This window comes from Equus caballus, chromosome 3 (assembly GCF_041296265.1).
Source record: "Equus caballus isolate H_3958 breed thoroughbred chromosome 3, TB-T2T, whole genome shotgun sequence".
NCBI classification, from domain to species: domain Eukaryota; kingdom Metazoa; phylum Chordata; class Mammalia; order Perissodactyla; family Equidae; genus Equus; species Equus caballus.
Window position 1 is genome coordinate 45,361,070 of NC_091686.1, and position 58,063 is coordinate 45,419,132.

The 58,063-nt window shown below is 43.8% G+C and overlaps 1 protein-coding gene and 1 long non-coding RNA gene across 12 annotated transcripts; one reads left to right on the forward strand and one right to left on the reverse strand.

Moving 5' to 3' along the window:
• Positions 1–4,346: 4,346 nt before the first annotated feature.
• Positions 4,347–32,742, reverse strand: LOC102148114 (uncharacterized). Of its 9 annotated transcripts, none has more exons than XR_011437032.1 (7): positions 32,621–32,742; positions 32,357–32,423; positions 22,470–22,516; positions 9,904–10,128; positions 8,675–8,999; positions 6,601–6,879; positions 4,347–5,824 (listed from the first exon to the last, which is right to left on the reverse strand). It is a non-coding gene; the product is annotated as an uncharacterized lncRNA (long non-coding RNA). The 9 variants fall into 9 exon arrangements; XR_011437034.1 differs by having other exon boundaries at positions 8,675–9,181; XR_002806931.2 differs by lacking the exon at positions 6,601–6,879.
• On the forward strand, positions 22,781–43,026 carry C3H4orf54 (chromosome 3 C4orf54 homolog). Of its 3 annotated transcripts, none has more exons than XM_023637661.2 (3): positions 22,781–22,919; positions 25,416–30,864; positions 38,302–43,026. In XM_023637661.2, the coding sequence occupies exon 2, from the start codon at positions 25,447–25,449 to the stop codon at positions 30,820–30,822; it is 5,376 nt and encodes a 1,791-aa protein (XP_023493429.1). In that variant the 5' UTR covers positions 22,781–22,919; positions 25,416–25,446; the 3' UTR covers positions 30,823–30,864; positions 38,302–43,026. The 3 variants fall into 3 exon arrangements, with proteins under 3 accessions (XP_023493429.1, XP_005609021.1, XP_070118312.1); XM_005608964.4 differs by lacking the exon at positions 22,781–22,919 and adding an exon at positions 24,404–24,590; XM_070262211.1 differs by lacking the exon at positions 22,781–22,919 and having other exon boundaries at positions 24,691–30,531; positions 30,640–30,864.
• Positions 43,027–58,063: the final 15,037 nt, after the last annotated feature.

Here is a 58,063-nt window from a genome sequence, read left to right on the forward strand (position 1 = left end):
ATGTCATAACTGCTCATATTAACCTCCCATGTGATTTAGATCTGTATTTTGTACAGTGAAAAACTCTGGTTTATGTAGCTGTATAATTGCAGCATTTTTCTAACACTCCATTTTGTAGTTTCAGCATATTTTCCAATTAAGCTGATCCAGATGTTTAAAGGTGAAAAATAAGAAATTTGCACTGTAAAGTTGAATAACTAATAATATCTAATGGATTCACATTTCTTTCCGTTAATGTACATTAGGAACAATTTACAGTAAACAAAAAACAGTTCATATTTTTACTGAACCTTTCTTGTGTTACCAGGCCCCGCACTGCACATCTGAACGTGCAGTTTCACAGTTAATTACCTTGATGGGAAGCGTCACCAGGTCACATGTTTTCCACACTGATGATGGCACCATGGTGACAGCTCGCACAGAGCACTTGTGTCCAAGTGTTTACCTGGCATGGTAGCACGCAGGACTCACTTGTCTTGTGGAAGTTGACCCTCTGAAGAGAGAGGGTCATCTGCGGCAGAAGGAATGGCAGGGCAAAGCTCCACGGCAACAGGCACACTGTGTGCTGGAAGGTCATGATATCGAACCTGAAGTGAGTTCGCTCACCCGTTGTGCAGCAAGACAATCTCTGACGTCAGGGGATAGTGGAAGAAAGTAGGAATTTTATTTTTGCACGGTGCTGAGCAAGGAGAGAAGGCAGCTAACGCTGAAATCCCAAACTCCCTGGAGAGATAAAAGGAAGGGTTTTTATTTGGGGTTTTAGGTAGGGGAGGGGGAGCAAATGGTGTTGCTGGTCAGAGCTTTCCCACCAGCCTGTCTTTGGCCTTGAGACACTTGCAGAGAGGAGGGAACCCATGACCTTCCTGGTCAGCAGCTTTCCCACCAGCCCATCTCTCTTTGTGCGGAGGAGATAATCCAGGTGCTTGTCCTTGGCGGTGTCTGTCTCCATGGAAGATAGTGGATTCTGGAGCCAGGAAGCCAGAGAGTAAGCAGGGAAAGAGTGTTTTGGTCTTACCCCCATATATGCTGGGTTTAATGTGGGGAAACTGATATCAGGGTCAGTGTCAGTTGGAGGAAGCCCCGGGGCTCTGAGTGAACACGTGGTGGGACGACATGCGCAAGTCTGTGGTGGCAGCATACCAAGCACTTCTTTTTAAAATGTAGGTTTCATTATTTTTCAGGTATGGAGGGGCCAAGAGGTGAGGAGACAATTGCCATTGAAAAGATCATTTGTTATACTCGCAGATTCCAAGAGGAAAGGGCACATGGGGAAGCACCAGTGTAGTCAGGAGGCAGAGGCAGTAAGGGAGAAATGTGGGCAGGAGTCTTTGCTGTGGTTTCTGTGGGAAGGAATGGGCAGGCTGGAGGCGCAGCTTAGGATTGGATAGCTTCAGTGGGCTCTAGGGCATAGGGCTCTCTCCAGTGTCTGGTACCTGTCCTGGGGTGATAAGGCAGGGATAAGTGGCCCTGAGTATGAGAGCCCATGGAGGAGTGGCTGGTGGTGTGGGCTCTGGACTGGTTGCTTTGCACAGGAAAGGCGCACTCACAGGCAGGTTGTTTGCTGTCTCCAGAACTGGTAGTCCTGGGATGGGAGTCCCTCCAGGGTCAGTGAACCCCAAGATGTCAAAGTATCAAAGCACAGAATAAGAAGACATGATTAATACAGCATGTTTGAGGAACATCAAGGGGGCCAGGGTGGCTACAGTGGAGTTGGCAAGGAGGAGAGAAGATGAGGCAGGATACTTCTCAACGTCTCTGAGAGACTGCAGTGAAAGCAGATCTTTCCAGTTTTTGTAGTTCTGTCCCCTTTGGGCACGAACATGCTGCTGGACTGAGGTCCATTCGGGGTGGCAGAAACATCTGCACTCAGAGGTGTTCCAGTAACTGAGGTGCAGAGACTGGGCTAAGCCTGTGTGCTGAGTCTCTTCCTTGGGGATATATTTTTTCTTTAATTCTTTGGTCAAATATGCTCCAGAGCAGCGCTTGTCAGCTGGAGCAATCTTGTCCCCATGGGACATTTGGCAGCGTCTGGAGACATTTTTGGTTGTTACAACTTGGTGCATCTAAGTGGGCAGAAACCAGGGATTCTGCTAAACACATTAAAATGCATAGGACAATTCCCCATGACAAAACATTATCTAACCCCAAATGTCAATAGTGTCAAGGTTGAGAAATGCGGCCCTGGAATGTCTGTATCCTGGAAGTAAATGGGTCCAGGATTCAAGCTGTGACACTTTACAACAGAATTTTTCATTAATAACCATGCTGCAGTGGACATATTGTATACATTATTTTTATGAATATATTTTAGTCTCAAAAAATATCTTATTTTTCTTCTCCCTGCTTCTTCTCTCTAGTTCTATTTCTGGGGAAGGAGAGCTAGGGAGCTTATGTGGAAAGAGTTACTTAATCTATCTCATAGCACAGTTCCAAAAAGCTTTCAGCTAGTCTTTTATTTGTTTATTTCTGAGTCTCCTTATTACTTACTGTATGAGATCAAGTCAACTCAACAAATCTTTAATGACTGCCTACCATGTGCTTAGCATGTGTCTAGTCTCTGGAAACCAGCACAGTGTCTGACACAGGGCACATAAGGACCCGGTCCATGAGTAAGTGCATTATCTTATTTACTCCTCCCAATAAGCCCTATAATGAAGGGATTAATATACCTCATCTTATACATGAATAATAGAAGCTTGAAGGGTTGAGTCATGCCTAGGTCACACGGCTAGTCTGTAAAATTAGACCCTGGATTTGAATCCAAGCATCTGGTCTGACCCAAAGCTAATGCCCTTCTCATGAAGCTCCATGACTCTCTCTCTGTTGATGGAAGCTGGGGATCATGACTCTTTATCCCATTAAGAACTGTGCTCCAGTTGTCTCTTTTAATCTGGGGGGCTTGATTAAGCTCATGCAGCTTCCCCTCAAAGAAGTAAGGACAGTCCTGAATGCAAGGAAAAATATTGACCAAGGGAATAAAGAGGTCTCATAATAACTTGACTCCCACTCCACCAGAAAGGCAGCTTTGAAATATCTGGCTCCTACTTAATTAGCGCCTTAGTTGAGGTGCTCTAAATTGGCTGAGATCAGTTAGGGGCAATGACCATGTGGGGGGACATTTCCTGATATTACTCAGGTTCTGTTCTACAGACTGCTCTCTGGGAAATTCAACAGATTCTCACCGAGCCTGTGCTTAGCCCTGAATTTCACAGAAGATGGAAAGGCTCGTCACCCACGGGCCCGTTCCTACTCAAAAGGAATTGCTAATCCTCAGATGCCAGCCCTTCTCCCCGCCTCAGAGTATCTCTTATATCTCCCAGATTGTCAGCAGTTTTTAAAAAATGTTGTATCCTTCTGTATTATTTTAATGTTTTTTTCTATTACGCCCATACTCCCTCTATAAGTAAGACATGTGCTAGCTAGCTAAACATCTTTAGTAATGGCCTAGAGTTGTACAGGTGACAAGACGCCATTTAGGAGGCTCATGCCTTATTTATATTTTAAGGCACTAAGCTCTTTGTTTGCTAAAGCTTGTACTTTAATCACAGTCATAGAAACTCCTTTAAAATAAATTATTAGTCTTTCACAAAACTGCTTTACACACCAGGGATCCACACTCAGATTTCAGAATGGCTATACCTTCCACCAAAGAATGTAGTGCATCTTCCGTGCATGAATGTAGTTTACTTTTTAGGTCAATGCCTACCTAGTGGGCACATTTCTATTGACTCCTGGCAATGCTGACTTTTGCTGTAAACAGTTAGAACTATCACTGGGTGGAGGTGGCTTTGTGTGGTTGGTGTCCTGTCACTGTCCAACAAGAAAGAGACAAATCCTTCAGTGACTGATCTCAGTTGAAAGCAGAATCAGTAATCTGCGAAGCGTTGGGCTCGCCAAGCAGAGCTCTCTGGCAAGACACCGTACTGACCAGTTAGAGAGAATGCCTTCCAGGTCACACCATTCACTCTGCACCCCCGACTATCTTTCTTCTTCTCGTCCAACTTCTTTTTCCATGATCATCCTGCAGTCTCTGCTGAAATTTAAGAAAGACTGAAAATCAAGGACACCTGTTGTAGTTGGAAACGACTGTGTTGTCTGTGTTATAGTGGCCATTGGGCCTGACAGCTGCACAAATGTAAGGCCAGTCAGGGTCCACTTCAATAGAAGTCTCTTCTCTCTTTGGAAGAAAAATGCCAATATAACCTCAGATCTTGGGCTGTTGCTATGGGTTTGTTTGTTTGAGTTTGCAGAATGTTTTCTGGTCTGGTTCTTTAGATACACACACACACACACACACACACACACACACAGATGGTTGGACTAGCAGTTAATTGAAAAAGCCGAAGTGGGGAATCATAAAAATGATATGTATATGTATTTAAATACTTTGTTTTATCTTAAAACATAGATTTCTGTTTATTTTCCAAAGTCTCATGTAGGGTCAAGGCTTGATCTGAGTGTGCACATACTGTTTAGAGTTGCATTCTTGCTTCTTTTGGGTGAACCCCACTTTCTGATGCACCACATACAATTTCCAGGCTGGGTTTCTGTAAAGTGGAATGAGAACTCCAAGAATCTTGTGGAAGATCTGAGAATAGATTCCATGCAGATTTTTATAATCTTTCCCCAAAGAGTTAACTTGCCCATACATAATTCCACTGCAATATCTTTAGTGACTTGTTTTTACTAAGTCTTTCCAAGCATTCTCCTTATTATTCACAGAAAAAACGGCTCTCATGTCACTGGCCTATATAATACGTAATAAAAAGGATATAATAAAAAACAACTAGTACAACTGGCATTGACTGGTTTGGGGACAAAGTCCAGCTGAACCTTGCACAGTGAGCATCCCCGCCAGAGGGAGCAGCAGGAGATGTGACTGGCAAAGAGCATAGCAGGGTCCAGTTTGCCACTGGGTGGGTTAGTCAACAGGTCCTTACTGAACTCCAGAGACAGTGAAGCGTAGGTCAGTTCGGGGAATGTCTGTTGTTTATTAGTCTCTTTTAGGGTTTTTCAATGCATTTTAAGCAGCATAACCCTTTCTTCAGATGAAATCCTACACAGAAAAACAGAATATCCAACAAGAGTGGAGGCGTTCTTGGGGAGTTGCCTTCACCCCTCTGTGTCCATTCTATTCCCCTGAGGTGACCCCTGAAAACCATCCAGAACACCCAGGGCTGTGTGAAGCGCGACATAAAAACCCCTGACAGAGTCCAATTCTTTCACAGTAAAACGAGAAACTCAGATCTAAAGACGTGACCAGAACTCAGTTTTTCTGGTTCCTGAGCTTAAACTTTTTCTGCTACATTTTCTGACTTTTATTTCCCGTGCAACTTGAGGCTGCCGCTCATGGGGCGTTTCTGCCATCTGATTCTCTCTGTGCGGCAGCTGGAGGCAGGAAGGAATGTAGTGGGACAGGCTCAGCACATCCCTTACTCTCTGTAGAGCTCTCCGAACGTCTTGCAGCTGGCATCTAACTCTGTGAATCAGTGTGTGGTGGTCCACGCATGACTTTCTTTCTGACCTTACTTCAAGACTGTTATTTTTCAATTCTTTGTGGGCTGAAGAGATATTTTCATTGCTAAATGCATGGTCCCATGCTTTTTAGCATGTGTTCAAATTGCTCCCAGGGGAGGTAACATCTGAGCTGGGCTTGGTCAGGAGAAGGGACAGGGGAGTGGAAGGGCATCCTAGGTACAGCGAGTATCAAATCCAAAGGCGTTGACCTGACTTGGGCCAGTGAGTGTTCCAAAAGCAGAAGGTGAGAGCAGGGGCCAGAATCGTGAAGGGTCCTGTCTCCATGCGAAGGAGTCTGGATTTTATCCTGAAAGCAATGGAAAGGTATTAAAGGATTACGAGCAAGATCACAACATGACCAGATTTATGAGTTAGATAGGTCACACTGTCAACGCTAGAGAATGGTGGTGGGAGGTGGGACTGAAAGCAGGGGGGCCAGATAGGAGGTGGCCCCAGTAATTCAGGGTTAAGGCGACAGAGACCTGAAGGCAGTGACAATTTGGATAGAGGGGAGGATATAGATCGCAAGGCATTAAGCATGCCTGTGGTTAGACAGAACACTTTCCAATGCAGGCTAGAAAGCTAGATTAAAGTGGTCAAACAATTTTCAGGGGTATGAAAGAGAGTGAGGATTTCAAACATGATCAAGCTTCAGATTCAACTTCAGAAATTATTCCAGCGCTTCTAGTTTTCCTATCAGGGCTGCCAGGTATAGCTGGACAGGCTGTACACTGCACAACTCCAGAAGATGTGACTGACATAGACTTCAACGTGTTTAAAGCCTCTTCAAGTTGCACAATGCTCCCATACTGTTCCCTATCGTTGTGCAAATGAAAATTTCCAGAGATAATCTATCCACACAGCTTCCTGAGAAATGTTATGGGAGGTACGTAAGCCCTAGTATAGAGAAGAGCTAAGGGTAAGGCCAGTTTACTAAGGGTCCCTTTCAGGACCTAACGCAAGGTGAACGAGTCCTTGCTGCACACAGTGCTGAAAGGAGAGGAGTGCAGATCACAGTGGGCTCCCAGGCAGCTGGGGAAGGACACAAGGAGGTTGTACAAAGCACTTGGCATCAGAACAGACCGAGGCAGAACCTCCACCAATGTAGCGCGATGCTGGAACGTAGAAACCAGCCCCACTAGGGACGGCCTGCCATGGTGCCCAACCCAAGGGCTCAGGGCATGGACTGCGGAGGAACTTGGAGGAGTCTTCACAATGGCGAGCCCCTCAGTAGCGTGCACCCACACACCAAGAGGTGTTTTCTTTCCAGTCTGTGTTTGGGAAAGGCTGAGATTCGTGCACCTTCCTTCGCTTCACTTTAGCCAATAAGGATGGTAAGTCTTCTAGCTTTGTTCACAATTCCTGCATGTGAAATACAGGAAGAAGCAAACGAATATGTGTAATTGGCCTTCATTTTACACAGTTCATACATTTCCAAGAAGTTGTGGGTGTACTACAAACAAATCCAATCACAACACAAATTGGAAGCCTCTACGAGATGAAGATTGCAAATTAAAGTGTCACACGCTGTGTAGATCAGAAGATCAGCGCTTAACAGTGCCTGGCACATAGTAGAGGCTCCATGAACGTTCACTGAATTCACAAATAAATGAGTTATGTTAACTAAGCGCTTCTATACGAATTATCTCATTTGATCCCAACAAGTCTGTGAAGTAGGTGTTGTTATCTTTGCTGTATAGAAGAGTAAACAGAAGCTCAAAAAGGTTAACTGACTTGAGTGTTCAAAGTTGCGCAGCTAATAAATGGTGTAGCTGGGACGTTACTTAAGATCTTTTTATTCTTTCCACCACTTGACAGCTGTTTGTAAAAGCTTTAGTCTGCATAATTCCGATTTAAAGGAACCTACTGAGGAATCTTCTCGTAAAAAAGAAAACCATTGCTTAATATATATTTTGTAAGTCATTTTTTGAGTCTTATTTTGGATTCTCCTAGAGTGGGGCTCTCATCTTGTAAATGCGTAAATCCCTAATTTACACTCATTTTGAGGATGGAGTAACTGAAGCTCATAAAAGATACACAAATGGCTGGTAGCCACAAAAAGAGAAAAAGAAGGAAAGCAGAATTCAAAAAAAGAAAAAGCATCTTTACCTTCCCCTCTTTTGTCCTATTAGAATCTATTTCTCTCATATTTCGCTAGCATTATATAATGTTTTATTTCTTTCTTTTCGTCTGACTCAAGACTGAAAGATTTGTTTTCCAAAAGTGGGATCCTAATTTGTGGGGTTGACTTGATAAACTAATGAAGTAGAAATTGATCTGTAAAGGAATGAAACCCTCCCTCCAAGATCGCAGGTATTGACAGCCATAGATGGAGCGAGTCCTGAGTCACGGGGCTCCGAGCGTTCTCCTAGGTCACGACTGAAGTAGTTGGGCCCAGTGGTGAAGGAAGCTGGTCTCAGAAAGAGTCCCCCTTCAGATGTTCCACAGAGAGTGAGCTCTGCCCCTGTGCGGTTATTCAGATCTCTGTCTTTCCCACCCGCACAGGAGCCTGGTGGGCCCACGTCAGCTCAGATCTCCACATGCTGCCCTGGCGGGCCCCTGGCTCCTACTGGAGATTATGTTCTTGGCTCCTGTCCTAAACTATTGTTGAACTTTGCACACTTGGTGTGCTTTCTCTCCTGTTCTTTTTTTAGGTGAGGGTGAACAGCAGCCAGAGGATCAGGTGCTGGCTACAGAACAGAGATGTGTAGCGTCCATCAGGATCAAAGGTGCACATTAACCAAAACTAGGGACGGCAGCGTCAGCATCAGGGGCTTTCAGACAATGAAACAGAACATGCTCTTGTAGTCTTATCAGCAGACAGTGCTCAGGAGGATTTGTCTAAAGCCGTGAATTGTCTTAATTTGATCCACCCGTCCTTATTTGCCTGGTGGAAGTGTCGCATCACGGACACAGGGCAGTGTACCTCAGCAGCAGGGCCTAAGGTGGTATTTTCAAGAATTTCCGAGCCCTCAACCTTGTCTATTGTTGAACTTCAATTCATTCAACCCTCCCTCATGCAGAACACTTTTCCTCAAGTTAAGTTATCTAAAGCACTGAGCAGAAACTGATTGAACGTCAAATTTTAAAATAAAAAGGGAATTGGCTCAGTCATTTCAGTTGATAAAAGAGGGTCTAATAAGATATACATACTTACACACGTGCACAAAATTGTGATGGAGGTGACAATGCATTTCCCAGCAGGCGAAGTGCAGATTCACACGGTGTTTACTGAAGTGCACTATATTTAGAAAAGGCAAGTCTGATGGGGCCTGGCTTGGAGAGAGCTGTTTGATCCTCCATGTCATCGCTCCGTGGTGGAGAGGACCTTGCCAAGCTCGGGGTAGAGAGAAATCACCCTCAGGGCTTCCATTACAGGAGCCTTCGCTCTCATGTCCAAACACAGCCTTGCTGCTTCAGGAAGGTTTGCATGAAAGAGCTAGATTTTCGTTTGATTCTGCAAATGGACTCTCTGAGCGAGCCTGGCAGCAAGGAAGAGAACAAGAAGGAAAACGATTCTTAAGCAGTTCTGGCCAGTTTCCAAACGCTTCAAGCTGACAGCACAACTGCTTGAAACTGCTTCTTTAGGGCTGAAGACGTGCTTAACTCTTAAGGCCAGAAACTTGGGAACTAACAAGTGATCACCTGAAATTCCGATTTTTTCCTGGTAAAAAACAAAAGCAAAACCAAAAAAACTAAGCTGTTATGCTTGAACTATTTGCATTTAAAAATTTTTAAATAGCAGAAATGGTGGGCCCTCTCCTTTACTTAAAAAAAATTAAAAATCATAAGGATGCATGACTTCTTTAAGAAAGAATCATTTTGCATCTATTGTTATTATATGATTAAATGATAACTGTTTAAGACAAAAAGATATTTCTCTTTAAACTGAAATTAATTGAGCTGGATCTAAAATAATCGTTACTTATTTATTTGCTGAGCATTTACCATGGGCAGGCATTAATCTTGGTTTAGTTACAAAGATAAAAACCAATAAAATATAGTCATTGTTCTCAGGGGGCTCACAATCTAGCAGTGGAAGTACAAATTCACAACTATGTGAAGACACGTATTCTAATTTTCATACAGTGTGACGAGTATTATATAAAAGGTATGGGCAAGTTGTTGTGGAAACAAGAAGAAGGAGCAACGAATTCGGCCTGGGGTGGGGCAGGGGTTTGTAGGGCTTCATGTGGATATTAACATTTAAGCTGGGCTTTCAAGAGATGCTATCCAACAAGATTTAGGAGTAAGGCCGGGACTAAATGGGGACATAGTGAGCCATACTCACTAACAGGGAGGCCAGCTCTGTTCAGATGAGGTGACTCGGCCAGAACCAGGATTACTCAGCTGCTACCACCTGGTGTAAACCCCGTAAGCTCTCACCTCAATGCAAGGCCAGGCTCCTAACTGGTCTTCCTGCTTCCCCTCTCCCTTCTATAGAAGTCTTCTCTCCACAGAGCGTCAAGACCCATTTCTTCAACATGTAATTCATTTATTTCTTTAACACATATTACAGAGCACCTGCTTCATGTCAGGCCGTCAGAACATGTGAGTAAACAAACTCCTGCCTTTGTGGCACTTATTTCTAGCAGTGGAGACAGTCACACACTGAAAAACATAACAGATAAGTATACATAAGTAAATTTTATCATATATTGGCAAGCAGTAAATTCTATTTAAAAATTTGAGCAATGAAAGGACATCAGGAGGAGTGGAGTTGGGAGTAGGTTGACATTTTAAATAGATTGGCCGGGGGATACCTCATTGAGAAATTGACATTTGAGCAAAAACTTAAAGAAGGGGAGGGAGTTAGCCATGTGAACAGTTGAGGAAGAGTGTTACAGGCAGAAGGAACAGCCAATGTGAACAGCAAAAGTGCAAGAGTACCTTGTGTTTTCAAAAACAGCAAAGAGGCCATTATGACTGGAGCAGAGAGTAAGGGAGAGAGAAGTAAGGACAAGTCAGAGAAGTCACGCGAGGTCACCTCAGGAAGACTCTGTTGGGTAGTATAAAGGAATCTGGCTTTTCTCTCTGGGAAATGGGTTTTGAGCAGAGGAATGATTCCCTCTGACTTTTACTTCAAAAAGACCCAATCTGGCTGCTGTGTTGTGGTGATAGGCTGTGGGGGAAGATGTTGAAACAAGACAAATGTTTGGGAAACGGCTGCAGTAATACCAGAGAAAGAAGATAGAGGCTGAGAGCAGAGCAATGAGTGGAGGTTGGTGAGAAGAGATGGAGTTCTGGATATATTTTGAGTGCAGAGCTGACAGGATTTGCTGATGGATCAGCGGTGAGGTGAGAGAATGAGAGGATTCAAAGAAGACACCAAAGATTTTGGCCTGAGCATCTGGGAGGATGGAGTTTCCATCAGCTGAAATGGGAAAGGCTGCAAGTGAAACAGATTTGGGGATAAGATAACAAATTCAACTGTGGACATATGAAGTTTGAGATGTCTGGTAGACCCCCCAGCAGAGGCACGAACCTGCTGTTCACGAGAGAGTTTGGGATGGAGGTAGAAATCATTGATGCATAAATTGTACTGAAAGTACTGAATTGTGCTAGGTGAAATCACAAAGTGAATATGTAGATATAGAGAAGAAAAGAAGACCATGTACAAAGGAGAAAAGGAACAAGCACCAAAGACTTGGGGAAAGAGCTATCAATGAGGTAGAAGGATCACCAGGCAATGTAGTGTTTGGAAGCCAGACAAAGAAAGTTATGACAAAGAAGAAAGAATGGTCAACTGCGTCCAATACTACTGAAAAAAAAGTATAGAACTTTTTATTCAATGTGAAGAGTGTTGTTAAATTCAAGGACTCACTGGTAACTCTTACGAGAGCAGTTTTGATGGAGTGGTGAGGCAAAACTTGATTGGAGTAAATCTTTTCCAGTCTCTGTTTCAGAACCGTATTCCCCTCCCATTCCTCTTTCTGCCCTGCCTCTCACCCTCCTGGGTGTTTGCCTTGCTGTTTTCTCATCTCTCTCTTCATGTCTGGTTTAGATTTGTTGTTTGACCCCATTTCCATGATTATAATTTTGACTCCTTTAAAAAATAACTGTGTATTCTGGTTACATTGCCTCCAGACACCTCAAATATAAACCCCTCCCAGCTCTCTCTGACCCTGACCCTTTCTACTCTGACATTATCCTCATGGCTTATTGCTACTGGATTTGTTCTGGCTTTAGAGGGGACCAGATACAAGTGTCAAAGAGCTTAACTTAGATCGGGTTGTTGGCAAAGCTTTCCTGGTGCACAGATCCTACCGATTTTCTTTCTTTCCTTCAACCAAGTCTGTTTCACTTTTCCTGAGGCAGACTCACCAACCTGGACGGAACAGTGGGCTCGACCCTTGAGGCTGGGACCCTCCAGGTCTTAAGCTGGCTACAAGGTCTAGTTTCTCTCAGCGACCATGTGGCTTCCATGGAGAGTTCTATCTCCCTAGTAGCCTGTCTTCCTCTGAATTCCTTTGAAGCTAGTTTGGAACTTTCTCTTTCAAAGATCATCCTGTATAGGAACTTCTACTAAATTCTTGTCACCAAGAGCAGCTCTAATACCTATCTTATTTGCATCACTAATGCCAGACCATGCTGAATGCTAGAGGCAGGACAGATGAAAAGAAGGTCAGCAGGATTCCTAACAGATGTTCATCATCCAGAGAAACATGATAAGAGTATTCTTCTTATGTTGTATTCTTATGTTGGCCCTTATGTTTGTTATGGCCCCATTCAACACCACGATTCGGCCAAGATGATTTCAGTGGTGGTAGATCCCAGGATCTAAATTTTCTTGAAAAATAAAGGTATGATGGGGTAAGAATGGAAAGGTATTGAATAATGACTGCTAAAGGATACTATCCAGAGAGAAAATTCAAATTAATTCCCTTTGTCCATATTCTTTAGTCCAAGTATTTTATGAACACTTCCTGAAAATGAACAGAATAATACCTTAGAATGGCCATGGTGATTAGGTGAAGCATCCTAACAGAAACTGTGAGTAAAATTCACCATTTACTTAAGTTAACAATGATGGAAAATTTTGGAAGGTGTCTGTGGTAGCCAGTCTCGAAGATGGCCCCCATTGATCTCTCCCTTCTAGTATTCACACTCTTGTATAGTCTCCGCCCACATTGTGATCATTGGAATGAAGCAGAAGTGATGGTATGTGACTTCCAAAGCTAGGTTGTAAAAGGCACTCTGGCTTCCGTCTTATTCTTTCTCTCTTGGATCACTCACTCTGGGGAAGCCATATGCCATGTTCGGAAGATACTCAAGCAGCCCTTTGGAGAGACCCACACGGTCAGAAACTGAGGCCTCCTACCAACTTCCGGTAAGGAACTGAATTCTCTTGCCAATGTCTAAGTAAGCCATTTTGGAAGGGGATTCTCCAGCACCAGCTAAAGCTTCATATATCATCAGCCCCCTGCAACATCTTCACTGCAACCTCATGGGAGATCTGGAGCCAGAACCCTTCACCTAAGCAGCTTCTACATTTCTGAACCACACAGACTGTGTGAGACAATAATCATTTGTTGTTTTAAGCCACTAAGTTGTGGCATAATATGCTATGCAGCAATTGATAACAAATATCGTGTCATACAGAACTTTTTGAGGACATTACCTCCCTGAAATCCTAGAGTACTAATAAAATCATCAACTGTATTTATCTGGTCTCTCTATGCACAGTTTAATTTCCATTTTAAGATGTTTTCGGAGTTCTGGACATTTTACACCTTTTCCTTGATATTTACCAAATTTTAGCAATATCGTTTAGTGATTCAGAAGTTGGGCTTTGGGGTTAACAGGTTTCAGAGATACATATATTATATTATAATAATTATTTAATTTAATTTTGAAATATACCTATTTTTCTAGCTTCTTCACTCCCTTTTCGATAGCCCACAATAAAGCAAGAATGTTGCAGGTATTCCCATGATGGGAGCATACACCACTGAGTCATTTAAGGCACAATTTTAGCATTAAATCTAATTTTGATGATGATTTCTATTCCTATTGATTGTTTTTTTTTTTTTATGTAGGTGACCTTTTATTAAATAGATAATGAAAAGGCATTAATTGTTCAACTATTCAACTCTTCATAGGGACGTATAACTATAGCTTTGGCCAAGAATCTGAAAACTTTGTGGGGTTAGTTAAACCTCTGCAGTAGGATTAGTTTTAAAAGTTATATGAAGTTCTCTTTCCTTAAAGATTGGGCTGAATTTCAATCTTATGGTTAAACGTGATTTTGGCTATCCTTTCCCCACGGGATTTGACAAATGAGGAAAAAAGACCTACTTGTATAGAGTAGACTTACTGATAGCAACAAGTACCTGCTACCTTGGTGCCTCTCTCGTTGTCAGTTTTATCAGCGCTACAGTAAGTAGGTTGAACTAAATGACCTATATAGTCATCTTCTTCCAGACGTCTACTCATTCTCCAACAGGGAAATCACAAGCCCATTTCTCTTCCCCCAAAGGCTATAAAAGATGAAAGACTTAGCTGAATCTTTATTTCTAAGTGAATATCTAGTATTAACAGTGAACTCTACCTGCCTTTTATATAACTTTGGAATATCTTGGGTCAGTAAGTTATGAAAACTTCACTATATGGTTCCCAAAAGATCTAAACTCATTCTCAGGACACCTGTTGTCATGAGACCAGCAACAGAAGCAACAGCAACAGTAACAGAGGACTCCCTGTGTGCCGCGCAGCATTTCAAGCTCTTTCACGGCTTTCACCTCCTTTAATCCTCACCCTGACCCTATTAGCTATTGTTATCCCAGTTGACAGAGTTGCCTGGTATCTCATGAAGAGTGTCCTACGTTCTCCACTCACCAGACATAGGGAAGAGCATTCTTCCTCTCTCCATGGAGTCATCAGCATGGTCTTCCTCATGCCAGTAACAGCGTGAGCTGAACTTTAAAAAGAGCAGCTCTGCAAAGTGAGAACTCAGTAAGACACGTCCATTTACAGAAAAAGGGTGAATGTTTGGTATTGAAGTCCATTCTGAGACTCTAACACTTTGCTTAGAAGTTGCAAAATCTCGTTCTCCCACCCACCCTCCACTCCCGCTACACGCGCAAATACCCCCATCCACGAAGCACTCACTTCAGCCATTTCAAATAATTTAAATTTGATTGCGCAACAATATTAGAAATGGAATATATTTTACGTTTAATGGCTTTTAGAAAAACTCAAGTACAACACCAAAAGTCAATCAGGTGAGTGAATCATTTTATAGAAGACAGGCAGCAACTAACAGATAGAAATTTGAAAAGTTCAGGGCTCCAGCTGGGAAAGAAACCCTGCCTGCCTTCCAGATAATCAGATGGGGCAGTGGTGCCCAGAAATGGATTTCTTGTGACTATTTGATTTGTCTAACTAAGGTCCTTGACATTTATGAAAGTTTTCCCATGGAAACAATATTTAAGGTATACAACTGGTTCCAAATGGGATTGTTTCAAGCATAGAACAAGAAGGTAGCCTTCAAGATAGAGCTCAGAGGCCAAAAGGTATCTCTACCCTCTGAAGTAGAGGGCCTTTCTGAACTCAAGTACATTTGGTTTATGCAAATTCAACCCCTCTGTTTGCGGGGGCCAGAGGCTGGGACATAAACTGTTATAAAACGTTGTTTTGCATATATATCCTTTATTACATGCTGAATAAACACATACACTTATATATTATATATTGTACATACTGTTGCACATTCACATATTTTATTATTCAAGGTTGTATACTCAAAGCCCTGCAATAAGACTTTAAGGACAATTTAAGGGATTCCCACGGGTAATTTTGACCTTACTTTCCTTTTACCTTGAGCAGAGTCTTAGGAGCTCAACCAGCCTGTGACTCCAAGGTAAATAAGAACAAGCCTTCAGTGAGCCAGAAGGCCCCTGGAGTGGCTGTCTCCTAGTCCCCAGGACAAATCCAGATCTGATTGTTATTAAGATGGGTCTCTCTGTGTCTCGAATTCACCAGGAGTAGAGAAGGAAATGAAGTCACCGTGACTCCGGAGTGTTTTGACCAGTCTGTTAGGTGTTATCCAGAGTTGGTCAGAGGTTTCTTTAGTCACGTTAGGGCCATTGGGAGAAAACTCAAGTAAGAAGACTTTTCAAAACCAAGAGGACATATTCCCAACCAGTGAGAGAGTGCCTCAGGAGCTGTCATGTTAAGAGTGTGCTGTGTTGAGCTGGAAAAGGCTTTCCTGCCCACGAGTTTGCTTCTCCAGCTGCTGAGGGCGCACAGAGAGCACAGTTCATCAGAGCTGGCCAGAAAGATCCTCTGTACTGTCATCTATTCTTAGAAGCTGTGTGCGTGGTAACTACACAGAGACCAACCCGAGTCTAATGGAAGGGAGTATATGTTTACAGGGACGAAAATAGTAGCACATTAAAGGCAAGCAGGTGCTTGACTGGAGAATGTAAAACCGTCTTTTCAAAAGAGGCTCTGGAAGTTTTTATTTAAATGTTTTCAGCAAAATAAACTGTTACTAGGAAAACATGTTGTTATAAATATAAGAAGGGTCTGCAGGCCTGAAAAGCATCTGGCTGGTTCCTCCTTCCTCCATAATCCCACTAAGCCTAGATGCTCAGCAGGGAAGGTCAGATCTCCTTGCGCCCCCATCGCCCGTGGCTGCTGGCAGAGAACCGTCAGCTTTCCGAGCTGAAAGTAAATGCTCTTTCTTGATTAATGACCCCCGACCTTTCAAAGACTGTGTATGCAGAAACGTCTTTGACATTTGCAGGATATAACGGGCGATCTACAGACAGCACAGGATTTGTTGGAGGCAGTGCCTGGTGTAAGGAGGCGCAGTGGCATGCCTGAGAGAGGCCCGTTCCGAATGCCCTCCTCAACTGCTGAGTTGAATTATAAAGAAAAGTCATTATTTCAGGATTTATTCATTCTGAATTTGTATTATTTGATAACAATGTATTTGGAAGTTTATCTTTCCTCTATTTTAAAAAGTTTTTTACTAAGCAAATTTATAAGGTAAACAAGATAACAAGGGAATTATTTGCTAACTTTTAAGTATCAAGTGTTTCTAAGGACTTTGGATGCAACCATTTATAAGCAATGTGTTAATAATACCCATAGATCATAAAGCTTTGATGCCTTAGTTGGAAATCATTTTTAGCTATTTATTTAAGGAGAATTCTCCCTAAATAATTTTGCTAGCTTCTCTCTAGTTATCCAAAGGTAATAATTATTGATTGACTAATTCAATAATGCAGGCAAAAGAGCATTTACTGAGTCCTTACCCCTCATTCAATAGTCAACAAAGATTTGTTGTGTGCCTACTATGTGGCAGGCCCCTTTTTAGGCACTGGGGACAATATCAGAGAACAAAAGAAAGAAGAAAAAAGAGGAAAGAAAATCTCTGCCTTTGTGGAGCTTTTATTTTCTTAGGTGTTGGGATTAAAGCAATGAACATGACCTGCCTTCAGAGAGTTTACGTTCTGGCGGGAAAGATGGGCAACAGATCAGGACAGCAACTTTCTACATGCAACTGGATCGGTGTGGGATGGAATATCCGGGGTGATGGTCATTCTGAGGTCCCCTTTAGAAGGAGTGGTAAGGGCAGATCTCTTAGCGATGTGAAGATTAAGCTGAAACAGAAAGGATAGAAAGAAGCCAGGTATTTAAGAGCCAGGGGAAGGGAGGAAGAGTTTCTCAGACAGATTGAGAACCCAAAGCAGGGAAGTTTGCTGCTGGAGCGATGCAGACAGAGCTGCTGTGACTGGCGTTTCCTGTGAGCAGCCCTGGAGACAGGTGAGCTGGGTCACACATGGTCTGGACTTTATCTCAAGAGCAAAGGAAAGAGTTTTAAGAGAGGGAGTGGCAGCACTGATTTACATCTGTAAAAAGTCATTCTGTCAACGGGAGAAGGATTGCAGAGGGCCAAAGAGGGACTAGGAAGAGCAGTTTGCAGGCCACATAGGAATGGTGAGTGCTCGGACCACGGGGGCAACTCTGCAGATGGAGAGTAGGGATGGCTTTGGGATATATTTTGGAGGTTGATTTGAGATGACTTATTAAAGGGTGGGATGGGCATGAGCAGAGTAAAAGGGAAGGACCAGGTCTCAATTGTTGGAAGTGCTACTGATTGAGATGGAAAAGACTGGGGTAGAAACCAGGCTGGCCAGGGAAAGGGAAGGGTGCTGTGAACAACCACGAGCTCCCTGCTCACATGTTGCAACCGTGATGCCTATTGGACACCCGCATGAAAAGCTCAAGCAGCCTGTGGGATAAATAAGTCTGGCCTTGGAGGCGATGTCCAGGCTGAAGGCAGAATGGTGGCAGCTGTCAGCCAAGGTTTAACAAGATGGGCCAGAATGAGATCACCTGAGGGAAGACTATGGATGCTAAGGGAACAGTTAGTCGACACATTTTTATTGTGGACTCATTTTGTGCAAGGCATACGCCTAGTTTTTGTGGGCAAACAAATGTGTAAGACAAAGCCCTTATCCTCAAGAAACTTACGTTATGGACGTGAGAAAAAAAAAAGCACATTAAGGTGAAAGAAAATGTCAAAAGAATGGACAGACAATTTATTAGTCCAAAGAGGAATTACTATGGGCCTTGAGAATAAGAGTCACTTTGTGATGATGATGGTAGTCTAAGGACCATAGATGGGAGCAGGGGCTGGACGGGGATTCAGGGAGTGTGAAACTTCAGAACTGGATGGTTTGTAAATATGTATTTTTTTTTGAAAGAGAATTGTCAAGTAATCAAAGGAGTTTGTGAATCAAAAAAGAGAGACCAATTTGCTCTTGGTCTTAAAAAGATTGGTTAAATTATAGAAGGTACAGAGAAGGAGGAAGGCTATTTCAGGAAGTGGAAACAGTCCAAAAGAAGCATTCTGAGAGCAAAAAAATGCAAGGCAGCCTTGGAAATGGTTGGGATTTATGTAGAGCAGAGGAGAAACGGAAGCTGGGAAATAGGTGGGGACTGAAATGAGGACAATCTTCAATGAAAACTAAGGAGATTGGACTTTCTCCTACAGACTGTGGCGAATCATTGGATTCAGTTCAACTTAAAAATATTGAGCATCTGATACTTGTAAAGCAATGGGTAGTGTTCTGATTGGGGGGGTAGGGATGAAAAATCCTCCTGGAGGGTGAGAAGGGTTAAAATTTCTGCACAGCATAGCATAGTTGCAGTAATTAACATTTATTTAGTGTCCACTAAGGGCCAGCCCAGGACTAAGTGCTTAAAAGGGACTATCTAATTTAATGCTCACAATCCTACCGAGATGGACCTATCTGGGTAAAGGGAAGTTAAGTTACTTCTCCTTAGCTACACAGCTAGGGAAGGTAGAGTCCAACCCAGGCAGTGTAACTCCAGTGCCCAAGCTCTGGAACATGGGGTTGGCTGGCCCACATTATCCGGGTCACTGCTGCAGCCAGAGATGGCCATGAGCCCACGCTTCTCATGGGGTGCTGACGCCTCTGGAGACAGCTTGGAGTTTGCCAAGCGGTAGGTGAAGTGATAAAATAAATATTGCATGTACTTTTATAAACTACCAGCTTTATTTCAAGATTTGAAAAAAAATATGAAAATAGATATGGGTATATTATGATTGTAAGAATCACATGAATTTTTAATGAATGTGTTGTATAACATATGTGTAGCGCAGCAAACAGGCACAAGCATACAGCTCGACACTCTTTCACAGACCTCACACGCCCACAGAAACACCTCCGGGCGCAGAAGCCCTCCTGAGACCCCACTGCCGCTTCTCTGACGCGAGCACCAGAGGGCCACTATCCTGACTCCAACCCCAGCGATGACTTTGTCTTGTTTTAGATTTTTGTATAAATAGAATCATATAGTGTCTTCTCTTTGCAGCTGTTTTCTTTTTCCTAACATTATGTTTGTGAGACTCATCTATACCTTTGCATGTGGTAATAGTTTTGATTACTTAATTCACCTTAGGTTTTAAGTAAAACATAGTGCCACAGTGAAATTATTTGCTTTCTTTAGGGAACACCCTCCAATCTTTTGAGAATGCAATTTAGTCTCCTTTTCCCTTTGGTCACTTTGATGACAAAGTTTGAGCAATGCAGGAACAAGCACTGAGTTTGGGGTCAGAAGAAATGGATTATGCTTGCCCTCCTCTACTCATAGCTGTGTGACCTTGGGCAAGTCACCTAACTTCTCTGAGCTTCATTTCCTACCTTGATAAAATGAAGAAGTAAAGCTAAAAGCTCTCTTTGGGCTACCTCAGTATAAGTTGTCTTTGCTCTAATTCTAAGCTTAATGGGCTTAATTTAAGGAAAGTTTATAAAGGAGAAGAAATTATTTCAATATAAAATTATGTTTTTCTATTATAAGAGAAAAACATGTTTGCTGTAATAATGCAAACAATGCTAAGCTGCATAAAGGAAAATTTAATAATAATTGTTCAATCTTACCTTCCCACATATACAAAAACAATGTTAATCTGGTGTTTATGCTTCTCTGTATTTTCTATGTTGATACAACTCTAAGTTCACTTAATGAGTTTTATTCTTGTTGTTGTTGTTGAAACGGAATCATACTAAAACATTTCATTGTGTAATCTTCTTTTCATGTAAATCCTTTCAAGATTGGAACATATACTCCTGTTCATTTAACAGAATTAACGTGGACACAATGTGCCATAGCGTGTGTGCTACAGTCAATCAGCTGTTGGTCTGTGGATTGAAATTGGGGGGTTTCGAAGTGTTGCTATCACAACGAGCTGCAGTGAACATCCCTGCACGCATGTTCTTAAACCCTAACGTTCTTATCTGTGACAGACAGAAACTGTCAGATGGTTTTCTAGAAGGTTGCTTTAATTTGCATGATAGTACTTGAGTTTTGAGCAGATCTGAACGTGAGATTTCAAGCAAGTAAAGAAAGGAGATCTTAAGCAATTTCATAATTATTCCAAATATGCATAGAAAACAGAAAGTTGAAAAATAAAATATTAAGTATACTTATAAAGGCTTACGTTTGAAACTGCTGAATCTGAAATCAGATACGTGAGGAGAAGAAATATTTTTCAAAGCAAAACAAAACAGAAACATGATTTTAGCCCCCGGAATGGAATATCAAGAATTAAAAGGCAAAAAAAATTCCTCTCTAAAATCACAGAAATAGGTCATTCATGCAACTCTGTAGACAGGCAGCTGAGCTGACTGGTTATTTAAATTTGGTTCAACAGCAACCTGGAAAAACTGACAGTAACTCGTTCAAGCCCAGTGAGCCCGTTTTCCGGAGCTGCCTCTCTGAGCAGGGAGCTGCAAGCCAGCCCCTCCCAGGCCCCTGCTGCCCGCTGGCTAGGGAGCAGACCCCATCTTCGTGAGAAGGACAGACATTCAGAGCTAGGCTATTCAAAGTCGTCAGGATGACACGGAGGAAGAGTTACTTGTCCTGTCAATGTTTCATTTTGAGGCTGCTCTGAAAGGGAGGAGATTCTTTTATCCAGTAAGACCTGAACCATCAAAACCTCCACAACTCCCTCAGGAGAAAACCACATGGAAACTGTTGCCTATTGTCCAGAACAAGTCAGGGGCCACGAGGAAGCAGGGGAATGGGCGAGGGGACGGGGAGGGCAAAACGTCTACGAGAGCAGAGGCGGAGGGAGGGAGACAGAGACGAGTGACTCCTTGCTACACATCCTGACTCCTGACTCAGGGGAAAAGTAAAGAGCCTTTTGCATCACCTCTGCCCTCTGTGTGCAGGCCTGAGTGTCCATTAAACTTGCATTTCTGGTGGTGAACTGGTCCTTCCTGTCCTTCCCAGTTTTGAGGACGTAGCTAAGGGTTGCATCTGCGATGGGCATGGCACGCCTCTGCACTAACGTGCTCTTCTTTGCAGAGGGGAACAGTGTTACTTATTCATCCTCGTGGTACATGCTGTTTTCTATTCACAGGCACACTTTCTCACTAATCCCGCCACTCTGTTTCCTTGGACTCCGTGGTGACCAGCTGGTCCTGTGTGCAGGCAGCTGGTCGAGGCTGTGGAACAGCTAGTTGGCCAGCAGTGGAAACAAGCTCGTGACCTCCACCTCCTGAACTGAATGCTCCATCATCAGCTGAGCACGGGCTTGGGTACCTCAGAGCTGGGCAGTCAGCGCTCCAGCACTTACTGATTGTGAAAAATCAGGCAGGCTGCATGTCTTCACTCAAACTCAATTTTTCATCCATGAACTGGGAATAATAATTGCTCTCTCATGGTGATTTTGAGAGGATTAAATGAACTGAAATATGTAAAGCATATGCCTCAGTAACTAAATAAATGGACACTCTTTGGCACCCCCAGCAAAAAAAAAGCCAATATGACGCCCTTCCTTCAGATATAATTCTCACGTTTTCTGACCTGGGCCAGGAGGAGAAACAGCTGGCCACACTCTGAGTGTTGAGCAGCAGCAGCAGAAAAGCCTCCTTAAAATCAGTGTGTGCAAATAGGCGTGCAGGTGTTTATGGAAAACCTTGTACAAAATTTAAAGTAATCAGAGAATATCTCCCTTCTATCGCACCCCAGAGAATCCTGAGAACGTCTGTGCTTGGTAAAGCCTAAGTCTGACTCCTGGTTTGAGTCAAAGTTTCAACCTAGCTCTCCATTTCTCGTCTAGCAGTCTACACCGGATAAACTGTTCTTCCTTTTAAGTGATAGATCGCTCTATCCCATTACGTCCCTGTCAGAAACCTGGAGCATGCCCATATGCTTTCGCCGGGTGGTGGATGCTCTGGCCTTCATCTCAATTCCTCTAATCATGTTGAAGTTTCCCATCCTAGGATACATCTCACAAGACTTTCAGGGAATCTAAGAACTTTCTCTGCAGAGATAAAAATAAGGACACTGAGTCATTTCCTGTGTGGTTCTCTGAGTTCCCATATAAAGTTATCTACCGAGAACACCTTGCCTGGTCTAGCAAGTGGGCCTGCTTAATGTGGGTTAATGCTGGGGCCATTACTCACCATTAATTCTCAAGAGCTGAGATCAGGGAGGCAATCACTGAGTTCATCTGTAAAAAAAAATGATTGTAGTCATATTAAGGAATAAAAGGCTCTATGCGTACCAAATGACTGCAGATTACTTCAACAGAGTTGGGAGTATTTCATGGTGATGTTTACTGACCCCAAACTCTGAAAATGCCAGAGGGCAGGCAGTTTCGGGTTCTTAATTGTTTTACCTCTACAAGTGGTCATAGTTTTTCATTTACCACTTTCTTTTTCTAAATCTTTTAGTAGTCTGTCCTACTTTAAATTCCCCACTTGTTTTGATTTTTAAATAGAATTTGTGGTTTGAATTAAACCCTACTTTTTGGAAATCAACTTTATTTGAAAAAGATTTCCCTACAATTTTTTTTTCTACACTGCATTCATTGAGACAGAAAAGAGAAAAGAAGCCACACAGCTATTTGGGAGGTAAGTGCCTCTTTTAGGGAAAGCCTCTTTCTTTGTCTCTTGGGGAGCTTTGGCTGGGGCTGTGCCCTCTGGAGGAAGCCGGACTCTGGAAGCAGTCGTCCAGAACTGTGGGCATTCAGGAGTTATGCTTTAACCTACACCCAGGGCATCCGACCTTCCAGTTTTGTATTTGCCAACTGCAGGGAGAAACTGCTGAAATCTGTGGAGTTGTCATGACAGACGGGGCCATATGGAAAGTGCTGGAAAAATTCCTCCTTAGACTATAATTGCCTTGATGGGCAGAAACACTGTCTTCTATTCAGCTATGAAGTGTGTCTGACCCACAGTGCTTGAGGCACTGTTCAGGGTTTACTGTCCAAGGCCTCAAAGCAAAATTAAAATGGGGCATTGAAAATACTCTGCTTGGCTGAAGGAACCAATTATATTTTATTTCATTTCATTTATAGGGTCATGTTCCTTAATCCCTGAGTACACAAGGCGATGATATGAACAAAAAAAAAACAAAACTAGGAAATAGTTATATGGTTTATTTGTGCTCACACAGATGAAATTGCCTAGTGGATGCGTTGCTCCCTTCTGACGGAGCATCTGGGTGTCCTGGAGAGCACGTGAGCGTGGAAGGCAGCAAGGCTCTGCAGCAGAATGGTTAAGGCTCAGGCTCTGGAGCCAGACTGCCTGGGTTTGAGTTCTGATCCATAATCTTAACACCTCTGTGCCTCAGCTTTCTCATCTATAAATCACTACAATAAATGTACCTAACTCAATAGGTTATTATGAGGATTAAAGAAATTAATATACACATGTTTATAAGTGCTTCAAATAGTGCCTTACCCACAGTAAGCTCTATACACCTCTTAGTTGTAATTATTATTTTAAAGTTTTTTTTATCAATAAGAATCTAGGATTTTGTGCCATTAGCGTGATTCTCCAAAATCAAAAAGTTGATTGCAAATTTAGCAAATTCCCTCTCTCTCTCTCTCCTCTTCCTCCTCCATCCCCTTCCTCTCCCTCTCTCTGTTTCCCCATCCCCTTCATTCTCTTCACCTGCACTCTGGCTTTCCATCCACATTGTGATACTCGGTGTTTCCAGTCTTCCCTCTGTCGTCATGTTTGTAATGGCAGTGACGTGGGCAGAAGTGAGCCGCTGTGGAGGAACGGCAGGGCTGTGCCGACCACATCCCCTTACGGGAAGGCAGGAGCTTCAGTTGTCAGGGGCTCCCACCCCACACCTCCCCCCACGCTTATCCAGAGGAAGGAACATTTTTCTGTGTGGGGGTGGCATTCACGTTGGAAGGGGATGGTTGATGGTGTTATTTTCGTTCCCCACAAATGTGGATGTTTAAAATAGTGCTTTATTCAATCGGCATAAGTGACACATAGACTATGTATAGTGGTGGAAGTGGGCCTGGCAGGGGACGAGGGCCAGACCTCACCAAAACCAAGAGTCGTGGTTCTCCACTGATAGCACCAAGAGATCTGCTCTGAGGATGCCAGCACAGAAGCCCCGTCATGGGTTGCCTGGCAAACTCACTTGCACAAATACTGAATTGTCTGAAATGGATGTACCTCAGAGCCAGTGAACTGGGCTTTTGGCTTCATCTCCATGGGGCATGCCAGCGGGTCACATTTCCTCTCTGAGCCCCGCTCTGAGCCGCACTGCACTCCTGGAGGGTAAGTGCATTCGCTGTTTTCCTGCCTTTTGACTCGGCGCCCTGCAGCTCTGGAATTCAGCCAGTGTAACCGAATCAGGAGGCTGCAGCTCAGGCTATATTTAATTGCAGGTTTATTGTCTTGCCACGCTTTTAGAAGCCTAGGGAGCTTTTCTGAGCTTGATTAGATATTGCAGGCATTTGAAGTAGTGTCAATGTTGACCCCACGTGCTCCTTTTTACTGACCATAGTTAAAAGTTTACGCAAAGCGTTATGGTCTTCAAAAATTGCCCTTCTGCACTTGGAGTCAACACAGGGAGGACCCGAGAAGGGAGTCTTTCTACTTTGAAGCAGACTGCTTCACAGAGCAGAACTTTGGGAAAGAGGGATGGAATGTTTTATTCCTATGAAAAGCGTTATTACCAGAACTCATCTGATTGGAGATGAAAGAGAAAGAAAAGGCACAGATTTTGAGGAAAACATAAAGTTTACCATATGCCCAAGGGAGATTTTGAAATCTCTCTGGATTGTCCTTAATTGATTTGCAATGCAATGCAGAATTTGAATTTTATTTAAGAACAAGGGAAAAAAATGCATTCAATCAGACTTGGAAATGAAAGACGGCAGTGAGCAAAGAATAATTTCGTACTTGCTAGACGTGTCTCTACTAGATTGCAGGGAACATTTGGTTGATTTGAGTTAGAACCCACACGCCTCCTCCACCCCCAGCCTTCTCTTTTCATCTTGAAGCCTCTTCTCTCCACGCTCAAGTGTGGTTTCAGCATGACTAGGGAATAGACACTAAAAATATTTCTGGAATGACGTGACCCACTCTCGCCCCATCCAGGAAAGGGACAAGGCTTCACAAGAAACAGCACATGCTTTCCTTTCATTTCTGGGAGGCTCGGGGTCGACCTACAGATGCTGCTCCTTCCGTGGCCGATGGCGTTCAGACTCCTAGCTGCCGACGGTGCCAGGCAAACAACTGGACAGAACAGCGCAGCCACAGGAAGCTGGCCACAGTCTCGGCCAGAGCAGCAGCCCCCCAGGCACAGACCACCTCTGCCACCCAGTCCAGGAGCCTTCCCACCTCCCTCAGCCTTGCCCCGGCCCCGCCAGAGGGGCTGAAGAACTGGGAGGTGGTGGCAGCAGCGGCAGTAGTGCCTATAGCCTTGGGGCCAGTCCAGGCACGTGGGACCCTGCTTCGGGCAACTCTGCAGCCTCTCCAGGGCCAGGGAGGGACCCAGGACAGCCGCAGAGCTCACCACTGTCTCTTCCTATCGCTGAAACCTAGGCGAGGTCTCAGAATGGAAGCCGCCACTCCTGAGCTGAAACCGCAGGCCAGACTGCGGGAGGTGGGGGACAGGGTGAGCGGAGCTCAAGACAGTCAGGAGCTGAAGCAGCAGCTGCGGCGGCTGCCCAAGCCACCAACCTCCTCCCAGCGAGAAAGGAGACATGCGGAGATGTGCGCTTCAGCTGGAGTCCTGAGTGAGAGTCCCCGGACCATGAGCCTTTCTCCGGAGTGCCGGCCCAGGGATCAGAGGGCCCCTAGGAGTCCCGAGGAGAAAGCACAAGATGAACCCAGTGGTCAAGAGTGCGAGGCTCCAGCCTCCCGGAAGATTCCTGCTTCCTCAGAACTCTCCAGATCCCAGCTCTCCCACACTGAGGAGGGCAGCAACGTCTCTTCTTACTCCTCCTCTTCTTCCCCCGTGGACAAAGCAGAAGAAGGTGGCCTCTTCAAGATGGATGATACCACCACACCAACAGGGGCTCTGGCCACCTCGTCTTCATCTTTAGGCTTTGAGAGTGACAGTGGTGAGAGCGCAGTGAGCTGCCAGCCCAGCGGAGGAGGAGGAGGGGGAGGAAGAGGAGGAGGGGGAGGTGGGGGAGGGGGAGATGCAGCCGAGTGCAGGGACATTATTGCCAAGTCTCAGGGCAGCAGAGACCCCCCGAAAAATGAGGAGGCGCACTACATCACCACCCACGAGATCCAGCTGAGTGAGGTGGAGCAGGACATGGATTTCGACGTGGGACTGGCCTCTCGCTTGGATTTCGAGGACAACAACGTCATCTACTCATTCGTGGACTATGCTTCCTTTGGTGGCAGCGACGAGACCCCGGGGGACGTCACCACCGCGACCGAAGAGGACGACGACAACAGCTGCTACCTCAGCACCACTCCTAGCACCACCGCCACCCGGACACCCAGCCCCACCAGCAGTGACGCCGCCCGCCCCAGAGTAGGCAGCAGTGGTCGCAACACCAGCAGCACGGAAGTGGGCAGCGGTCCCTCCGACAGTGACCCCACTCCCCCGCCCCCCGGGCCTGGCACTGCCACCCCGCGGGAGCCCTTGCCCGAGCCCCCGGACGCAGCTTCAGGGGCAGCCGCCGCCGCAAGCAGCTGTGCGAGCGCGGCCAGCCAGATCCTCCTATCAATCAAGCCGACTTCCCGGGCTATAAATGAGCCTAGCAACGTGCGTGCAAAGCAAAACATTATTCCTGCTGCCAAGCATGAAGGCGACATGAGCCTCCGCGTCTCCACAGCTGCTGAACGCAATTCAAGTTCGCTGAAGCAAGACCCGGCTGCAGCCGTGGCTCAGGACCATGCGAAGAAGTTCATCGCCGTCCCTGCCCGTCTGCAGACCCGGTGCGGAGCCATCCGCGCCAAGGAGCTGGCGGACCACTCCAGCGGGGCCTCCAGCGCCGTGAGCGAGCTGGACGACGCCGACAAGGAGGTGCGCACCCTCACCGCCCGGGCCTTCCGGAGCCTCGCCTACCCCTACTTCGAGGCTCTGAGCATCAGCTCCCGGGAGTCCTCCGCGCTCTCCGAAGTCGGCTTCGGGCGTTGGTCGACCTTCCTGGACTTAAAATGTGGCGGGGTTGGAGCCCGGGTGGAACAGAGCCTCCTCAGGAGCAGTGCGGCCTCGGCGGCCGCAGGCCTGAGGAAGGGAGGTGGGGCCAGGACAGCCGCAGACCAGCTCTACGTCCAGTCCAAGAAGTCCCAGACCAAGGCCCTGGAGTTCGTCGTCAGCAAAGTGGAGGGGGAGATCAAACACGTGGAGACGCCGCTGTGTTTCCAGAAGCAGGTCCAGACGGGCTCCCGCGTGGTCACCCTTCTCGAGCCTCTGAATTTACGCAGTGAGAGCAAAGCCAGCTCAGCCGTGGGGCCCTGCAGGGCCCCCAAAGTCTCCAGCAAGGGCCCCGGATCGGTGTACACAGACGATGGCTCCGAGACGTCAGAGAGCAGCAAGCCTGCCGCCCGCGCTGACGGCCCCCAGAAGAAGTCCAAGTTTGCTTCCAGTCTGCTCAAAAATGTCATCTCCAAGAAAATGCAGCGGGAACACGAGTTCAAAATGGAGAGGGGAGAAGTCACCGACACCTCCCAACATCACCTCTCCAGCACCCCCAAGGAGACAGAGGGCCCGGCTGGGGGGGAGAAGCCGCGGGAGAGGGGCCTGCAGAGGCAGAGTTCCCGCCACTCGGAGGCCGGCTCTGAGTACACGGTGCTCAGCGTGTCAGATGCAGGGGGCGAAGGGTCCGTGGCCGGCTCCAAATCCCCAACTTTCAAAGCCAGTGCACCTCGGGAGAGCAGTACAGGCTCCGGCAGAAATCTCGCTGATGCACACACAGAAGTGTGTGAAATTAAAAAGAGTGCATCCGAGACTGTCAAGGGCATCTTCCTCCGTAGTCAGAACAGCGCATTCCGGTCATGGAAGGAGAAAGAGGCAGAGAAGAGGGAGGAAAAAGCCCCCATCGGGAAGCTAAAACTCCCCAAAGGGGGCGACTGGAGGGCCGATCTCGGGGAGATCTCTGCCAGCAAGTCCACCATCATGTCTCGCCTCTTTGTCCCCAACATCCAGCAGACCCCCAAGGACAAGCAGCCAGGGAAGCAGGCCACCAAGTACCCTGCTGCCCAGGCCACCTCCACGGCGGTGATCAGGCCCAAGGCTCCGGAAATCAAGATCCGGCTAGGGAGCGTGCAGCAGCCAAGCTCCGACTTCAACATTGCCAAGTTGCTCACTCCCAAACTGGCCAGCGGCAGCGCCTCTAACCTCTTCAAGACCATTGAGGACAACAGCAGAACGCAGCAGAAACTCTTCCGGGGGGACAACCTGGAAAAAGTGCCCCAGTTCCAGGTGCGAGATGTCAGAGACAAGTCCAAGGCCCAAGGCCCCCTCCACCAGGTGAGAGACGTCAGGAAACTAATCAAAGGGTCAGGGGACAGCAGTGACAAGGGCAGTGTGACCCCAGAGCAGGGGCTGACTGGGCCCAAAGCCAGGCCGCAGGCTGCTGCAGCGGGCGGGTCGGGATCCCTGTCCCCCATGGTGATTACCTGCCAGGCTGTGGTGAACCAGAGGGAAGACGGCGCAGCCCGCGAGCTGAGGGAGCACCTGGGCAAAGGTGGAAGCAGCAGGGTCTTGGATTCCTCCTCCCCTGAAGGGACAGTCTTGGTTCACAGGGCATCTGGCAGGCTGCCCGTGGCCACCATCGCCCCCAATAAGCCTGAGCAGGGCTCTTACCTGCCTGTGCTCAAAATCGTCTCCAAGGCATCTGCTCAGAAGACCCCAGAGAAGGCCAAGGATGAGGAGGGCAAGGAGGAAGGGAAGGGCCCGAAGCCATCCCGGAACGCCCTGGAGAAGCTGACCGCCGCCGTGAGGTCCATGGAGGAGCTGTACAGCTTCAACAGGAACGAGTGGAAGCGCAAAAGTGACCCCCTGCCCATGATGATCGACAGCCACGTCCTGTCGCTCATTGCCAGTGAGGAGAGGGAAGGAGCCGGGGGTGCCGAGGGGGACCCCAACAAGATGGCCAGACGTCTGGGTGAGGGGGAAGAGCGGGGTGCCGGAAACAAAGGCGGAGTGGTCCTGCGAGGGGCTCCCCTGGAGCGTCTGCAGCGCAGAAACTCCAATCCGAGCTCCGAGAGCGTGTCGGCCCGGGCGGCGGCCTTCGAGAACCTGGCCAGGGAGAGGCCCCGGTCGCTGTACATTCCGCCCGCGCCCAAGGAGGTGGAGAGAACCCCACCCCTGCAGCCCCTCCCCCCACTCCCCAGCAACCGGAACGTGTTCACAGTGAGCGCCAGCAGCACCCAGAAAACTGGGGGTGTCGCCGGAAAGTTCCCCCAAGGACCTTCTCCAGAGAGTCCTTCAGCCGCAAAGGGCCTCAAATCGCAGGGACTCCGGTCCCTCAAGATCTCTCCGGCCACCCGGGCACCTCTCGATGAGGTGACCAACAGCAAAAATGGCAGCAATTTGGAAAAGAGCAACAGTGATTGTGAGAATTACCTGACCATCCCCCTAAAAGGAAGCTCTGCCGCTGGGGAGCTTCCAGGCAGGCCAGGGGCTGGGAGGGAGGGGCCCCCAGTCTCCTCGGCGGCCACTCTCTGCAGCTTGCCCCCGCTGAGTGCCCGAAGTCAGGTCCCCAGTAGCCCCAAAGGCTCTCAGGTCAGTGGAACCAGCCGGCCAGCTTGGCGTACCAAACCCGACAACCTCCGGGAGACGGTAGCTGCCCCCGCGGGGCCACAGAGCCCCGAGCACCCCCCTCCCACCATCTACCACCAGCAGCTGCTGCCCTTCACCCTGCAGGGGGCCCAGCCCCAGGTGCTCTGCTTCTCCCCACCTGGCATGCCTGCCCCCGCACCTGCAGGCCCGGCTCCGGTCCCCACAGACCCCTTCCAGCAACCCCAGCCTCAGCAGACCCAGCGTAAGATGCTCCTGGATGTGACAACTGGCCAGTACTATCTTGTGGACACACCGGTACAGCCTATGACCCGGAGACTCTTTGACCCCGAGACAGGGCAGTATGTGGACGTGCCCATGACCACCCAACAGCAGGCTGTGGCTCCCCTGTCCCTCCCTGTGCCTCCCTTGGCCCTGAGTCCCGGTGCCTATGGACCCACTTACATGATCTACCCTGGGTTTCTGCCCACGGTGCTACCCACCAACGCCCTGCAGCCCACACCAATTGCTCACACTCCAGGAGGCGGTGAGCTCTCTCCCATGGCGGCAGAGCCCCCCAGCAAAGAGGCAGCTGCGACATTCACCGAGGTCCCATACTTCATGGCCTCTGGTCAGGCTCCCGCCTCCTCTTCCTCCTCTGCCCCAGCAGCCACATCCCAGCTGGTGGGGGCCAAGGGCTTCGCCCAGCTGCACGGCAAGCCTGTCATCAGCATCACTTCGCAGCCCTTGGGGCCACGGATCATTGCGCCCCCTTCCTTTGACGGCACCACCATGAGCTTTGTGGTGGAACACCGATGACGAGCAGTCACCAGAAAACAGAGCAGAGTGGAGCAGCTGCTGGTGAGTGAATGTTACTTTGATAATCAGGTTTAAGAGATTAAGAGGAATCCTATTTCTTTGTGTTCGAAGCGGCAGGTTTACAGCAGGGAGGCTGTCTAGAAATGGGGGCTTTGGAAGAATAGAGCAAAACCCCATCAAATTATTAAAGAGCTAATTTTCTTGCCAAGCTTCCTCCTCTCCCACTCCTCAGCCCCCGCTCTGGCCTCTCCCCTTTGACCTTTTCCAACTGCCTGAGTGTTTTTCCCACCCGGAGTGGGAGGGAAGTGCACCTTGATCTGTCAGGTTTGCCTTTGGTGAAGGTTGGCAGGGAAAGAAACGAAAACCTGGTCCGGATTTCATGGGGTGAACTTCACTCTATTCCTGGCAGTGCAGTGACACCAGGCAGAACACCCTGAGAGATCACTGGGGACGCCGTTATCTGGCTGCTCCTCAGAAGGAAGGAGAGTCAAAGACTGACATTTTCTCATCAGGGAGTTTTCTAAAGTCTGCAGAAAGGCTTGTCTTCTGCCACCGCATCTCCCTCTTGGTTTCTTATACAAAGAGACTATATTTTTTAAGGTCTGGTTTTTCTGTTTTCAGACGATCACAAGATCAGAATACTTTTTCGAGTCTTTAAGGTATCCCACGCGCACACACACACACGGCTTCACAGCTACCAGGAGCTGCAGCGGCTCCTCAGATGGGGCTGCTGTGCTTGGTCCAGTCTGTTCAGACTGGATCTACTGCGCTCTGCTCATCCCTCCCAGGCTCCTTTTCAGATCTGCGTTCTCTCCCTGCAGAGAAGAATCGCTCCCACTGCCCCTCTAAGGGAAGTCAGATAAAGTAGATTCCTGACACCTGGTCAACCCAAATTCACAGGCAGGAATCCTTGCTGTAAACACAGTCCATGGAACTTGAGAGGAAGTGCGAGCTTGGCTTGTCTGAACCAGGACACTTCAGGTCAGACGTGTAAGATAGGGGCCACCTTCAGATATGAGTACAAAGGTGTCAGCACTGCGGAGACAAATTTGTCCCCTCATTTTCCTGTTCTCTTCAGATTAGGACGGGCTGACATCATAAATGCTTCTAGGACTTTTACTCCTTGATGAGATCATACTGAAGCAAGAAAGGAGATGGAGAGGAGAGAAACCCTTTCTATGCTTATATGAAAGAAATAAGCCATTTCTCTTTTCTGAACTGAAAAAGAACAGAGGAATGTCGTTTCTTTGTGCAGTGAAGTAGCCTTCAGTTAGGAGGTAGGTCGTGGGATGAGACTGGCGTGTGCTCTTGGGCCTGCAAACTCCCGGCACTCGTGATACTCAGGCGTCAATGAAACTGCTCCTCACAATTTATCTGAATGTCAGATGATAGAACAGGGCATTGCAAGGTATAAAACCTTTTCAAATTAGAGGATTGTTACTGCGTATCACGTTTACTGAACTACAAGGCTGCATTAGGCCACGGTTTAAAACTCCTTGGCTCTTTCTCTAAGAATTCAGGTGAAAGCACAAACCTCATTGTACTTGCAATCTAGAAGTAGACGGCTTGATTCCTTCCTCTCCAAGAGTGTGCACCAGGCGCTGTGTGAGGATCACAAAGAAAGAGGGGATTAGGAAGACTGAGAATGAATAGTGCATCTTTTGTCTGATGTAGAAAACAAAGAAAAATTCAGTACGCATGCAGAAACGACTCAGAATTAGAGAATTCGTTTTGCAGAAGGAAAAGAGTAGCCTCTAGACGAATGCCTTGTAATCTTCTGGCCAGGTGGTCTGTTTACCTGAGACTGTTTCGCAGCAGCTAATCCCGCGAGGCCTTTGCGTGAGCTGTGGAGGCGCAGCAGCCCGGGGAGGGGAGGGCGGGCAGCCCGCGGGCCGGGGCACGGTGCCCTCTCAGCAGCTGCCTCGGGCCTTCCTCCTGTCTGCTGAGTCTGGAGAGATTAGGTCTGGAGCTGCTTCCGTCAGACACAAACATAAATCAGAGTTTTTAGTATTCGAGATTTGAACAGTGATTGTTTTGAAAGTTGTTCCCTTTTTGAGAGTATAGCCTTTATTTTTGTCTACAGCCCTAAAGGGCACAGAAAGACAAAACCTGGCTTCGCGATTTAAGAAGACTAGTCAGAAACTAATGATTAGTTTTTTGTGTACAGGCAAAAATCTAATTATCCTAACTCAGATTACTAACTAAAATCCTTCAAAACTCACCTTCTTGAAAGTTCTCTGCCGTTTTCTAAAGAAAAGCCAGATAAACAAAAGAGTGTAATTTTTTTCCTTGTGTGAAAAAAATTTTAACGCTGTTCAGATACATCAAAAAAATACACTGTACACACTCATTCATCAACTGAGGCTCATACGGGCGGTCGGGTGAGAAGTCTTGGAAGCTGGTTTCAGTTCAAGATTTCCTTTGAAAACTAGACTTATCCCGGAGATTTTCCTTGAGGTAGGATAGGGTTTTACGTGCTCCCTTCTGCTAAGAAGTCCCGTAAATGATTTCATCCAACCACAACATTTCAGAGAGAATACTGGGACTTAGAAACAAACGGTTTTGCTGAGGTCCCCGGGCAGTGAGAGAGCCAGGACCCGTGGACTGGCTCCTGGCTCCTGGGCCACCCCAGGCTCCCTGTGGGCTGCTCTGCGTGTCCCTCAGTAGGAGCCCGGAGCAAAGGAAGGATGGCAGAGGAGCCTAACGAGTTCTAAACCGGTAGCCAGGACACCTGGGAGCTACTCTCTGCCTCTCTGGACATTTGTAACACGAATGTTTGAACGAAATGCGCTAATTCTCTCATTCATTCAACAAACACAAATTACATGTTTACACTCTACCAGCTGTAGTCTACTCCCGTGAGGCTGTAAATGCACATGTGACCTGGTGTTGGCCCACAAGCCAGGAGCCTGCGCCAGCACGAGGACACACCCCAACACACAGAACTGCAAACCCGTCCATCAAGTCCTGTCTTAACCGTTAAGATTCCCTCCGGCTCAAATAATAAATATTTCATCCTGTATTTTCAGCTGTACATTGTGATAGGAAGATTTGCTTCTTCCTCCTGTATATATCTGGGCATAACCAGCTGTTGTTATCTTTCTTTGATTATTCTGTTATGAATTTCCCTTAGTTTTGCTTTCGTAGGTGGGTCTTCCGAGTTCTCTTCTTCCTGTGGTCAGTCTTGCGGTACTCCTCAAATTTTGCCATGTCACGGCTCATCTAAGAAGCTAAGTCGTGATAGTATTTATTTTACTGTCACATAGGAATGACATTGCACGCTGTGGACCATCACAGCCTGGCACCCGGGGCCGGGGATGGATAGCCACGGCAGGAGCCGTTCGCCACACGCCAGTGTGCAGGGAGCCCAGCTGCAAAACCTCACTGCTCTCTCCTTCTTGCCGGGTCTTTTCTGTTTTAGGCCTTTGTGGTTGGTTGATTTTTGTTTTGAAAGTCCCTTCTTCACAGGATCTTAGATGTCTTTTCTGATGAAATTTTTTTGTTTTAGTTTTCTGTCATTTGAGGCACGTAGCTAGATTTTTCCTTCCCCAATGTATTGTCTCATACTTTCTCCTGCTCACCCACTTAGATGCCATTTTATTGTTTTAAAATTTTAATTGAGACTTGATACTAAATGCCATTTACAAGGGCATAAAGATAAAATATGTAATAATAACAAAGGAAAACTTTAATTGGTGCCGTGCCTGCTGCTTAGTGGGTTTTACCAATTGTTTTGTTTCATTTGAATGTCTTTTTTTCCCTGTGGGCCTATCCTTTGGTTCCTTCATTTCTGATCGTGCTTTATATTGCTCCTACATCACTGGTCTTTCTTTTCTCCTTACTTCCTGGGGTTATTTCTCCCCCTGAGTGGAGCCCCGCATGTCAGCAGCTGTAGGGGAAAGAGGCCGGGCCCGGACTCAGGGGCAGTTACCTTTGTAGAGAGTTCCAGGGGGCCCAGCAGGGCCCTTCGATCATCAAACCTTGTCCCCTGTGTTCAAATTGCAGGAGGAGCTTGGGGCTCAGAGAGGTCAAGTAAACCTTCTTAAGTCACAGTGTGCCTTTGGGGCCGAGTTGGACTCAAAACCTGCATTGTTCCAGACCAGAGTGTCTTTTCCGCCCGCTTCTTCCTTATTGCTCTCCAGGCCCCTCTCTGTTTCCCCCCCAGGGCCACTCTGCCTTGGTGGTCCTCCTTCCTGGAGTCTGGCCCGCTCGTTTGCTTCCCTCCTTTCTTCCTGGGCCATTTGCTGGAGAATTCACTTTTTGTTCTTTGCTTTTTTGTTTTTTTTTGCTGTTTTGTTTCTTATTGTGGTTTTACCTTTCCCATTCACTTCAAGTTGATGTAGTTTAATGCCCCATCTTACTTTTTTCCTTCCGCTTTGTCTGTAGTTTGTTTTTGTCACAGACTGGACGGCTTAACCGGCAGGGCCCCTGCCAGCTCCCTCACCTGCACATTCTATGCAGCTTCGTGCACGAGGCCAGGTGGCTGGGCTGCAGACTCCAATTTCATTTTCAGTTCATTCCACAATTGCATTCCTGAATCAGTTCATTTATTTCTATTTTTTTTCCTAGCTTGATTGTGGCTTCCTCTCCCAATTATTATATATAGCTGCTGTTTTCTTTTACTGTCTTCCTGGTGTCATTTTTGCCTTTTCTTTCCTCACTTTCTCTTTTCTTAGATTGTAGCTTTCCTCTGGCTTATTATTTTGTGGCTTTCTCCATAATTTTATTGCCTTTATATTTTCCTCTCTACCCTCTGTAAATTAACAAAAAATGAAAAGTAATAGCTAATGTATATTAATCATTTATTGTGTACCAAGACTTAGCATCATGCCATTTGATTCTTTAAACTAGTAGGTACTAAATTTATTCTTATTTGATGAATGAGAAAATACTTGTCCCAGATCAACAGGTCACCTACAGCCAGGCCCGTTGAGCTCCGGGCCGGTGCTCTTGCACATGACCCCTGTGTGCCCACTTCTCTTGCTCTCTGCCCTCTACGTCTCTGTTCCTTGTTGTGAATTGTTCCTCTTCTCTTGTCTGGAAAAAGGGGGAGGGAACAACCTGAGAAGTTGACCCTAAATCTGACAATGTCTAGCATATACTAAGCCTCTATGTGTGTTTTTCTTTTGATTAAGAAATTAGCTATCCTTAGTCATTAGAACATTGTATGCCCCAAAGAGAGACAGTTTCAGCACTTCTAGCGGCTGTGGCTCCCAGTGGTGGGGAAATTGTGCACGTTGGGAGGGGCTGCTGTGGGTGCCCCCCTGAGAGGGGGATCCCTCCTGGATGGCAGTGGGTTCATGCACTTTAGTTTCAGGGGGGCTGTGTGGCTTTGACTGCAGTCCGAGTATGTGCATCTTGGTGTCAGGCTGCCTCTGCTCAAGTTCGGATACTCTTACTACTCTGGACAAGTGATTTACCCTCTCCAGAGCTGAGTTTTCGCAACTGTAAAACAGGGATACCCTGCAGGAGTGTTGTAAAGATTGAATTATAAGACCATTACAAAGGACATACTACCCAGGACGTGGCAGGTTGTAAGAGTTTAGTCTCCCTGGGAGACTAGAACCTCATACATGCCTCAGGACCCCCTCATCTCAGGCCTTAGCAGGGGCCTTGGCCAGGGCAGAGAATCAGCGCTTGTCCTTGTGAACGTTCAGGCAGCCTCAGGGGCCCAGACCCGGGATTGCTTTGCATTTTCCCAAACTGGAGGCAATGCCCACAGCTCTGCGGCCCCCTTTGAGCTGGCTGATCCCTTGGGGCAGGCCAGCTGGCAGAGGTCAGGGTACTCTAGTATCCCCCAAGGCTTTCCAGAATGTTATACAACACTGTGCATGGCGTGCCAGCTGCCTGTGGTGATTGTCCTCTCTGTCTGGGCACAGGCCTGTGTGGAGCAAGGGAAAATCTGGCCCAGCATCCCTGCTGAACTGTGTTGTGTGTTCTGGTCCTAAAGTCACTGGAAGTTATCCAGGCCACACTGCCGGGTCACACGGCATCTTTACTGACTTCTTCATGATCCTCTGATAGGTTAAACTGGACATTTTTATTATTTTATTCTTAATAGGAATTGGAGTAAAACTTTATTACTTTCAAGATTTCAACCCAAATTCCTCTGCAGTTAATGTGAGCAGAAGCATTATCCTGTGAATGAAGACAAAAGCAATATCTAGAGTCTGGATGCCTAAAAACAATGCCAGTAGCTGGTGTAGTCCAATTTCTCCTCCCGTGCTTGGTCTGCTCTCCCCGTCCTGTCATCCTGTCATGTGCTCTCTCTCTCTCTCTGTCTCCCCTCGGTGTCAGGGAGGGAGTCCTTATGAACCTTGCTTCCTGACTGGTCTCAGCCTGAGCTGTTGTTAAATCCTTGGATTTGCACGGAGATGACTCTTCTTGGTCTTTAATTTTCTTTTCCTCCCCTCGTCATTACATTTTTTCCCCTGTTGCTGCTCTATATGTCCTAAGGTCCAAAAACTTAAATTTGCAGATGAGAAGTTTCCAAGCCTACAACGGTCCCTTTCGTCTAGAAGGTCGTTCCTCAATATAAAATACTAAAGAATAAAATAAACAAACATGAAATATATACATGCGAGCTGTAAAAGCATAATTATTCTCATAGACCTCTTTTTTCTTAAGCATATATTTAACACAGGTCAGTTCCAGGTGGCAGGATTTGAAATCTCCTTGGCCGCACGGATCTGATTGCAGATAATTGATTAGATAGCCATTATTTGATCCTTCTTGGAGGTTATTTTTCACGTGATAGTCTTCTTAATCCCTAACAAACATTACCTGTAGGCCACTCTATTTCTGTCTTCATAATATTATGTTCAAATATCAACTCTCAAATGTTAAAAAAAAGTGTTCTTTAGGCAAAGTTCTAGTAGATATCCTATATAGACAGAGATCAACAGAAAGAAAAGGGCTAATTTTCAGTAAGCTTTTGAACATGTCAATGCTTAAATTACAATGGATTTAGCTAAATCATAGACTCTAACCAGTATATCTCATTTTAGACAAAATGCACTATATGAAATTCAATATAATTTAGGTAGTGATCATTCACTTCACAAGAATTCTCAGTGCAGTGTTCACTCATTTAACTAGATTAATAACTCATGGCAAATTTCTAATCTTTCAATTTAATCTAGGTCTCATTTCATCTTAGGAACGTATCTCTTACCCTATTTTATCCCTGCTGTGGATGATTTCAATGAAACTAAATATTTAACTCTATAATCATTTGTGAATAGTTGATTGTGTTTAGTTCAAGCTAAAGTGAGCTTCCACTGTGATCAGTTTCTTGAGGTCAGTATACCGTCTGGAGATTCAGAAACACGTTTGCCAAACATGTAAGTGTGAAATTCATCATGACTAATATTGAAATTAGTCAAATAGTTAAATAAAATGTATTTTGATGTTTTTCTTGCTTCTTTAAAAGTGAGATTTACTTTTAGAACTGACAATTTTTTCTTTGTTTATTTATAGGAGCAAGAAAGAAAGATGGATGGTTCTGCTTTAATCTGAAAGTTGCATTGTAACAGCGCTAAGAATTCATCTGAAAAACTTCTTCTACATGTGTTACTCTTAGTTTTTGCTTCTTATAAAACAAGTGTGTAAGTTTCTATATTTTCTTGAACAACCCCGTTAAGACAGTTTGTGTTATTTTAGTTTTACTAAGCTGATTGAATGGTTGCATTTTTCCTGTGTAAAACTTTCTTTTTATACTTTAATACGGGATAGAAACTTTCTATTTGTCTTTCCCTCCTGCATTCATGACTAGGCAAACAATCTCTTAAGTGTTCTCATGGTTCAATCAAAACACACGACAGAATGAGCTTGGTTCTGTTGTAAACCAAGCCAGCAAACCAATATTTGGATCACAAATCTCCTTATAGTTTCTTGGAATATATCAGGACTAGTTGGCAGAGTTGTAGCACAAGTCTGCATTTTAAATATGCTGGGTCTGCATTTTGAATCAATACCGGCCAAGCCTAGTCATTCTCTTGGTTATGTTTTAATGTTCTTTTATTTGGTTTAGCATGATTTCAAATGTGGTTGTGAAAAACAGTGATTTTAACTTTTGTGCTTTGCTTAAATTTTCCCATTTGTACAATGCCATGACACTCTTTGTTCCCTTAAAATAGAATGGCTTGAAATACTAGAGAGCCAGCGATTATTACATTTAGAATGAAGTTCTTAGTCTCAGAAAGGTATAAAATATCCATTTCTCTCTAGGAATCCAACCTTTGTTATGTGTGTACGGCATTATTTTTCTTCCTCAATGATTCCCTGCATAGTTGCATACTCCTGCCTCCCAGGCATTGTTTGGAGTGTGAAGAGAGACTTGTTGGGGTGGTAGAGTAGAATGTAAACTCTGATTCAGTGGTTCCGATTCTCTGCAGCCCTAGACACACCAATAGCAGTGACCCAGGATCGCATCACTTGTTCCTTACGGTCTTAAGAGATGTTGAGAATCCAAATCACAGAATCGTTCATCAACATGCAATGCTGCCTCAGTTGTAACCCAGTTCTGAAGGTTATTTTAGTGAGCGTTCACAGTGAGTCTTGAAGAATTGATTGAACGGATAAATATTTAGCTTGTCATCATTAATAGTATGTCAATATATGTTTGACAAATATTACATTGAAATATTTCTTACTTTTTAAAAGAATAACTTGAAGGTTCTCCCAGACTTTCTTTAAGGAATCTGCTCTTATTTATTTATTTGTTCAAAGATAAAGCATTCTGGTAATTTTTTAAAAAGCCTTATTTTGATTTTAATGATCATTAATATTGGTTTCTGCTTAAAATTGCTTCCTGAAGCCAGAGTTTTATGCTGCTTCTTGCTGAGGGTGTGAGTAAAAGCTCTGAGGCTGGTTTGTGTCATCTCATGACTTCGTGGCTGTGCCCCCCATATCATTTAGACTTTTTTTAAGAAAAAGAGCTCAATTTCACTTCCAGGGCTCTCCATAAAGGAATTTTACCCTAAAAAGAAGTTCTGTGGGGTAAAAGGAAAGATTTGAGGTAGAAATACTCAGCTCTGGTCACACGTTGATCAGTCATGGAGCTGGTGAGCTGTGAAATGAAGCGAGAGCCTCTGAGGCATGAATCATGAAATGTGAAATGGCCTCCGTGTACAGAAGAGAGGCCCTCATGCCATATTGGGGAAAGCATCCTTCCCCTGTCATCAAGGTCGTCTTACCCAGCTCCATCAACAGAGTCGCCTCAGAACTTACTTCACCTTTCACCACTGGGGAACTTCTCTTGCAGCGCCAGCCCTTCCTCATGTTCAGTAGAGACTGGCTGGGTATGAGGTCATTCAATATTGAAACAAGAAAGGAGAATCAATTGCGAGGATCTCAAACCTGTAATACTCAGAGCAGCGCCATGAAATCTCAAGTATCTGAACACATTAATATAGGATTTGGGTGGATACTGTCAGAATTAACAAGACTGTTTTAAGACTGCCTGTGACTTTTAGGAAAACCCAGTGGTCATGTTGAGTGTCAACTGCTTGCCAGGTCTTCAAAGAGACATCTCCTTCTCTAGAAAATATGGTAGAGTTCTTACCTATCTGGGGCCTGGGGTCCTCATAAGCTATTTATCATGATTTATCACCAGCAGATCTGAGCCTTAAATTCTCACATTGAGGTAAACTAGGACAGAAATTAGGAAAGAAAGGAGAACTTTTCATTTGTTGGTTTTGTCAGAGAAGCCATGTCCTCTGAGAAGCTGCCAAGGATGTAGTAAATGCTCAAGTGGTTAAAAATAGAGCTTTAAAGTAATAGTCAATGAACGCCATGTCATCTATGGATAATGTAATGGTTCTCTATTTTTCATCAAACCATGAAAAAACAAACCAAAGCTGCTAGGCCATTTACTACCTCAGGTGATAGAGAGGAACGTTTTAAAGACATTAGGTCAATCTAAATGCTCATTTTCAGTTTATCATTTCTTGAGGTTGCATTGATATTTGAATGAAGTGGTTTTCTCCTTCCTTTTTCAACCAAAGTTAAGTGGAATAAAACAAGAGTCTATGAAGCTTTCTGACCCATAAGATTATTACCCTAACAATGTCCCTTTAACTACTGAAATGTCCTTTTATGTTTTATGTACGCAAAACCATTAATAAAGCATGCAGCGTTTCCTAAATAGTGCCTTGAACTTGAAGCTAATTAGAATTGCAGAGTCTGACTTTTCCCTTTTCCTCTCAGGTTTACATGTTTGACTCAGTTTTCCGGAGAAACCACAGGGCATTGTGTTTAGAAATCTTGACCAATTTCCTCTTTTCACTGTTGGCTAAATGATCAGGTTGAAATAGGCTCCATTTGAATTGTTTTTGGAAAACTGAGCACATTTGTAACCATTATGAAAATCTAATTCACCAGAATGTATTCTCTTCAAAGCACTCACTGAAATTGCCCTCAGGATGAAATGAAGCCCAGTTACCCAGTTAGTGACTTAACATATAGGCTCTCCGTATGTCTGTATATGTCTGTGTGTATATGGCTCTCTATATATCATTGAGTAAATAAGCTAAAACAAATTACACTTTGACATCTTTATGATAAATCTCAAATGTTAATGCACGTTTCAAATTCATCCTTATATCACTATGAAATATCTAGTAATATAAATTTCTTTCTTAATTTCATATTTGACTTTATTATCCTTGCCATTAATGACTTAATGCGTTTTAATTATTTTCGTACTCCATGTGTTTGCTACAAATTGAATGCTCATGCTACCTGAAATAATACTTTGGACTGCAGGACAGTATTGATTCCTAAGTAGATGAACTATAATCTCATGAGAATTATATAGATATATAGAGATAATCTATATCTCTCTCTATATATGTGCATGAGAAAATACATTCAGTACTAGTCTCTGTGTTGAAAACTATCACGGTATACGTTTTCCTATGTGGTGCTTGAGGAGTTTCATTTTACAGTTTACGAGGTGTAGGTTTGCACCCCAAATTCTCAGGGTATACTATTTTACCCAAATACTTGAAAGAAGAAGGTGCCCTGTATTTTATCAGTACTGTTGAGGGAAAAAATTATGTGTAGGTTTGTTTTAGAAAACTACTTATACAAATCAAATTCATAAAATCTGTTAGGCTTTTACGTAATTCCTAAGGAGATATACATATAGATATGATATATATTTTCAAGAGACTGTTTCTATATTATTAACTAACTTCTGGGTCCTAAGTAGACCTCACAGGTGCATAAAATCATTAATGAAGCATGTAGCATTGCTAAATTGTACCTTGAGCTTGAATCTAATCAGGATTGCAGATTCTGGTCCTCTGGACAAAGTCATGTCCATTCGTGGCAGGTGCGATCACAAGGCCCAGGGGAGGATTCTGAAAATTGGACTTATTTGTACACCCCGTGTGTCAGAAGAGACTGGGTGTTTACAGCAGTATTTGTAAGCTGTTAACAGTCTTGTCTCATGTTGCAACTAGAGCATATTATTAGATTTATTCCTATGTAATTCATAATGGTGCAGAATAAAACACACACAGAACACATCTAATTTGATTTCTTTTTTTAAGTTTCATAATTGCTTTTTATAAGCTAGCGCTAATGGCTAAAAGTCCTTTCCAGTGCTCTCTGAAATTACCTGTGATACCTGTGTCTATATTATAGCAGGTGCTTCTTTCTCCCCGCCGCTTTGAAGTTGTAGGTTTCTATATTTACATTTAAATCATATTATTGTATAGAAAAGACAGTGGTGGTTGAAAAGAATGTGAAGACTGAGCAAGTTATGTCCCAAACAGAGGAGCGTAAATTGTGTGGGAAATGAAGAAAGACATTGGATAATGCTGACTTATACACCTGGCTGTGGAAAACGCCAGTGGTAAATAGAAAGAAGGTGAAAAATTAAACTGCTCTCAAGACGAGAAATCTCGGTGGAAGAGCCCCTACCTGAGGTTTGGTGTGACTCAGTGATAGAATGCAGTGAGCTTGGCCAATGGGACTGTGAACCCAGCCCAGCAGCTCTGAGAATTCCGTTCTCAGTGTGTTGCGGATGGAGAAAACGACTTAGACAAGGACTATGAGACTAGCCTGCTTACCTTTCATTGCCAGCATTTGTCAGTGATTGTGCAATCTTGTGTAATGGTCTTCTATTTTGACTCCTTTGAAAAAAAAGTGTTTTGTTGTTGTTGTTTTTTCCAGTAAAAGTAACTGCAAAGAAAACATGCATTGTTTGTTTTTATTTTAACTGAAAAAATAAGCTTTGGACATTTTCATTTTCTTCTGTCTTCTAACTTCAATCCTTCATTTAACTAAAATACTTTATCATAATTTCTCATATCCAGGTTGTGTTAGTTTTCTATTGCTGCGGTAACTGCAAATTTAGTGACTTAAGATGACACAAATTTATTATCTTACAGTCCCAGAGGTCAGAAGTCTGGTATGGGTCTTTCCCTGTACGCAGAATATTCACCTAACCAACTCAAGGAATCTAACTGCTTGCGTCATTAAGTAGCATTGTGAGGAGCATCTACCAAGGTTGTGATGCTCTACTGACACCAGAGAGCAACCCAGACAACAAGTGTCCCCGAAGGCCCACACTGAGGCCCGGGAAAGTAGTTGTGGTTATCCCCTTCAAAACCAGAATATAAGAGGCAGACAATTTGGAGACTTACTGCACAATGAGGATATCCCAATGCTGTAACATGTCCCTTAAGTCAATCACCAGTCAACTGAAGTCACTATAAACCTTCAGATTGAAGCCCAAAAAGGACTTGCACCCACATTTCATGAAGAGGGACATCCACGGTTCCTGACATATGCCCAGGGGTTGTGGGTTTTACGGGGAAGAAGAATATTGAAGGCAGTTCCAGGCCTTATATTTCCCTGGGTCACCCCTGGCTTCCAGCTCTTGTTTCCAGTGAATTCTCAGACTCCATTTTCCATCTTGCCTCAAGTGTGCACTGTTTTACTCTGCATTGCATTACCCCACCGGGCTTCATTGCAGTGCACCCGTCCAATCCTGAGTATTCCAGACTCAACGCTGTATGTGTGGATTTTGCTGAAGGTTTAGGGTGCATGGATGGAGATTGTCAGGTCCTCCATCTTAAGACAGCCAGCTGCATTAGCAAACACTTTAAACCTGAAACACTGACCTACCTGTTCTTAAATAGCCGCATGCCATCTCTGGCACTAGATAATTTTCACTGGTTGTTGAGTTCATTTGTGCTTCAGCCAACTCCCACCTTATTGCCAGATCCTCTCCCTCTCTTCATCCTCTGCTTCCTCTGCTCCTTAGCTTGCTGGCTCAGAATCTTCTAATTTCCTGTTATTTCTTAGAGGTGGTAAATAGAACAATTTAACCACCTAATGAAGCCCTACTAATGCAGACCCACTGTACTATGTCCAGAATACGTCATCTTCATAACCAAATAGACCCATTGTTCTAGTTACGTATAGCTGAGTAACAATCCACCCCAAAACTTAGTGGCTTAAAAAACACAAAAATCATTTGTTTAGCTCATTAATCTGCAATCTGGGCAAGGCTCAGCATGGGAGGTTCAGCTCTGCTTCACACAGGAGACTGGGGAATCTGCTTCCAGGATGGCTCACTCACGTAACTGGAAAACTGATGCTGGCTGTCAGCTGGGAGTTCAGCTGGGGCCAACCAGGGGCTTCAGTTCCTCTTCTGCTGGGCCTCTCCATGGGCCGCTTGGGCTTCCTCAAAACATGGTGGCTGGGTTCCAACAATGAGTATCTCAAAAGGCAGGAAGAAGATGCTGCCAGTTTCTTAAGGCCTAATTCAGAAAGTGACACAGCATCACTTTCACTGTACCCTATTTGACAAGCCATCACAGAACCCAGATTCAATGGGCAGGAACTCAGATCCCACCTCTCAACGGCAAGAGTGTCAAACAATTTGGGGACATGTTTTAAGACCACCAGCCTCATTAAGGGATGTTTTTAAACAGATATTTTTGTTTAAAGGAAATTCTAAAGTCAATTCTTACATTAGTCTAGGCCCAGTTAAAGATTCTAGAAAGATCTAGAATGAGGTAGTCTATACAAGTTTTGGTGGGCATGCTTTTTTGTGTGTTGGGCATATATTGGAGTCTCACAAAGCAGAAATCACTGTTGTATTTCCAGTGTAGAGGGAAGCAATGTTCTTTAGGAATGAATGAATGCCTGCTATATGCCAGGTGCTCTGATTCATGAAGAGGTTAGGGTTTCAGGAAGCCTTTAAATATGGTGAGAATGCCTGATATGCTGATGAAGCCATTTAGTCTAAGCCTTGTCAAAGGCATGGAGATTGGAAGAGGAAACTGGCTAACAGCCACAGAGAAGAGATCCATGCCAATGACCCAGCATGCGGCAGGCAGGGAGAAAAGAGGGCTAGGTGTGAAGAGAACAGGAAAACCAGAGCAATAACAGGAGAGGAAAGTGAAGAAGCTGTTCGGCTGTGCAGAGGGTAGGGAGCTACTGAAGGGCAGCAAGGGGAGGGGCACAGGGAGAAGCAGCATGGCCAGAGCCCTCTGATAGGAATCTCACCCAGCAGAGGAGGGAGGAAAAGAGAGTCATCGAAGACACCGCAAAAACGAAAATTGTTTTTTCCACCCCTTAGGTTACAACCTGATCAACAGATTGTCCCTTGAGTGCAGTCTCCCCTGAAGGCTTATATACCTTCAGTACTACTGGGTAGAGAGTAAGAATAGGTTTCATTATATACATATCTATAGACACAAAAACACACTAGATGGAGTATTGCAGAATAACATTATCATGTTGTATATTATTATAATGTGTGAATTGTAAAGAGATAATATAAATTACCTCTAGCCTGTAGTTAGCATTCAGGAAATGCTAAGCACTACAAAATACCTCTCTATTATAGCATTTCTGCTTCTGAAAAATTCAAATTCACTGCTACACACATTGCTTAAAAATACTCAAACTGGGGCCAGCCTGGTGGCACAGTGATTAAGTTCATGTGCTGTGCTTCTGTGGCCCAGGGTTAGCTGATTCTGATCCCAGGTGCAGACCTATGCTACTCATCAGTCATGCTGTGGCAGCATCCTACATACAAAATAGAGGAAGATTGGCACAGATGTTAGCTCAGGGCCAATCTTCCTTACCAAAAAAAAAAAAAAAAATCTTCTATTTATAAAAATAATGCTTGTTCTTTGGAGGAAATTTAGAAAATATTAAAATATTCTAAAAACTGGGAAGTAGGGAAAATTCTTATTCACGCAAAGGGAACTACTACACAAATCGCCTCTAGAAATAAATACCTGTAAGTGTATTTTATACTTACATGCTATTTTGTAGTCGATTTTCGTGAAGAATATCATCAGGTTTCTGATTGGGATTCATTGAATCTGTAGATTACTTTAGGTAACATGGGCATTTTAACTGTTTATTCTTCTAATTCATGAGCATGGAATAGCTTTCCATTTCTTTATGTCATCTTCAATTTCTTTTAATCATGTCTTACAGTTTTCACTGTATAGTGCTTTCACCTCCTTCGTTAAGTTTATTCCTAGATATTTTGTTCTTTTTGTTGCAATTGTAAATTGGATTGTATTCTTGATTACTTTTTCTGCTATTTCATTATTAGTATATAGAAATGCAACGAATTTTGTAAGTTGATTTTGTAATCTACAACTTTCTGTAGTTGCTATTATTTCTAGCAGTTTTCTGGTGGATTCTTTAGGGTTTTCTACATATAGAATCATGTTTTCTGCAAACAGCGAGAGTTTCACTTCTTCCTTTCCAGTTTGGATTCCTTTTATTTCTTTTCCTTGCCTAATTGCTCTGGACAAAACTTCCAGTACTGTGTTGAATAGGAGTGGCCAGGGTGGGCACACTTGTCTTGTTCCTGTTCTCAGAGGGATGGCTTTCAGTTTTTCACAGATGAGTGTGATGTTGTCTGTGGGTTTGTCATAGATGGCCTTTATTATGTTGAGATACTTTCCTTCTATACCTATTTGATTGAGAGTTTTTCTCATAAATGGATGTGAGATCTTGTCAAATGCTTTCTGCGCATCTATTGAGATGATCATGTGATTTTTATTCTTCATTTTGTTAATGTGGGGTATCATATTGATTAGTTTTGAAAATGTTGACCCATCATTGAGTCCCTGGAGTAAATCCCACTTGATCATGTTGTATGATCCTTTTAATGTATTGCTGTATTCAATTTACTAATATTTTGTTGAGAATTTTTGCATCTATGTTCATCAGCAATATCGGCCTGTAATTTTCCTTTTTTGTGTTGTCTTTATTTGGTTTTGGTATCAGGGTAATGTGGGCCTTGTAGAATGTGTTACAAAGAGTTCCATCTTTTTCAGTATTTCGGAATAGTTTGAGAAGGATGGGTATTAAATCTTCTTTGAATGTTTGGTAGAATTCGCCAGAGATGCCATCTGTTCCTGGACTTTTGTTTTTTGGGAGGTTTTTGATTACTGTTTCAATCTCTTTACTAGTGATTGGTCTATTCATATTCTCTATTTCTTCTTGATTCAGTTTTGGGAGGTTGAATTTATTCATTTCTTCTAGTTTATCCAATTTGTTGGCATATAGTGTCTCATAGTATTCTTTTACAATCCTTTGTATTTCTGTGACATCTGTTATAATTTCTCCTCTTTAATTTCTAATTTTATTTATTTGAATTTTCTCTTTTATTCTTAGTGAATCTGGCTAAGGGTTTACCAATTTTGTTTATCTTCTCAAAGAACTAGCTCTTAGTTTCATTGATCCTTTCTACTATTTCTTTAGTCTCTATTTCATTTATTTCTGCTCTGATTTTTATTATTTTCCCCCCATTTCCTGAGTTTTGGCTTTATTTATTCTTCTTTTTCTAGTTCTTTTAGGTGTAAGTTAGGATTACTTATTTGAGATTTTTCTAGTTTGTTGCGATAGGCCTGTACCGGTATAAATTTCCCTCTTAGTACTGCTTTTCCTGCAACGCATAAGTGTTGGTATGTTGTGTTTTCATTCTCACTTGTCTCCAGGTATTTTCTAATTCTCCTTTGATTTCTTCATTGGTCCAATTGTTGTTCAGTAGAATGGTGTTTAGTCTCCATGTATTTGTGACTTTCTCAGCTTTTTTGTTGTGGTTGATTTCTAGTTTCATAGTATTGTGGTCAGAAAAGATGCTTGATATGATTTCAATCTTCTTAAATTTATTGAGGCTTACCCTGTTTCCCAACATTTGGTCTATCTTTGAGAATGTTCCATGTGCACTTGAGAAGAATGTATATTCTGCTGTTTTTGGATGGAATATCCTACAATGATCTATTAAGTCCATCTGTTCTAGTGTTTCATTTAAAGCCATGTTGTTGAATTTCTGTCTGAGTGATCTATACATTGATGTAAGCAGAGTCTTGAGGTCCCCTACTATTATTGTGTTGCTGTCAATTTCTCCCTTTAGGTCTATTAATAGTTGCTTTATATAATTTGGTGCTCCTGTGTTAGGTGCATATATATTAATAAGTGTTATGTCTTCTTGTGGAATATCCCTTTTATTATTGCATACTGCCCCTCCATGCCTCCCATTGCCTTTTTTATCTTGAAGTCTGCTTTATCTGATATAAGCATGACTACACTCACTTTCTTTTGCTTGTCATTTGCCTGGAGTATCATCTTTCATCCCTTCACTCTGAGCCTATGTTTGTCTTTAGAGCTGAGACATACTTCCTGGAGGCAGCATACTGTTGGGTCTTATTTTTTAATCAATCCAACCACTCTTTTTTGTCTTTTGATTAGTGAATTCAGTCCGTTTAAAGTTGGAGAGATTATTGATATATGAGGGCTTAATACTGCCATTTTGTCTCTTGTTTTCCAGTTGTTCTATGTTTCCATTGTTTCTTTTTCCTTGTATTTCTGATGTCCACTGCAGCTTGATGGTTTTCTGCAATGGTTTTCTCAATTTGCCCTTTATTTATGATTTGTAACTCTCCTCTGATTTTTTTTTTATTGTGGTTACCGTGAGGTTTGTATAAAAGATCTTGCAGATAAGATAGTCCATTTTGTGATAGCCTCTTGTCTCCACTAGCCTAAGTAGGTTCCATCCCTTTCCTCTTCCTCTTCTATGTTTCTGTTGTCACAAATTATTTCTTTGTGTGTTATATTTGTGACTAAATTGAGGTGTTTATAGTTATTTTTGATGCCTTCTTTCCCTTTATCTTTTATGTTATAATTAAGTGTTTGCAAACCTATTCTGATAGAGAGATGCAATTTTCTGATTTTGTCTATTTATATCCTGGCTCAAACCTTTGCCTTTTTGTTTCAGGTAGGAGTGCTTCTTTCAACATTTCTTGTAAGGCAGGTCTAGTGGCGATGAATTCTGTCAGCCTTTGTTTATCTGAAAAATTTTTCATTTCTCCATCATATCTGAAGGATAGTTACACTGGATAGAGTATTCTTGGCTGAAAGATTTTGTCTTTCAGTATTCTGAATATTTCATTCCATTCTCTCCTAGCCTGTAAGATTTCTGCAGAGAAATCTACTGAACGACTGAAAGGGGTTCCTTCGTAGGTTATTTTCTTCTGCCTTGCTGCCCTTAATATTTTTTCTTTGTCATTGACTTTCGACAGTTTTACTATTATATGCATTGGAGAAGGACTTTTTGCATTGATGTAATTAGGAGTTATATTGGCTTCATGTATTTGCATGTCCAGTGTCTTCTCCAGGTTTGGGAAGTTCTCAGCTATTATTTCTTTGAACAAGCTCTCCATTCCTTTCTCCCTCCCTTCTCCCTCTGGGATACCTATAATCCTACATTACTTTTCCTAATTGAGTTGGATGATACTCAAAGAATTTCTTCATTTTAAAAAAAATCTTAGTTTTCTCTCCTCCTTCACCTGAAGCTTTTCTAGGTTTCTATCTTTGAGGTCATTAATTCTCTGCTCCATAAAGTTCTACCCTATTTTTTATGATTTTGACATTATTTTTATCTCATTAATTGTGTCTTCATATCCAGAATTTCTGTTTGGTTTTTTGTTTTTAGGGCTTCAATCTCTTTGGTGGAGTATTGCTTCTGTTCATTAATTTTATTCCTGAGCTCATTGAACCATCTTTCTGAGTTTTCTTGTAACTCATTGAGTTTCTTTATGACAGCTCTTTTGAATCCTCTGTCAGTTAGATTGTAATCTTCTGTGACTTCAGGTTTGGTTTCTGGAGACTTGTCGTTTTCCTTCTGCTTTGCAGTATTACTGTAGTTCTTCATGGTGTCTGATGCATTGATCCTCTGCTGGCACATTTGTGGTAGTAATCACCTTTTCTTACTTGGGTGCAGCTTTGGTTACTTTGGTTCTGGTCTCCTGGGTCTCATGTTCCTCCACTGACTCTCCATGGGCTCAGATGCTTCTGTTCCGTGCACCACCTGCACTGCTGTTCCTGAGTTGTCTTGGGGTGCTGGTTGCACCACTGGCAGAAGTGCTGGGTTCATGATGTCACCATCACTGGTAGGGGCAGGGGGACCTGGGGACTGTATACAGCCCTCACTGTTGGAGCTGGTGTTGTGTGGCCACCACTGGGTGCTGGGTCACCAGTTCTGCTGTGATTCTTGTTGGTTTTGGTTGCAGACTCCCCCTGCCACCACTGGGGTGGGGAAGGAGCTGTTTTATCTGTTCCTGCCCTGTCTGCTGGTAGCTGTGCTCGTCAGCCACTCTGCCTTTGTGGAGGCCAAGCTGCAGTCACTTAGGGGGTGCCTTTGTGCAGGCTAGGCCACTGTGCTTGGCAGGGGGGGTGGTGCTTGCATGGGTAGAGCTGCCACTCAGGCAGGGTGCCTTCATGAGCGCTGAGCCACTGCCAGTCAAAGGAGAGTGTTCTCATGGGCGAGGCTGCTGAGGCTCCTGGGAGCTGGGCGACCGCTGCTCCACAAGCATTCATGAGGGGACCGAGGTTGCCCCCACCTCCACTCACAGTAGCGCTGGCTGTTGTGTGAGAATCCACATCCTGGATCACTGTGGCCAGGGGTGAGAGGAGGCACTCCCTTAGTTCCATTGCTTCCTTGGGTCCAGTCCACCTACCTTCAGATGTACGACTGCAGGGATCTCTCAGGCAGCCTGTTGTGCTGTGTAGGGAATCCTGTGTTAGTTAATGGATGTCCATTTAGTTGTAGCTTAGAGGGGAGAGATAAAGGGAACAACTCACTCTGCCATGATGCTGACATCTCCTTGATACTTTACTTTTTTCTTTTGAGGGAAGTGTAAGAGCACTGGGCCATGAAGGGAGCGTAAATTGCTTTGCTGTGGAGGTTCTGACAGAAATCTATCTTCTCCAAATGGCACCTTAGCCTTCCTGAAGGCAGTGAGCATCCCGAAGGTTATGAGTGCACTGACATCCACAGGGAATAGCTCAGCAGTTACTGAACACTGACTAACTAGGACATGGAGGATATTAAGGAATATATACATGTTCCTGAACATGCGAAGCTTACACTTTATTTGGGAAGATAAGATATTTACATAATAAAAGTAATTTTTAATTTATTTTTTATTTTTTTATTTTTTAAAGATTTTTTTTTTCCTTCTTCTCCCCAAAGCCCCCCGGGCTTATATATTGTTGTATATTCTTAGTTGTGGGTCCTTCTAGTTGTGGCATGTGGGATGCCGCCTCAGCGTGGCTTGATGAGTGGTGCCACATCCGCGCCCAGGATTCGAACCGACGAAACACTGGGCCGCCTGCAGCGGAGCATGCAAACTTAACCACTCGGCCACGGGGCTGGCCCTGAAAGTAATTTTTTATTAATGACATGGTGCAACAGAGAAGGGCAGACACCCCAGTTGGTATCAGTTAATTCCCAAGTAGGTGGTATATGTAATAAGTGTACCTGAGAAGCAGGTGTCTCAGTAGCTGGCAGTTTATATGCACAGGAAATATAGTGGGAGCTGAGCTTGGTAAGATTCATTTGGGCATAAGGGCAGGGGAAAGGATGAGAGCAGAGGAACTGAAACAGCTGAAGGTTGGTGTGTTTGCAGTGCATGCTGCAGGAACAGGAGGGGTGTTGTTCATGAAGAGTAGTGCACATGAGGCTGGAATGAAATGTTGAACCTGAGTGTGGAGAGGGAATTGACTTCCAGGTTCAGGAGCTTAGACAGGATCTTGGTAGGTAGCAGAGTACAATGGTTACATGCTTGACTCTAGAGGGAGAGCCCTGAGTTCAATCCTGACTCAGCCCTTCAGTTGTAACCTCTTGGACGAGTCGTTGAATCTCTCTGTGCTTCAGTTCTCCGCACACAAGGAGTGTATAATAACAGTTCCTACCTTATAGGGTTGTTATGAGGATGAAATGACTGGAACCTATGAAGTGCCTAGAGCAGTGCATGGCACCCAACAAGTGCAACGTAGCATGTTTGAATTTTCTGTTGGAAGACTTTGAATACACATAAATGATTTTAAGTCTTGAAAACTGTCTTATCCAATAAATGCTTTGTATTCACCATTGCCTCCTTAGATTTCACTAAAGAGCTAATATCTTCTTTCCTAATTAAGGAATATATTAGAATATCTCTACACTCAAGGCTCTCTGTGTATCTAAACAACTTGAAAGATTCATGTCACACTGAAATCTTACTCCATGACTGTGATTACATGGTTAATCTTCAGGCAAATTTAGTGAGAGAAGCGTTAAAAAAAGTGGGAGTAGTTACCCCAAAACAGAAGGAAGATGATTTACTTTCACTAACAAAAGCAATCAGCTCATTTAAACCTAAAGCCTATTCTGCAAAGAGAACATCCAAACTTTTACATGTAATCCTAGAAGATTATGACAGGAATCTTTCTAGTAAAAATAGAAGGATGAAAATAGCTTACAGGTTTATATGATGTTCCAAGTCAACTGTGAATAAATTACACTTTTATTAATAGGGGGCAACAAAATATTACTAATTCTTTCTAGGTTAACTGTAATCCCATGATGGAAGGTAAATGATTAGCTAATGTACCTCCCTTGGTGGACTTTTTATTGATCTAAATCTTTATATTCTTTTCTAATCTCATCAAACAGAAAATGCGATTGTACGGTAGGCTTTCTGAGCATTGACAATTGTTTGTCTGCACACTCAAGCTGAAGACAAACAGACCGTAGTCCATTTGAAGATTTCAGATGTCATGGGTAGTAAAAGAATCTGATACACTGCCCAAGGAAGAGAACCACTCTGGTTAAGTAATAGCTGGGACAGAGGTAAGAAATCACATGGCCTAGCTCAAATTTCACCTCCTTGGTGATGTTTTCTTCATCTTTCTCCCATTTATGCTCTCTTAGGATTTTGAATACATTTCTTTTACAATATTTGTACCATTGTCCTAAAATTATTTTTAGTTATATTGCTTCCTTCACTTCCTTCACACTATACTGAGTTTCTTGAGGTGAGGTGACCTATTTTTTTTTAACCTAGTACATTTCTTGATCCTAATAGACTCTCCATATTGTGTGGCATGACTGATTAAGTAAATTAATAAGTTGTAGGGAAGGACTCATCATATAAGCTTGGACTGGATTTCTTCCATTTTCCTCTCCAAACTCTACTCTACCCTTCCGCCTTTGTGGATGATCTGGATCAACAGGCACTCTTGACCTCTACCTTCTGATTGGTTTCAGCCAATGGGTACCATAGGCAGGAGATCAGAGGGAGGAAACAAAGTGAAATCACGGGTTGGGTTCCCTGCTTCCCTCCAGTCGAGGGCTTCTTGCAACCCTTAATTCAAGACCTTTGCTCCACACAGCCATGCTCTCCAGCTTCCAGTGATCATGCTCTCTCATGACCTGTCAGGCTCCCTGGCATTATGAGCCTCGGGGTGCTGCACCATGCCTTTTGGTCTCCCTGTTTCCTGCTCATACCTTTATAAAGTTCATTGAGCTCTTCTCAAATTCCCAGTTGAGATGTGCCATCCCTTTCATGTAGCAACCCAGTTCCTGCAGGGAGCCTGACAAAGAAAGACAACCTGACGGTGAGGGACATGGTGACTGAGAACAGGCAGAAGTGTAGGCACAGATATGACTTTCCGCTCAAGTCCCGAAGAAGGACGATGACTGAGCTGGGATGCCGTCTGCTTCCAGTATTCTCTTCCCTCTCAAAACTGCTATCCCTTTCACTTACGATGTGGAGAACTCTTACTACTTTTTCGAAGAACACTACTGGAACTTGCTTATTTTATGGCTGAGTTTTAGATTCATTTTATGCTTCCTCACGAAAGTACTTACTCTTTCCTCGTGATAATTATCAGATTCACAGAGAACAAAGGCAAAGGAATTTAGTAAAGATGGAATCGGTGAAATCTGAAGTCTACTTGGGTGTGTGCAGACATGGATGTAAGTCATGTTCTTACAAAATATGAGAATAATTTTTACAATCTGAAAGTAGCGTTTTCATGATAAGCAAATAAACAAACCTGATAATCTTCCTAAAACCCATGATTCTCATGGGTAAAAGTCCAGAGAACAGTTTCATCCCAAGGAGTCAGAACATTAGGTGTTGGTTTATTCAGGAATTCCATAGGACCACATATTAAAAGTTAATATTAGTGAATACCTATTAAGCACTTGCTATGTGCCAGGCACTGGCCTACTACGTCACTTCATCCTCACAACACCCTAGGAGGGGCTCCTCATTGCACAGAAGTGGAAGCTGAGAGGCTTGAAGGTATCTACAGCAAGATTATGTGGAAAAGGTGAGATTTCAGATGTGCAGGAGTATCTTGCTGCAAACTGCCCTCACTGCTCTGCTCTCCTGCTGCCACCTTCCTGGATGCTGCATGTGAGAGGTTCTGATGTCCCATCTACCGCACGGAACCCTGAGAGTCAGAGGGGGAATGACCGCTGTGTGCTCCAACCAGTGCAAGGTAGAGGTAGAGATGAAGTGCGAACAAACCTCTTTTATTAAAACTGATCATTGATGAATAAGAACACTGCTCGCTACATCTCTAATAATAAAAGCAACACTAATGATAGCAGAAAATAACATTTATCAAATGCTTGTGCTTGGCACTGTACTTTACTTGTATTGTCTCAATGAATCCTTAAAACAACCCAGGGAAATAGAGATTGCCACACCCATTTCAGAAAGGACAATTGATTGAGTCACATGCCTAGATCATTCAACCGGTAGATGGTGGGACTGGAGTTCCAAGGCAGCCCTCCTTGTCCCGCTCCCCTGCTCCCCCCACTGCCTCTTAGTTGACAGCTAAACTGATGAGGGGCAGTAAAGCTTCAATCAATCTGAATCCTGAATAGATTCCTAAGGCTGGGATAGACACCTCGAGTTCTGCTTCCCCTCCCTGTGCAGGAGGGCATTTAGACTATGTTCAAAATGTGTTTTAAGCTTTCAAATAAGATCTTATGAATTTCAAGTATATTTCCTAGTGAAAATAGAACCAAAGCCATCGCTAAATGAGCCTTCTTCTCCCGTTCTGTGGTTGTTACTGTCTGTCACTGCTATCGCCCACCACCCTCTTCACCACACCGTCATCTTTGCCGTGTCCCCTCTTACCACTTCCATTCAACGCTGTCCTGGAGGTTCTAGCCAGGGCAATTGAGCAATCAAATGAAATTAAAGACATCCAGATTGGAAAGGAAGTAAAACAGCCTCTGTTTATAGATGACAGGATCTTTTACATAGATCATAAGGAATCTACCAAAAGATATTAGAACTAATAAATGTGTTCAGCAGATCTGCAGGATATAGGATCAATATATAAAAATCTATTGTATTTATATCCACTAGCAATGAACAATCCAAAAATGAAAGTAAGAAAACAATTCAATTTACAGTAGCATCAAAAATAATAAAATGCTTGGAATAAATTTAACAAAAAAAGTGCAAAACTTATACTCTGAAAATGACAAAACATTGTTGAAAGAAATTAAAGAAGATTTAAGTAAGTCAAAAGATGCCCCACATTCATGGATCAGGAGATTTAATATTAAGATGGCAATATTCCTCAAACTGACACACAGGTTCAACACACTCTCTATTAGAATCCCAGCTGGCTTTGAAAAAATTGACAAGCTGATCCTAAAATTCATATGGAAACTCAAAGGACTCAGAATAGCCAAAATAATCTTGAAAAAGAACAAAGTAGGTGAACTCACATTTCCCAACTTCAAAACTTACTAAAAAGCAACAGTAATCAAGACACTGTGGTACTGGCAAAAAGATAGATATATAGATTAATGGAACAGAACTGAAAATCCAGAAATATTTTTCAACCTTAAAAAAGAATGAAGTACTGATATATGCTACAACATGGATAAACTTTGAAAACGTAATGCTAAGTGAAAAAAAGGCAGTCACAAAAGACCACATATTATATGATTCCATTTAGATGAGTAAATCTATAGAGACAGAAAGTAGATTTGTGATTGCCTTGGAGTGGGAGATGAGGAGATTGGGGGTAACAGCTAAAGGATACGGGTTTCTTTTTGGAATGATGAAACGTGCCAAAATAGGTTGTAGTGATAGCTGTATAATTTTGTGAATATGCCATATTTGTATATAATATAAAAATTGAATTCTGTACTATAAATAGGTGAATTGTATGACATGTGAATTATATCTCAATAAAGCTGCTATCAAAAAAAATGCACATTTGTTATTGCACATTCAGACCTGCCTCGAATGATGAAGTACCCTTCATGGGGGAAGGGACAGTTGGCAAAAGAAAAAATAGAGGTCTACGAGTGGACGAGGAACTCTGATAGTGTCAGAGAAAAACACACAAGAACCACAGAGAAAGGGCACTGACTCCCAGAACTCTGTAACACAGCTTCAAGCCTTGTAGCTGCTGTCCCACGTTTGTCACTTTCATCACTACTGTCTATATTCTTTTAGTGGCAAGTTTTTAAAACCAAAACGATCTGGAAAATGTAGTCTAGTGGATTGAGAGAGCACGTTCTGGGCGAGATGGCTCATGCTTGAATCCTAGTTTACCGTTTTCTCACTGAGAAAATGTCTTCTGTGGGGTAAGGTAAACGTCTTTTGTGTCCCAGTTTCTCTATGTATAGTTGTGCTGTCCAGTTCAGTAACCACCAGGCACATGTGGCTGTTGAACATTTGAAATGGGACTAACTCCAAAGGAGATGTGCTGTCTGTGCAAATTATGTCACATTTCAAAGACCTAATCCTCCCCCTAAATAAAATATCCCATTAATCCTTTTATATTAGTTACATGTTGATATGATAATACTTTGGATATATAGGGTTAAAATATATTATTAAATTTCATTTTACCTGTTTCTTTTTATTTTTTTAATAAGGCTACTAGAAATTTAAAAGTACTTATGTGGCTTACGTTATATTTCTATTGGACCGTGCTGATCTAGAACATGGAAATAATAAGGCTGCCTGTTAAATACAGTTATTGTGAGAATTAAATGATTTAAGACATGTAAAGTCTTTAAAAATACCTGGCCCATAATAAGCACTAAATAAATGTTAGATTAAAAAATATTTTGGAGGTGATCAGGTTCAGAGAAGCAGAGGGCAACTTGTCACAGGCAGGACACCAACGAGAGACAGGGAACGGCAGTAGCACTTCACAGAGGAAAAGCTGCAGGCTCAACCCTTAAGGTTTGCAGGAAGAAGCCGGCTGGGCAGAGGACCGCATCAGAGGGCTGTGTAGCCCCCAGACAGACATCTTAGCGGAGGGCAAAACCATCTGGACACTGAGGTTTGAACCAGTGAGGTCGTCAGAACTAGAGGATAGCAAGAGAGGCTTACAGTTACATTTCTGGCTCCAATATGTCACTTCAAAATGTGGACTATCACTCAATTCCTCTTAAATTTCCAATTTATCTAGAAAGAGGTTGATGTTTGTTCTGTGCTTCAGGTTTCTTGTTTCTTTGGAGCATGTTAGACTTGCTAAGTACTATCCATTCTCCAAATGTGTGGCTGTGTTTGACTCTGCCAGGCAGATGAGCTGTTGGGAAGCGGCACAGCACTAACGTCCAGGACACCGCAGCCATCACTCTTAAGTAAATCATCATTTTCCATTTCACAGAAGCAGCTGTGATTTGTTGAACATGACACGGCTGAGGTTCCTTAGCCCATGAAATCTTCAGCTTAGTGCCCTCACTCACCTTGCTTTTGCTGCAGCATGAGTGTCTTTATAGAGGGCATCCTCCAGGGTCAATGCCACCACCAATGACACAGCACCCCCACCTTTAGTTTTTGATTTTTTTCTCTTTTCTCAGTAATGTAACAATAATGGTATCAGTCCCCTCCTTTATGAAAACTGGGCTTAGAAGCTTGTTTTCAAG

Bases quoted from the DNA above. Each gene is read 5' to 3' on its own strand.
- C3H4orf54 (XM_005608964.4), top strand. From the start codon at position 24,523: ATGGGGCATGCCAGCGGGTCACATTTCCTCTCTGAGCCCCGCTCTGAG. The intron at 24,591-25,415 runs GTAAGTGCATTC...CGCCCCATCCAG, and splicing joins CCGCACTGCACTCCTGGAGG to GAAAGGGACAAGGCTTCACA.